Raw genomic sequence first — 52513 nt, 5'->3', positions numbered from 1 at the left:
ACATTATTATTATTATATAATATAAATTACTTATTAAAGGTAAATTATAAATTAAAAATATAAATTTTAAATATAATTTTAATAGTATGTATAAATTTTTTTTTTGTTAAAAATGTAAGACTTAAATATTTTTTAAAATAAATAATAAATTATTGGAACGAATTATTAAGATCGAGAAAAATCAAATAGGTTAAAATTTTATTTTTTTTTAAATAAAAGAGAGTCGGTGGTGATAAGGGAAGCATTATATAGGGATAGTGAATGTGGGGAACATTGGGTACATGCTAATCTTGGTAATGGGATAAGGATATTGTTCGGTGGCAATGCCATTTATTTATATCCCTAAATAATTATGAAGTTTAGATTAAAAAAAATAATTAACTGACAAAATGAATGACAATATAATATTACTTCTGCTAATTTTAGTCCTGTAATTTCAGAATTTAAAACTGTTTTTTTAATAAAAATATTATTTTAAAATTTATTTAAAAAATAATTTATTTTTATTATTAAAATTAATTAAATTTAATTTTTAATTATTTTTTAACACTCTCTAATTAATATATTTAAAAAAATAATTTTCTCATCAGCAGTATCAAATAAGCCTTTAGAGTTTTTTTTTTATAATTTTTTATTTCAAGATAATCATTCTATTTAAATAATCTTACTACTACTAGGTTATCAAAATATGCTTAGTTGGAATTACAAGCCTCACATGTAAAAAAAAAAAAATCAGAGGACAAGAATAAATTAATTGAATTAATTTATAAAAATTAATAAAAAATTAATTGAATTAAATTTTTATAAAATTCAAATTTTCAAATAGGAAAACTGTGACCAACGATAACTGTTACTTTGAAGGAACAAAATTGAAAAGCTTTATAGACCGTTAGATTTTTTTATTTCCGTTATTAATGGGATCCACAATTAGGGATAGTTGACGATTTTATCGTGGTGAGAAATTGCCGTTTGTAAGCGTTACAATGTCGTTTTCGGTGTCCCGTCTGTTTTTTATGGCTACATGAGAATATGGAACTGTTTATTTAGCATGTGGACATGATGTTGTCACCCCGTGTCTCATGCACTTTGGTGTTGCGTGCCACGTGGAAGTTGCAGCTCGAAGTTAAAAATGCTAGGCAGCTTAAATTGAGCTAGTTCAAATTAATATATTAATAATTAAATTAAAATTTATTATCATTTTATTTTTTTAATATATAAATTATTTATAGTGATTTGTGAGTTATTTAACTCATTTATAAGCCACTTGATTATAAAATTTCTTCATTCAATATCTACTCACTAAACAATATTTTTCAATGTCAAATTAAGATGTTAACAACTGTTGAAACTCTAAAAATTAATGATTTAAAAAACATATAAATTTAGAGATATTATATACTATAAGTTATTACATATAATATATTTGTTATTTGTTATAAGATATATTGATTTTTAATGATAAGTTATACAAATATTTATTTTTCTTAACTTGAAATATGATATAAATTTGATATATATTAATTGAAATGAAGTAAATGACATTTCAAAAATGAAATTAAATATTATAACAATAAATATTGATATTAAAGTATTATATTAAAACTGGTTTGAAATTTGATAGTAGTGTTAGAATGATAATGATAGCAGTGGTGGATTAGTGTAGATAGAGTGATGATCAAACTAATTATATTTATATTTTTTCAGTATATAAAATATTAAAATATGATATAAATTTCACTATATATATATATATATATATTAAATCATAAATACTCCATAAACAGTCAAACCACTATTATCGTTATTTAAATCATTTACTTACAAATTATATGGATATATATATATAGATATAAATGTAAAAATAAATATTACTTGACATGATATACACTTTTAACAAATAAAATTTATATTTTCCAAAAAATATGTATACAAACACACACATTAGAGCTTATATAATATATATATATTTCATGCAATAAAATGTTGGATGAGGGCAAGTAGCTTGACTGACATAGAAGCATGCATCTCAGTGTGGTTCAAAGTTCATGCCCTCTCTATGTTAGATGCTATTTTTTCTCATTTATAAGCACAGATAGAGGGTTCAGCATTCGAATCTTTCCTTTGCCCCTTTTTTTTTTTCTTTATAATTCTTTTCATTAAAAAATATAATATTAAACTGTAATGATTAGAAGTATTTTTAAACCCTAATTAACACTTTTCCTTAAAATTATAATATAACAAATGTTTAAATTTAAAATTTTAAGATATATATAAATCATTTACTTATATACATCTAGTTTTATAGTATTAACACCACTTCGCTACTATTAAAATAATCATCTATACAATGATTAATAGTTAAATCAGCACCACCGCTATAATCACCACGTGTACAATATTACTACTATTATTATTATTAAATCATTGTTTTTAATTTAAATATAGAGAGAGATAGTCAAAGATATTTAGAGAATGATAGAAACAAAATAAATTATAAATAGAGATATTAAGATTATCATATATATATATAAATATAAATAGAGGGTGAGAGATAAAGATATGGAGAGAGATATATAAAAAATGCATAAATCAATATATGTGTTGAAATCATCACATATATTGATTCATACATTTTTATATATCATATATACAAAGATAAATAGAGGAATAAAGATGAGGAGAGAAATATATAGAAATGCATAAATTAATATATGTGTATATAAGTAAATGATTTATATATATATATATATATATATATATATATATATATATATATATATATCTTATAATTTTAAATTTAAACATTTGTTATATTATAATTTTAAGGAAAAGTGTTAATTAGAGTTTAAAAATACTTCCAATCATTACAGTTTAATATTATATTTTTTAATGAAAAGAATTATAAAGAATCACAAGAGAGAAAAGAAAATGGACAAATAGAGGGATCGAATCCTAAACCTTCTACCTTATGCTTGGTAGCATGTGCCAATCGAACTACTAGCTCTCATCTGATAATTTTTTGTATTTATATATACACACACACACACAAGAGTTATTTCAAAATCAACACATATTGATTTATACATTTCTACTTATCTCTCTCTCCCTTTATTTATCTTTATATATATGATAATCTTAATATCTCTGTTTATAGCTCTTTTTATTTATATCATTCTCTAAATATCTTCGACTAACTCCCTCTATATTTAAATTAAAAACAATGATTTAGTAATAATAATCATGGCAATATTGTACATGTGGTGATTATAGCAGTGATGTTGATTTAACGATTGGTCGTTATATAGGTGATTATCCTAATAGTAGTGAAGTGGTGTTAATACTGTAAAACTAGGTGTATCTAAATAAATAATTTATATATATCTTATAATTTTAAATCTAAAAATTTGTTATATTATAATTTTAAGGAAAAATGTTAATTAGGATTTAAAAATACTTACAATCATCACAATTTAATATTATATTTTTGAATGAAAATAATAATAAAGAATCACAAAAGAAAAAAAAAAAAGAGGACAAATGGAGGAATCGAACCCTAAAACCTCTATCTTACGCTTGGGAGCATGTGCCAATCAGACTATCAGCCCTCATTCACTTTTTAAATCAACGAAAAAATATATATATAAAGAATGTATTGTATTAGGTGCGTTTATAAATGAAAAAAAATGACATTTGACATAAGGAGAGCTCGAACCCTGAACCACACTGGGATGCATACTTCAATGCCAATCGAGCTACTTACTCTCATTTAATATTTTATTGCATGAAATATATATATTATATATATATTATACAATCTCTAATGTGTACATATATTATTTTTTTAAAAATATAAATTTTATTTATTAAAATTGTATATCATGTCCAGTAATATTTATTTTTATATTTATATCTAATTCTTCTCTGCAATCTAATTCATTATTCTAGCTCATTACTGCTGCATGTAGTAACTCATATGTGCATGCATTAATGCAATAGACACACTTCTCGAATCATCAGTTCTTGAATGGTGTGCATGACTGCAAGCAATAATAGCTTGTTGCATGTGCGCTTTCCTTTGCATGAGCCATGAAATGAGCTATCTCACCAACTCCAAGCTTTAAAGTCATTTTTAAAATGTTTTCTCTTTTTTTTTTTAAGGGTATAATAATAAAACTATATATATTAATACTATTTGAGCTAACTCAAATTGAGCTCTTTAGCAGGCTCTTAATTTTTTACTGTAATTATTAACATCAACTTTACCCGACACTTTTTCGCATTCATTTAAGGAGTTAAAATTATTTTTTTTAAATAAAAATATTATTTTAAATATTAATTTAAAATAATTATTTTATTATTTTTATAATTTATTAAATTTAATTTTAGATTATTTTTAATATTTTTTAATTAATATATTTAAAAAATATTTTTTTAATAATAATTTTAATAATAATATTAAACAGACTCTAACTTAGAGTTATCATCAACAAAGCCAAACATCTTTTAAATAAAAGTATATTAAAAATAATTTAAAATTAAATTTAATAAATTTTATTAATAAAAACATTAAAATAACATAATACTTTTATTAAATAATTGTTTTAATAGCATATAAAATAATTTTTTTTAAAAAGTAATTTTGATCTTTCAATTTTAATATTAAACAAGCGTTAATAAATAATTTTTTTATTATATTTTAAATTAATTAAATTAATCATATATTAATAAAATGATAAATATAATTTTAATGTAATAATTTTGAGGTATCATTAATAAAATTTTTAGATTTTAAATATAATAATTAATTTTAAAAATAATTTTTATAATTTTATAGATAATTTTTCTTGAATAATTATTTAAATATGCATATTGTTATAATTTTTTAGAAAATAATTCAAACTTTTTTGAATATAATCAAAATCTAATTAAAAAAATTAATTTTATAAATATATAGCATGATGAATAGAGTTTTACAATGTTTGAAGTAAGATGTTCTAAAATTCTTAGAAAATATAGTAAAGAAGAACTTTAAAGAATTTTTATTTTTTGTATGGAATAAGATTTTAGTAGTTGGACTTTGAAAATATTTACAAAAATCAATATTTAATATGACAAGTTAATTTTTATTTAATAAAATATAAAGAAAAACACATGATAATTTTTTAAGCACTTTTGTTAAGAAAAAAAATTTATAAATAATTTTTATTGAATAATTATTTAAATATATATTATTAAAATTAATAATATATATTTATTTCATATATATATATATTCACATTTTAATAAAATTATTAAAATTTAAAAAATTAAAGTAAAAATTTCTCATAAAAAAAGTCATTTTTTTTATAAATGATGTAATTTTTTTAATTAATAAAATATTTCTTAAGCTTTCCCTATAATTAATAAAATATTTTCTATTGACATTTTTTTAAAAGTTTCAAACCACTAAAAAATATATATTTTTAAAAAACATATTCTAAATTTATGTCAAAAACTTATCTAAATTATCGGTTTTTATTTTAAAAGTTAATTAAATTTTTACTTTCTAACTAAATCTTTTTTCTATTCACTTTGATTTTTATGGGGGATTTATTACTCTATTTGAGAGCGAATTTCATAAGGTAATAAAAGAATTTTTTTTAAAAAAAATTAAATCGTAAATTTATATTTGAAACATGCTAAATTTTTAAGTAAATTTTATTTTTTTTAATTTAAATTAACTAAATTTTCTTTTTATAACCTTCACAATGTTTACCTTTTAAATAATAAAAAATTATAAAAATTCAAAATTATAAGAAATTTAATTTTAATAAATCTTATTTATTCTATCTCCTTGTATTCTACATTTCTCATTGCAAAGTACAAGCATGCTCACAATGGCTGTCAAGCCTCTCATAAAACATGAGTGCGATTAGGGGTGAGCATTCGATTCGAATCAAATCGAATCAAATTAAATTATAAAAATCGAATTTTAAATTTTAGAAACCGAACCAAATCGAAATGGATAAAAATCAAATCGAATCGCTTTATTTCGATTCAATTCGATTTAAACCGATCGGTTTTAATTTTTAATTGATTTTTTAATTTAGACATGATTTTCAAATTGTTTGATCTAATTTTGACTTTGTTTTGAACCTAATAACAATTAATCAATGAAATTAAACAATTAATATATATATAATTAAATAAAATTCATAAATTTCCCATAAAATAAATCAATTCAGTTCGATTTGAATATATAAATTACTATTCGATTCGGTTCGATTTAATCAATTTTTTTCTCTTTAAAATCAAATCAAAATTTTTATAATGTAAAATTAAATCGAACTGATTATTCAGTTTGAACCGAATTCTGCTCAGCCCTAAGAGGGCTTAACATCGAAGTTGAACTAAGCAACTCATTCCCCGAAGGGACAATTATCTATGCCTCTCCTGTGGTTATAAAGGCTTACAACATTGCATGACTAAACTATATGGGACTAAGTTCAATACCAACCAGATGACTTCACAACCTGGATGGATTACATCATCTCATTAGGCCCACAAATGGGTTCTGAGTTGTACATCAGGCCGAGTTGATCAAAGCCCAATGCTAAGACACCCGACCTGCCATGGGCTAAGAGCACCTGGTGTTGACATAAGCTCATAACGTGCTTCCACTTCTATAACAATTATAAGACCTTCACTTTTCACACCCTTAAAATAACTAACATTAAAGTTGGTGCTAAGCTATTCTTTTAGCTTAGATTTCAATTCATAAAATTCTAAACTTGGTTTCTTTCTTTATTTGTGGTAAATTATACAGGAATCATCTTATTTGTAAGAAGTAATTGCCTTATGTATCTGAGTTCCCCTATACCCTGCCTATACAAAAATCTGCATTCATTTAAGCTCAATACATGTTTTTCCAAAGAAATTTGGTAAACAACTCACTAATTTCATGATTTTTTTTATTTATTTTTCTCCAATTAATCACAAAGACAAGCTGGATGAGAATTGAATTTCTTTACTTATAGATTGATAATGACAGTGAAATATAACAAAAATAATTTAAAAAAAATTATAATACACTGAAATATAGCAAAAAATAATTAAAAAAAATTATGATTAATTATAGCAACAGTTGAATAGTGACCATCCAAACAATGTTCAACAAGCAAATGACCCTAACAAATTTCATAAATTTTCAGACCTGGACAAAGCTCCAAGCGATGTCAAATTTTGGCCTTCTCAACTAAAAGAAAAACCCATTTTAGAACAGTGGAGTATCTCTTACTTATAAAATGTTTTAACCCATTTTAGAACACCAAAAGAAAAACCCAAATCTAAGGCGAAAATGTCAAGAATTTGACATGAAGGAAAACAACAACTGACCTTTCGTATGGGGACTCCATCCCATTGCTGCTGGAACTGGGTAATAGCTTAGAAATGTTGAAGAAAACAGAGACAAACGGAGTTCCAAATCGAGAGATTAGAAAAAAAAAATTTGGACCATTTCTCGATTTGTGCGTGTCATCCTTGCGCAGGAGCCATGCTAATCTTCTCTGTATCGCTCCAATTTTATCAGATGTCCCCGAAGGGACAGCCTGATGCTTCTGTTCTATCATTATAAAGGCTTGCAACTTTGCATAACTGAACAATGTGGGACTAAGTTCAATTCCAACCATATGACTTCACAACCTGAATGGATTACATCAGGTCATTAGGCCCACAAGTGGATTCTGAATTTTGCTCAGGCCTAGATTGGTCAGGGCCCAGAGCTAATAATACACTATCATGCGTCTCATGGGCTAAGCTGTTAATACTTAGCACTGTGTTTATGGACAGGAAATAGAAACATGAAATTTTCACTTCTCACCCTAATGATTCTGACTTTAGATTTTCTATTACTCTGAGTTTGTATTTTCAATTCCAATTTTGTCTTTATATTTTGTTTCAAACTTTCATTCATGTGACTTACTCAGTGATTCTGTTCTGTTTCTGACCTTTAAGAAACAAGGAACGAAGGTACTGTTGTAGAGTGCAAGCATGCATGCAGTGGCTGCCAAGCCTAACATAAAACAAGTATGAGAGTTGGGAGCATCAAGTTGCTTCAACTAACATGAAAGATGAACTAAGCATATGGTTCTATTTACACATATGCATCTTTGCTATTCTTCTCTAAGAACTGTTGATTGTGTGTAAAGAGCAGAAATGTTTCACAATTATGATAGTGTCAATGATTTCTAACAACATTACTAAGAGCTATATATCATGCTTCAACTTCCACGAAAGAAAAGAAAAAGTACATATAAAATAACCAAAAAATCAAGGATATGCAACTGATTGCTACCTGCAATCTGCACATACAAAATGCTTATTCTTCACCTTCATATACATTCTAACACAACCTTCACATGGAAAAGCCAACAAAATTTGAAGCACAGATAAATACAAACTCATCTCTACTTCATGTTGAAGGATGATTCATATGAGGCTGCTGATGTTTTAATTTGATACCATGCTATTATAAGCAGCAACTACCAAAAGTAACTATTTTTTCAGATCTCCCATGGCTGGGATCAAGTAAAAAAAAATTTGGACCATTTCTCGATTTGTGCGTGTCATCCTTGCGCAGGGGCCATGCTAATCTTCTCTGTATCGTTCCAATTTTATCAGATGTCCCCGAAGGGACAATTGCTACTGCCTATTCTTTGCTTATGAAGGCTTGCAACTATATGTAACTAAATGATGTGGGACTAACTTCAATCCAACCAACCAGATGACTTTACAACCAGGATGGGTAAAATAATTTCATTAGGCCCACAAATGGGTTCTGAGTTGTACATCAGGCCTAAGTTGGTCAAAGCCCAATGTTAAGACACCCTACTTGCCATGGGCTAAGGGCACCTGGTGTTGGCATAAGCTTACAAGTTACAAGATACTTCCACTTCTATAACAATTATAAAGACCTTCATTTTTCACACCCTTAAAATAACTAACATTAAAGTTGGTGCTAAGCTATTCTTTTAGCTTAGATCTCAATTCATAAATGTGTAAACTTGGATACTTTCTTTATTTGTTTTAAATTATATAGGAATCATCTTATCCGTAAGAAGTAATTGCCTTGTGTATCTGAGTTCCCCCATACCCTCCTATACTAAAATCTGCATTCATTTAATCTAAATACATGTTTTTCCAAAGAAACATGGTAAACAACTCACTAATTTCATGATTTTTCATTTATTTTTCTTCAATTAATCACAATGTTCAACAAGCAAAATAACCCCAACAAATTTCATAAATTTTCAGACCTGGACAAAGCTCTAAACCCACATGCATGTTGAAGAACATAAATTCCTAACAAACAAAAACAGTGGAGTATCTCTTACTTACAAACTCCTTTAACCCATTTTAGAACACCAAAAGAAAAACCCAAATCTAAGGCGAAGATGTCAAGCAACAACTGACCTTTCGTATGTAGACTCCAGTCCATTGCTGCTGGAACTTGGCTATAGCTTAGAAATGTTGAAGAAAACAGAGACGAACAGAGCTCCAAATCGAGAGATGCAAAAAAAAATTTGGACCATTTCTCGATTTGTGCGTGTCATCCTTGCGCAGGGGCCATGCTAATCTTCTCTGTATCGTTCCAATTTTATCGGATATCCCCGAAGAGACGGCCTCCTCCCTTCTTGTTTTGTTTATAAAGTGTAGTGTAATAAAGTAACTAAACGATGTGGGCTTTTAGATTTTAGTTCAATTCCAACGACTCCACCCGACCATCTGCCCGAATTAAGCCATCTTGATATGACCCTACGCATGATGTGTCTCAACTAAGGGTTAGTGACCTGTAGATCATGCGTGGAAGTGCACACTTGCCTGTAGTAATAAGATGTGGCCCCAATCAACAGGGGAAAGTGAGTGGGCACCTGAGAGGAAAAAAAAAATGGAAGAAAATTTATGTTTGTCCTTGAATTTTTTTTTCTTTTTGCCAATTTTTTTTACTTTCAAGTTTTTGTCCAATTAATCAAAATCTTTAGATTTAAATTTAAATTAACCCTTCCCCTATAAAAATAATTAACTCGTATTTTTTATTATATAGTATTAAAAAAAATTTAAAAAACAACATGCACTATTTTTATAAGGGAATATCTATTTTGAGCATAAACAAAAAAAAAAATTGAGTAAATATATATCAAGAACCCCACATCATAAAGTCATAAGTAATTTAAAGGGTTTATAAAGGTAAATGATTAATTATTTAATTGATTACGAAATAAATTGATTTTAATTAGAGTAAATCTATTTCACTCGTAATAAACTTTTGACTCGATCCACTCACTTGTCTTTACCTGTTTAATTAAGTTTTAATCAATTGAGATAATAATTAATATATCTAACAATATTTTTAGAATTTAAAAAAAATGTATTAATATGTACAATATATGTATAATTATTCATTAAATTGTTATTTATATAATTTAAAATCTTATGGCACATAATTTTATATTTTTTTGTTAAATATAAAATTATTTCAAATGTTATTAAAATTTTATTTAATAAACTTTAAAATAAAATTATAATTAATTAAAAATTTTATCATAAACAAAATTTTATAATATAATTTTAAAAATATAAAAAATAAAATTATTATCAAATTTAATCAAATCGAATTGAAATCAGGTAAGAGTTAGGAATAAAAATCATTGAAAGCCCTTAAATCGGTCTCAAATCTTCAGTCCTTAGAGTTGGAACTATCAAACTGCTCTCATCCTTAGTTCTACAAGTATGTGAATGTAAGAAATATTATTATTTAATATTTCAAGTGTATTTATTATTTATTTTTATTACATATATGTGGAGAAGGGACAGCCAAACTTAAATTTCTTATATTCAACACACATACATACGTATATATAAATTAGGAAGGGGAAATATGTATATATAAATTAGAAAGGTTTCCCCTGTTACTTTCATGTAGCATTTGAAATTTCATATAATATTATAAAGTAAAAGTATTTTTTGTTGTTATTGCCGGTATTCTAAGTTTTGATGTTGTCATGTGGCACTTATCATATATAAATTATTATATTTAATAATTACATTAATTAATGTAAGTAATTATTATCATTACGATTAAATATATTTACTATTATCATTGTTACCATAATTTTTTGTGACTAAAATATTAGATATATTTCAATAATTTTATAAATCTCTCATTTAATAATTTTAAATTTTAAATTATTTCATTTAATTATAAAAATTTAAGAATTATATATATTAAAATTAATAAAATAATTTAAAATTATACTATAAAAATAGACACAAAAAGTTAAATACTTTACCATATCTCTATTTTTTATATATTTAATAAATTTTAATTTACTTTAATATTATTTTATTTTTATTTATCTTATTTTAGTATGTATTTAATAAAAACATATTTTCAATTATATATTGAATGTTATATATATAATGAATTAAGAAAAAATGAAATAATATTTTATTTTCATAAATAAAAAAATTTATATTAATATTTAATTTCATTATTTTTTTGATATTTTTTATAATATAATTAATAAATAATTAATATTATTATTTTAGTTAATATTAGTCATGATATATTATTTTATTATTATTTAGAAAATTACATATATATGGGTAAAATAATTTTATTAAATTCTCTCTACTTTTTATTAATTAATTACATAATTTTATTAAATTATGATTAAGTTATTAATTCCCTAATTATGTATATATAAGTTACAAATTATTTAATTATTACACTTTAATATATAATAAGTAGTTATTATTATTATTATTATTATTATTATTATTATTATTATTATTATTATTACAAATGCCTAGAAAGCTCAATTTAATTAGAGCTACTAAAAACAAAGAGCTAATTATATTAATTTATTAATTATAATCAATAAACACATATGTTAATTTTATATATGTTCAATTTTTACTTATTGAAAAAGAGGTGGTCCAGATTTTTATAAAATAAATTTAAGAGTGGATAGAATTTTAAATTTATCACATTTATATAAAATGATAATGTTTAATTAAATTTATTGATGACAATTTTTTTTGTATTTCTTAAATAGTTATAATATAATTATTATATAATTTAATTTTCTAAATACAATCATTAATTATTTTAATCTTTTAAATTTAAATACTGAAAAAAATATTGATTTACTGAATATAATTATCATTCATTACGAGATTTTCTAATTTTTAATTTAAAAACGTTAATGACAATTACATTAAATAAAGTAAAATATTTTTAAATGTATTTATTACAATTAAATTTATTATCTAATTGTTGATTATTTGATAACTCAAGACATTTAATTTTAAAATTTAATAAATATTATTATGACTATCTAATTATTACCATGACTAAAAATTTAATTTTCTTTAAAATATCTACTCCAAATTAGAACTAAGCATATTTGAATTTTTGTAAAAAATTAATACTTGATTTTTCTTTTAAGCATGTCTAATTGTTAAAGGAAATGTCCATCCATTAATTTTTAATTTTTTTGTGAAAGAGAAAAATCAACATTAAGTTTTTCCCGTATTTTCTAAATAGCTATAATATATAATTACTAAATATAATTATCACACGTTATCATATTCTCTAATTTATTTTGAAAGAAAATCAATATTTAAAAATTTTATCTCTTCCTTTTATACATTTAATAAATTTTAATTTATTTTACTATTATTTTATTTTTATTATTGTAAAATGTTTTAATAATAATAATAATTATTATTATTATTATTATTATAAATAATAACTTATAGCCATTAAAAAAAAACTCATGGCTATCAAGGTCATTGACTTGAAAGAAACTGCTAACTTATTTGGTCGAAATTTATTATTAATATTTTAGAGTTTTAATATTTTAAATAATAATGCTAAAATTAATTTAATTAAAAAATAAAATTTTAATTAATAATGGTTTAATGACTTAATTAAATATGATATGAATTTTTTATGTTTCTTTTGATTAATATATATATATATATATTATTGTGTATAGTACAAATATTCTTCTAGTATTCAGTTATTATTGAGTTATGTCTATGGATGCATTTATTGATTCCTTTTAAATAAACATAATAAAAAGGAAAAATTGCCAAAAAAACTATATTTCTAAAATTTTTTAATTATACGTATATTTTAAAAATTATTAATTAAATTATATACTTTTAAATATTGCTTAACAGGATCTTACCATCAACTCAACTATTGGTTCCCTAATAGAAACATCACATCAATGGCCACACCATGCCAATGATAAGGAATAATTAGAAAAAGTTGAAAAATATAGGTTATAATTTCAAAAAAATTGAAAATATGGATTTTTTTAAGAAATTTCTCTTAAAATTATTAAATTTTAAAATATAAATTGTTAATTATAGATATATTCAAGTATTATTCAGATAATATAATCAAGTTTTAAACATATTTTAGTATTTAAAATACTAATTAGATTCGAATAAGATGATTTTTATTTATATTTTGTATGTTACCATCCATAGTACAATTTAAAGATTAACAAATAAATTTTCTTTAAATATTTATTATAAAAGTTATATATAATTAATTAAAGTATATAAAATAACAATAACAATTAAATTTTCCAAATTAATTAAGTTGATTAAATGAATTAATCACTTTAAATATCTAGGCTCAGTCCTTCAAGTAGATGGGGGATGTGAGGAGGACGTGAGTCATAAGATTAAAGCCGGATGGTTGAAGTGGAGACGTGCTACGGGAGTTTTATGTAATCGTAAGATTCCTAATAAATTGAAAGGAAAAATTTACCGTACAGCCATACGACCGGCTATGTTATATGGTAGTGAGTGTTGGGCACTGAAAGAGTCATATGCAGCTAAGATAAGAGTTGCAGAGATGAGAATGTTAAGGTCGATGAGTGGCCATACTAGACTAGATAAAATCCGTAATGAGAGTATTAGAGAAAATGTAGGAGTGGTGCCAATTGAAGATAAGTTGAGAGAAGGGAGATTGAGGTGGTTTGGTCATGTGAAGCGTAGAAATACGGAAGCTCCAGTTAGACAAATAGAGCACAGTAGGTTAGAGGATAGAAAGAAAAAAAGGGGTAGACCTAAATTGACTTAGAGGAGAGTAGTATAACATAACCTAGAAACATTACACATTTCTGAGGATTTAACCCAAAATCATTCAGAAATAGAGAAAACGAATCCATATAGTCAACCATAAATTTTTGGGATAAAGGCTTAGTTGAATTGAGTTGAGTTGTATAATTTTTTTCATATTACTTCATTTTATGTCATTTTAGGTCCTCTTTTCATTCTCATTTATTTAGTAACTGATTTTTCATATTATCATATTGAAATATTTTTAGGTAAATCAGATTAATCCAAATTGGATTATTAATTAACTCTTAATTTTATAAGTAATTTAAAATTTTATGTACAATGAATTTTGAGTAATTTTTGAAGAAGTTATAAAAAAAATTAATTTCAATTTTTTTGCAATTATACCTTATACTTAAAAAACTACCAAAGTTTAAATGTTATACGACGATACCTTCCCATCTAACATGACAATTAATGTGACACCTCTTTAGTAAATTAATGGCTCGGTTGATTATTGGATAGTATTGTGCAATATTCAAAAGTACATAATTTTATCCATAATTTTTAAAATATAAAGTATAATTGAAAAAAATTTTGAAAGTATAATTTTTTTTGGTAATTTTCTCAAAAAAATTTCAATATTTTTTTGAATACGCGGGGACATTGGGCAAATGCATCAAGATCAAATACATAAAGACAAAGGCCCGAACCCAATTCTTATATCAACCCAAATCAAATCCAAAGAATTCTAAACCAAACCACTCACAAAAGGCGATGATAGCACAAAGCCAACTGAACCTTTGATGCATTGGAGAAAGTCCCAGCCGCTGTTGGGCTCCGGCTACCAAATTTAACAAATCACAGCACTGAAATTTCATCAAATTCAAAGCGTTTCAATTTTTATAGCCTTGTTCTACTATTTGCCACAATCTCTGATAGACTCTCTTGCGTACCATCCTTCTCCTACTACCGAAATGCCTCCGCCCAGCCAGATCAAGCCGAATCTCACACTAAAAAGTGGGTTTCCAAAACTGCTCTCCCTATTCTCTGCCCCTGCACAAAACAAGCCTAGCAGCGTCTATATCCATTTCTCTTCAATAAAATTTTTAAATTGGTTGAGTTGGCACATCAACGTCTGATAAGATAATATGGCTAGTGACATGTGTCCAAGAAAAGATGGCCCTACTCCTACTCTCTCAATTTTTCCCTTCAAGGCATTTTATGCTCAGGCCTTTTGTAGTGAACATTAAAGGGTTAGACAGAGGCCAAGCAAAAGCACTAGAAGAATATCTAATCAAAGTCATGTCTTCTTTTTGAGTCTTCTTCTCTAATCTAATCAAATTCCTCATTAAAAACAAACAGAAAAATAATAAATATTTTAGATCATAAACCCAATTTATAATTTCAATACTTTCTATCTAGGTAAACAAACTTCATTTATATACTAAATAGTAAATTTCTGAATACATGGTTTAGTGCAAAAATATGTTCCTAAATTCATTGAAAGAGAAGACGTATTATTTATTTAATTATAATTTTATTTAAAAATTAAGAAAAACTTAATAAATTAGGTTCAAACTACAATTAAGGCAAGCATACCACTCTAATAAACTCAATTCTAAGACAAAAAATGTTAAGTCAAAAAACTTAGAGCAACATCAAGAAACAAAATATCATAAAGAGAATGGGAATCAGAACAAAACGAGACTAATATATAATATAGCTACCCTTTCAAGATTATGAGCTGTCATATTAGCTTGTTGTTAAATACAATCCAAAGCTCAATCAAACCCCTGTAAAAGAAGTTGTTTACAATCATGAACAATATGGCCACAATCAAAAATATTTTCTTCTAGGGAAAAAAATGCATCTGCAATCATCTTTGAATCCATCTCTAGGTCTACCCTACAAAACTTGTTATTGCCCAGCCAAAGTAATGTTTCACGCAAGCCATGACCTTCGACCATGCTTGGATCATGGACCAAATAAAATAAACCAGACATGCCTATAGGCTCATTAGTGTCTCTAGTTAATGCACCAAATGAGGTTTTACTAAAATAAAAAACAACTGAAGCATCCAGTGTCATAACGGCTAGACTGGCATTAGGACCTAGGCCAGTCTAAAGCTCCCGAGGCCCGTAGTAAGTATAACTATTTCTCAACCCAATCCTAAAGCCCATTTGGGCTCAATTTCAAGAATTCAACCGGACAGAGTCCAGCTATAAAATTGATAATGTAACCGGGAGTTTTTGACTCCTCCGACCTGTAAACACAATATATAATAAATTGGGGAGCTCGGCTCACCCTCCTCATAATCAAATTATCATAATTCAAATAGGAGCTCAGCTCCCTCATCCAATCCCATCATACATACAAATAATAAGTTTACAGGTCCAACATGACAATTATATTACAGACCCAATCAAATAAATATTTCTAACACATACGGAATTCTATGAGTAAATAAAATTTATACAATATCATAACATAAATAGGCAACCTGCGAGGGATGGGAACATGTTAAAACTAAAAAATAAACCTCCTGTATCCTGAAAAAATAGGTGAACAGGAGTGTGCGTTTAACTCAGAGAGTAAAATATCAATTTTAACCATAATCTCTATAGCTATCTAAAGCTAATGTACCCTGTGAAGTGAAATGCAACATCGTCATAGTTTTCATATCATAACAGCAAAAAAGTAATTTGGAGCACTCACACACCCGATAATACCAAACAATACATATATGGGAGCTGATCCCCTATACAACCCTCTTAATCTAACCTCTGCCAGTGAAGATCTCAAGCCGAACTTTCGCTTAATAAACCAAATACGGGGTCCCAGTGAATCTCTCAAGCCATGTCTACCCCGAAGGATCGGGTCACAACGAGCATCCCTCAAGTCGTGTCTACTCATCCTATCCATATCCAACACCATACCACACGCACACCAATACACGCACATTGCTCCAAATTACCACAACCAACACCCATGGCAATTCATCAATTAATAATGCAATATAAAACGTGCCTAGTATTTAACTACATAGATATATACATATAAGTGATGCATGAGCATATCTGAACATAAAATAATATTGAAATTATAATTAAAATTAATATTTTACTCACAGACTTAACCGCAGTCACTGTGGCGGTTGGGCGGAGGAGGAAGGCTGTCTCGGCTCACCTGACAATTTTATTATAATTGTTTAATACATTTGACTAAATACAAATTAAGAAAAGACCAAAGATGTCATTAGTCGTGCTGAAAATCCGGCAAAATTTCTCCTATACCTAGGACCCACTCAACCTGTAAAAGGGCTTAAAATGCACTTCTATATCCACAAACCATATACCCACAACTCAATCACATTACACAGCCCCTCCTGAGCCCATCCAAACAGTCATCAATTACAATATGTAAAATTACAGTTTAGTCCTTATTATTAATCATTTTGCAAAAACTACCAAAATGAGCTCTAAAAATTCTAAAACTTTGTCCCGAGGTCGTTAGCAATATTACTAAGCTAATGCAAAAGGAATTATAATTTTTAAAGCTACCATGAATATTTTATGGATTTTTAATCAAATTCAAGTACTAGATAATTAAGAAAAAGTAAGGTTCGGGTTTACCTATGCCGATTCCGACTCCGGGGACGAGCTGGGGACGTCTTACAATTGTGGAGTTGCCAAAATCTCGACCCAATTCCAAAATTTTTTCGGTAGCCTGTCTGTCTGGCCGGAAATTTACAGATCTGGGCAACCATTGAATTTTCGCGAATTGAAGATACCTACACGAAGCCCACAATACGAGGGTTAGTACAAAATTTTTACGAAATTTTCTAAGCTCATTTAGTACTCGGAAAAATACTACGAAGTTTCGTAGGACCAACAAAAAAACGGTGTTGGAAAATTTTGAAATTTATATTGCCGCAAAGTTCTCGATGAGTGGAACGCTCCGGTACTCTCGGTTTTCTCGTGTGGTTCACGATTTGCGAGAAATCTAACATAAAAGTCAAAATGGGCTAAAACTTCCTAGACAAAAATTGGGCAAACCGCTCAATGGATTTTGGTGTTCTTAGTGTCTATGGAAAGCTCTCGAGGTGTAGGTGTGTTTTGGCACAAGACCCAGCCCAAATGGTGGTTGGATCGGTCAAATTTTGGTCGGGAAGCTGAAACGACGTGCTGGGTGGTTTTCATGCGCCTTTTCCGGCGTTTCAGATAGCAACCGGTGAGGGGGAGGAGCTGAGGTAGTGCGCCGGCAAGGGGAGGAGGGCTGGGTGGTGGCTGGTTGGCGTGGGGAGGAGGGAGGAGAGAGAAAGCGGGAGAGAGAGAAAGAGGGCCGGGAACGAGCGGGGAGCAAGGAAAAAGAAAGAAGAAGGCTGTTCCGATTCGATCAGTCGGATCGGTTCGGTTCGATTCGGTCAGTCCGATTCATGATACAAAATTTTAAAATTTTACTTTGCTTTGGGACTCAAAATGAGATCCCAAAATTTCGAAAAAATTCTATAAAATTCAAAAAAATTCATAGAGTCTAAATATATTTTTAATTTTATCACGTGGTATTTAAATGAATTTTTTTAAAAATTATCAAAATTTTATATTTTAAAAAAATCATACCTAATTTTTAAAATCTTAAAAATTTTAAATAATTTTTAAAATTTAAATAAAATAAAATAATAATATTTATTTATAAAATAATAAATTTAAAAATTAAGGATATTACGTGAAGGTTGCACTTACGTCAAACAATAGGTGGCTGATCCCGCGTGCATATCGGACGATATGGGTCATTTCAGAATGTTGGGCCTGCATTTGTTCCCATTTTTAGAGGTATTTCAGCGAGGTAATAACAAGCTGTTGGGCAACACCACTCTTTCCTTGTCAAAGCAATAGTGCGGTACTACATATTCTATAAAATGGAATATACTTTCCTCACTGCCTCACCATCCAAAATATGAAACAAAAGATTTTCTATTACATAGCTGAATGGGAAAATGTATTCTTAAAATTATTTGAAAAAAAATATTATCAATGTGTATAAAATGTATAAGAATATTATAATTATAAGTATTAAAATGAAAAGATTATTCAAATAAAAAATTTAATCTCAATAGACATGAATTTATTTAGAAGATATTCTAACCACGATAATAATGCCTAAAACCCTTTGAGAAGAGAAAGAAAATAAAATGAGGAAAATATAGGTGAATAGAAAGAAAATTTTTTCTTCATTTGTTTGGATATTGAAAAGCAAAATAAGAGAAAAAAAAAAGTAAACTTTGAATAATGAAATATTTATTTTTTATTTATAATTAAAATAATAATTATAAAGATAAAAATATAATTTTTTTATTTATCATCCAGTTTCTCTTCAAAATAGAGAGAAAATTATTCTAAAATTTTACATAATATTTTCTTAACTTAATTTTATTTTTATTTTAATTTTTTTAAAAAAATAAAATATAAATTACATCAATAAGTGCTTAAGATAAGAGGCTTAAGAGATATCACATAAAAGAAAAATTATTAACGATTAATTTAAATGATAATAATAATAAAAATGAAATTTATAATTTTTTAAAGATAATCAATCATTTAAATTATAACATTTCAAATAATTTATCTAACAAAAATTTTTAATCAATTTAGCATACAGTTAAATATTTAACAATATTAACATAAACATATTATTTTTTAAAATATATATATATAATATATATATACACACACATCTTCATGCTTTGCTTCAGTGTATTTTCTGTTTAACGCCTATAGTACACCCGCACAAGCACAACGACTGAAGTCGGATCGGATCCAAGAAACCCGAATCACCTACCGGTCAGACCTCCTCTCTCATCGCTTCTTATTCTCAGAGCTTTGAAACCACCACCAACGACTGGTAGACCACCAACAACCACTTCTCTTCAAAAAATCTACCTTTTCTCTTTCTCTCTTCCTCTATCTGTAAACCATTTCTCTCCGAAATCTCCAAGTTAACTTCCTAGTATATGTCTGCCGCTTCTGATTCCACCTCCTCCGGCGACGCTTCAGAGCCTAACAGTAAGCTCTTTGATAACAAATTCGAATCACTTACTATTCAAGAATCCAATACCATCGTCCAAAACGATGAAGCACCGGCGGAGCATCAACTAGGGTCACCGTTTAATGGATCGATGGACGATAACGGTAATCACGAAAGATTCAACGCTCTAGAAGAGATAATTGAGGTCGGAAGCGACGCAAGGGGCATTGGCGACAGTGTTAGTGGTGGTGGTGGTGATGGTGTTGTGTGGAGGAGGACGAATTCAGAACTGGAAGTGGATGGGCCTTCGAGCCCTAGCAGTAGTGGATACGCCGGCGAGAGAGGCAGTAGTAGCGCTACGAGTGCTTCGAAGATTGGCGAAGTGAGTGAAGATGAGGTGCAGGAGGTTGGGAATGATGGCGGTGTCGATGGGATTTTGGACTCACAAGCAGCTTGGGTGCCAGGGAAACGGCATGTCGATGAGGTACTGTGCTTTTGGCACTATTCTACTTGTGGATTTTCTTTCCTTTATTCACTCCATTTTTTTCTTAATTTCGTAATAAATTTAATGGAGCGCATTAAATTCTTGTAACTTATGTCATTTGTGAATTATAGATGGTTAGTTATACAGTTCACTATATTCCCAATTTTGTATATGGTATAAAACTGGAACAGTTATTTGCTGTTAGCTGTTAACCCATTACAAAGCTGATAAAATTCATTCTGGTAACCTAATTGAAATATAAATTTGTTGATGAATAGATATTGACAGAAGAAAGATTAAATTTCGTTCTTATCTCTTGCCTTCAATGAAGATCTAACCAGTGACTTTAGAAGATGTGTTGAATGGGGGGAAGCTGTTCTACAATGAGTCCTTGCTGCTTGTGCTGGCATTTTACTCAAAGCAAACTCGTAATTGAAACCTTATACGTTAATTTCTTTACCTGGCTGCTACTTTCTTAGGAATCTGTAGGAAATGATGGTTGGACGTAGGGGAGAGCATTTTTCAGTTTAAACCGAAAAATCGAACCGAACCGAATCAATTCAGTTCAATCGATTTGGTTTTAAAACTCAATCGGTTCGATTCGGTTTATGATTTTTTATAATTTCGGTTAATCAGTTTGGTTATTTTCATAAAAAATAAAAAAATCGAACCGAATTGAAATTATATATATATATATATATATATATATATATATATATATATATATATCAAGGAAATCAAAGAAAATCAAATCGAACCTTAAGATTTAGGTTTGATCAGTTTAAAATCGAACCGAACCCAATTGGAAATCAAAAGCTCAATTTATAAATTTCGGTTTGATCGGTTTAAAACCGAACCGAACCGATATTTATCGGTTTGGTTCGGTTCGGTTTTTTCTTATTAATCGGTTTGGTTTGGTTTTAAAAATTTTTTATTTTCGATTTTCGGTTTTATCGGTTCGGTTCGGAACCGAACCGACCGTTTGCACACCCCTAGTTGGACGTTATGTTCTTTACTTCTCTTTGTAGTTAATATATCTCTAGTTCATCTGCATTAGCATTAAAAATGGAGTTCATAATTTTCGGTTTGACATATTTGCCAAAGTTCCACTTTGCTGTAAGACATCTAACAATATTAATTTAATGAATAGCTCTCTCTAAAGTATGCTTTTCTTAGGCTTTGTGAAGATGTTTGCCATAATTAGTTACTTGTTCTGTAGGGTTTTAGAAGTGTTCATCACTACTTTTCTATAAAATGTATGATTTTGGCACAACCTAAATTGGAAAGTTAGGTTTCCAGTCTGTTTTAATTTAGTGGGAGAAAACTCTATTTAGGGAACTAATAAGATAATAACTGAGGACCAACAAATGGTGCCTAACCACCAACAGTAGATAGACAGGTCATCTAGTACTCAGTTTACTAGATAGAATAGCCACTTCTCTCATGGGCTTGCTGACCTGATGGACAATTTCCTTTTTTTTCTCTAGGAAACTTTAAATAAAGGAAACAAGAGAACCCTTAACAATATGCAAATTTTAAGAGAAATGTTAGAAGCTGAAAAGTGAGGAAGAGGTAAAATAATCTTTGATATTCTGTTACTAGTGCTTTCCTGCTTGTTCCGATACGTGTGTGATTTTTAAATATTCATTGAGGAGGAAGGGAAAAAAGAGCACATAAAGTTTTAACTATGTGCAGTTTCTTATTGTGGTAATACTTCTTTGGATCTTTTTTTTTTTCCTGTGATGAATAGGTGAAACAGTCTTTTCTGTTGGAATAATCACATAATATGAATGCTGATAATAAACTCTACGACAATCTTGCACTCGCTCATAGGCTTGAGAAGAGCACCCTGCCCTTCCAGCTTACGGTTGCACATGAACATCTCCCACAGTTTAATCTTCAAATTGCCGTTAGAAATAATAGTGGATAAAAATGGAGTTTTCATAAGTTGTATTGTACACCACATGCCACATGTTCTGTTATCAGTTACTAGTTAATTTGATTATTATACAGTTCATTCAATGGTTGTATATTTTTCAAATTTTGGCCACATTTCTATAATTTATTCATTTTATTAGCTACGATTTATGTCAATAAGTATAAAATTTCACTGGACTCCTGCAATATTGTGTCCCTTTTGATTAATAAATGAAGTACAGGATGATGCTTCCATATCATGGAGGAAAAGGAAGAAGCATTTCTTTATATTGAGTCACTCTGGGAAGCCAATATATTCCAGGTTTATCCACCTCCTTACAGAATAGAGTGAAAATTAATACCTTCTGTTCAGTAATTTATTTGTCCTGTTCAACATCTCTTGTTAAATTCCAGATACGGTGATGAGCACAAGCTGGCTGGATTTTCAGCAACTTTGCAAGCCATCATTTCCTTTGTGGAGAATGGGTACATGAATATAAGAAATCTTCTCTTTTCAACACCCATTAGTTGGAGAATTTTTAGTGTGAAGTCAATCCTATGCAGAACTCACAATAGTTTCCTTCATTATATGCTTTTCAGGGGGGATCGTGTCAAATTGGTCAGGGCAGGAAAGCATCAGGTATGATCATATATTATCTTGTGGCCTTCATATTTTTGTTCATTACCATTGTTCTAGTTGCTTTCTTTGAAAATCTCTGTTTTTGTGCTCTTGGTAATATAACTTCTGGACTACTGTTCAACAATCTATTTCATCCTCTTTAATTATAACGTATTACTCCAAAAGTCCTTGTAGTGCTTATTAGTTTTACTTGAAATAGATTTCTTAGTGGATGCATGAGGGGAATGTAGCATTCTCAAGTATACCAAATTGTGAGAAACTTTTGTTTGTTTAGGTGGTTTTTCTTGTGAAAGGACCAATTTACCTAGTTTGCATCAGCTGCACAGAAGAACCATTTGAATCACTGAGGGGGCAATTGGAGCTTATCTACTGTCAGGTAGCCATTAATTCCCTCATTCCACATTCTTTCTAATTATTATTTTACTTTTTCAGTGAACAAAAATTCCTTGTGCAGTTACACTTTTTTCTCATGTTATTTATTGTGATTTGTGATGTTGATGCAGATGATACTCATTTTAACAAAGTCAGTAAATAGATGTTTCGAGAAGAATCCAAAGTTTGATATGACACCCTTGCTTGGAGGAACGGATGTTGTCTTCTCATCACTCATACATTCATTTAGTTGGTTTGTTTCTCTGCCCTCATTTTGGATGCCTACTTTTGTTGGAGTTTGGAGTTTGGACAATAAAAATTTTAACCTTGCTTCTGATGATGGGAATTTGTTCTTATTGTTGTGTTGATTTCATGAGCTGCTGTAGCAGAACAATAGAACCCCTCATGGAATATGCAGTACATTTTATTGATATAAAATTTTCCTGCATGAAACCAAAACAAGGGAACAAAAATTCTTGTGTTGCAGGAGAATGTTCATGAACAATGTAAAAGATATCTTACATTTTTGTTTTATCTAGCTATGAATAAGCTGCATGGTTGAATGTCCGTGTCTTTCTGCCCCTATTCTAAATCATATAGTACTGATGTAATTTGATTTGCCAGGAATCCAGCCACATTTCTTCATGCATATACTTGTCTTCCCCTAGCTTATGCAACAAGGCAAGCTGCGGGTGCTATATTGCAAGATGTTACTGATTCAGGAGTCCTCTTTGCAATATTAATGTGCAAACACAAAGTAAATATATTTGTCTCCCCCTTTTTGTTTGTCCATCTATTTTATGCTTAGCAATACCCTCTTTTAAAGCTTTAGCTATTTTTTGGCTTGAAATCGTTTACTAGCTAGAGCACTTGATGACTTGAACCTTGATTTCAGGTTGTTTGTCTAGTTGGTGCTCAAAAAGCTTCTCTCCATCCTGATGACATGATGCTACTTTCCAACTTTATTATGTCATCAGAATCATTTAGGCAAGTAGAATTGACTTTCTCTTGTTAATGATCTTTTATGGACATGTTAAATGTGTAATTTGACTAACAAATGTAATACACTACTAGTATTACTGTAAAGTAGTAAAAATCTTCAGTCCATTTATCGGTATCTCTCTTTGGAAGAAAAAAACTTTTTCTTGGAGTTGATAGGCTTATGATCGACAAGAGTTCAGAGAAATTCCATTATTCTTTTCTATATTTGTAGGCATTAACATGCCCAAATTCTCAACTTTTCCATTCATTTATATTTTTGTAATTTGTTGGAAATTGTTACAACTTAATTCTTTATTTATTTGTACAAGTTATATATATATATATATATATATATATATATATATATAGTCTCAATGGAACTTCATTCGCCCTTTGATTGTTGTTGACTTTGCTTTTTTCTTTCTTTCTTTCTTTCTTCCTTCTTCTTCAGTGGATGAGACTGACTTTATAATTGATGTATGGTGGTGATTTATGAATTGTTTTTTAAGAGTATAGCCTTACATATTATTTGGGCTTTATGCAGGACATCTGAATCTTTCTCACCAATTTGCCTCCCAAGATATAATCCTGTGGCATTTTTGTATGCGTATGTCCATTATCTTGATGTGAGTCATATTTAGTTTCTCAGCATTTTTTCTGATTCATACAAATTTCTAGGTTCCTGTCATGATTATAGGACTAATCATTGACCTCTAAATCATATTTTTCATTTACATTAAATGGTTGAAGTTGTGTTCTTGTTTGTTGCTACAGCGCCATTGAAAATGAAATGACACTTATACTCTCTTGTGGCAGGTTGACACATACTTGGTGCTGCTTACTACTAGTTCAGATGCCTTCTACCATCTTAAGGATTGCAGGTAACCTTGATTGTAAGATACAAGTTTAGTGGATAATCAACCTTGGATTGAGAGCAGTAGAGATATTCAAAAATTTCTGTTGTTTGGACCAAGTGAAGAAAGAATAAGAGATAAATTACAGTCCCACTTTATATTCCTTTCCAAAAGTGGAAAGATTAGAAGAGAATTCAATATTACTATTTGAGGTCTTTATGGATTTTCAAATATGATCCAAAATCTGTTCTATAAAGAGCAGGATTCAATTGAGACCTTTTTTTTTTCTCTAAATTGAATGTTCTCTACATTCTTAATTTTCAAAAGCATTCTAAACAAATTAGAAATAGTAAAATCCTTAAACATTCATCAAGTTCCATGTTATTGAATAAGTTTCTGAAGCATCAAACTGAAATTTACACTTCCATAATTCAATTGAAACAAATTTATTTCTTATAAGTTTCCAATTTACTTGAAATTTTATTTTTATTATGATTCAGAATATAAATCAAATATATTTCAGTGCCTATTATACTAAATCCAAAAAACTTTGAATTTGATTTGTGCATAAGACTTTGTTGTTTGTAAGTTCAAAAAGCATTGCTTCTATGTATCATTGGTGGACAACAGACCTGTTTATATAAATAAGGAAACCGATAATCATATTAGTGTAAAAGCACCAATTTTCTTATCACTTCTAATCAATTTTTGATTCTGAAACTAGGTTGAAGGAATTAAGTTTCACTTCTCTTTGTTTTATTCTTAGTATTTCTTTTTCTCTTCCTTCATAACTTCAATGACAGGATAGAAGAAGAATGCAGTATCTTTCTCTGGGCACCTCTATTGAATTTGAATTTTCATTTATTGACCAGTAAATAATATTTATGCTTTTCCATCCTTCTATCATGTTCAGAATTTTTGACAAAAACTTTACAGGATTCGTATTGAAACAGTTCTTTTAAAGTCTAATGTTCTTAGCGAAGTTCAAAGATCCATGCTAGATGGGGGGATGCCTGTTGAGGATCTGCCTGGTGATTCATTGCCTCGTTCAGGAACTGCTTCTCCTCATTTAGGTCAGCATAAACTATCAACGGGTTCGCCTGAAAGATTCAGGGAATCACATTTAGGAATTGGCGGTCCTGCTGGACTTTGGCATTTTATATATCGCAGTATATATCTGGATCAATATGTATCTTCTGAGTTTTCTTCACCAATAAATAGTCCGCAACAGCAGAAAAGGTAACCCTATGCGGCAGAGATGCTTCTGGCTTTTATTGTATCAGTTGAAGATCTACTATCCTGTTTTTGCAGATTATATAGAGCTTATCAGAAAGTTTATGCTTCCATGCATGATCAGGGAAATAGGCCCCACAAAACACAGTTTAGAAGAGATGAGAATTATGGTATTTGTGTGCTACTTTGTTACATTGTCTTCTATTAGATTTTATTTTAGCTCATATTAGATTAAAAAAAAAAAAAACTGTCATGGTGATTTCATATTTCTTTCTTTTTTTTTTCTTTTTTTTTTCTCCATTTGTGACAGTTCTATTCTGTTGGGTCACTTCAGATTTTGAACTTTATGCAGCATTTGATCCTCTTGCGGACAAGGTTTGACATTTGTTCATGCATATACATTTTAATTTTAAACATACTCACCGTTTGCGTGACAAGTCAAAACCTAGGCCTACTCATCCACACACTAAAGCAGTAAGACTTTCCTCATTAGCCTTTATAAATCATAATTTGCCATCAAATAAGTCATATAATTAATACCTTAGATAATTCAGATATTAAAAAATCATCAAGTTTTAGGGAAAAATGCACAGTGCAAAGATAATTTGAGAGAGAGGAAATGAGTCTTAAAATCCTTTATCTTGTTTGTATTGTCTTAGCATTTGATCAGACTTCATCTGTTGAATAACTGTACGAATGATTTTAGTTGTTGGAACAACCATCTAGCACACTAAGCAACAAGGCCATCAATATTTGACATTTTATCCAAGATACCGTAAATGGAATGGTAAACTTATTGTTTGAATTGAATTTGCAGGCTTTGGCAATAAAGACTTGCAACAGGGTTTGTCAATGGGTGAAAGATGTGGAAAATGAGATTTTTTTGCTGGGAGCAAGCCCTTTTTCATGGTGATATCCCAAAATATTTGCAACACTGCATTTATACTAGCACGTTAATTTAATAAAAATCTCACATAATTTTCCCCTCTACCCACAGCGAATTTGCATACACTAACAGTTTACTACCAATTTGTTCTATTTATTTTTCTAAAGGTTTGCATATATTTGCATCCTGATGTAGTTGCCAAAAAATGAAAAAGAGCAGTCTTTTAATTGTAGCAGCAGTCTTGTGCTAGTTTTGTTTTCCAACATGTAAGAGAACTTCAAGGAAGGAGATTCCAGTGAATACTCTTGGATCCTGTGATTAAAGCACACACAAATTGACCATTTGGATTCTATTGTTCTGTAATGTATTCTTTCCTCTTCCTCATCCAGGATTGAAATCTGATAACATGTACATTCCTTTTCCTTAGCAGGTAGTGTCAGTCAAGTTTGCAATATTTCTGTGAATTTCACATCTTCGAGACTATGCTGATAATTGCCATGCGATCCTTATTCTAATGGTGTTCTCTTTGAGATGTTTAGATGACTATGTTGCAACAAAAGCCCCTATTAAAAGCATGACCATAAAAATGCATATGATTAGTGTTAATTACCCCCAAGTTTACCAGCGAACCGGTAAAGCAAGACCTTGTGCTGGTGCTTTATAATTTTTCTTGCATGCAGGAGAAAGCCCTAATAGTATTTTGAGGAGACGGGGGAGAGATGAGATGGATGCTATGTGAATTCTGGTCAAGTCTAAATATGTAAATATGGTGGGGAAGGTGTTGGATGGACAGGTGACCTGCTTCAACGGCTCCATCGTTTACTGCAATCATTAATGGGGTCCGAGTGGGAACGCTGTCCTTGTAACATCTCCTCTCTCTCTCTCTCTCTCCATTAAATGAGCACATGCCATTTATTGCCCTCCTTTGCGTGTCCAAACACATGCTATTTGTGTGAATTTTTCTACCATTTTGTTCTCCTTTTACATCAGAAATAAAAAAGAGAGGATTCCTTTGGTATAATAATAATAATGTTGTTTGAGTAAACTTTATTCATCTTTTAATGTCTAACACTAGGCAAAACCAATACTCAATCTCTATGTTTGGAATTTAAAATTTTACCAAAAAAAAAAAAATTAATCTAATGAATTTTTTTTTTACTAATTTTCATTTTTAAAATTAAAGGATTTAATCAACTTGAAAAAAATTATTTTTAAAAAAATAAAAATAAATATCATATGGTAATTTAATTAATTTTTTTACAATTTATTTTAAATGAAATTAATAGAGTTCTATTGAGCAAATTATTGAGTACATCTGATATATTAAAAAATAGTGTACTTTTTATTCACATAAAAAAAATTATATCTTAGAAGTAAGAAGATAGAACTCATTATTTTGTGAGTAAAATTGTATGTATACGGGATGTGTTTAATAATTTACCATCAAGTGAATCCAAAAATATGTAACCAAGTGCCAAACTCTGTACTCTAGGACTTAAGTGAAGTCTGAAATAAGACTGGGTTGAACAATTCGTAAAAATATAACCAAGTGCAAGACTCGATATATATATATATTTTTTTTCTCAAGGACTCGAAAAGGCTCAACTGAAGTCCAAAAATATATAATCGAATGCCAGACTCAATACTCAACATGACCTAGGTGAAATCTAAAAAATATAATTGAGTGCAAGACTGGGTACTCGACATACTAGGGATTCAATTACTTACTTCAACACAGAAAGTGGACTCTTCAATTATAAATAATCATCAATTAGGCGTACAATTTATCATATTTTAATAAACTATTCTCATATCAAAATACAAACTTTTAATTTAGCAATAATTAGAATCAAAGATCTCCTCTAAGATTCCTCTTTGATTGTAGGTATTGAAATTGCATATATCAAAGTAACTTAGTCATCAACAAGCAAGAAAAGAGCGGAGGAAAGGCTTAGCTTGATTTAGTTCAATAATTGAAAATATATTATTTATCTAATAAAATTAAATTTCAATAAGGAGGAAATGGGATGGCGATAGATAGGATGCCCACGAAAATTTTTTTATCTAAATATAAACTTAATTAATACTTTTAAAACTCGAATTCATTTCAAATTTGATTAAAATTATTTCTCAATTAACTAACTAGTTTCAAATCTGATTATTATTATTCAAAAAATACTCGAACCCATTTAATTTTATATATTTTAATTAAAAATCTACATATAAATTATTTTTATTAATAATTTATATTTTAAAATATTAATAATTTCATAAAATATTTGAATTTTATTTTATATAAAATAAAATATATAAAAATTTATAAATATTATTATAGAAAATATATATTTTATATTTAATTAAATATTTATATAAATAGGTTCTAGTAATGATATCCAACATTAAATTTTAAATTCAAATCTATCACAAACTCAATTATATATTACCACAACTCATTTTATTATGATTCAGTCGAATTAGGTACTTACAAAAATTTGACCTATTGTCACTCCTAAGAAGAAACTTCAAATATAATATCATTAAACATCAAAGAGTACATTTAATATAAATTCGAGTTTATATATAAGAATAAGTTTATTAATTATTAAATTAAATATAAAATTAATTAATATATATAATATTTAATCTAGGCTTGAGTTTATAATAACTGCATTCTATATCAAATTTAGACTGGAATTGCATAACTTTTCAAAGTTGCAAATATGGCTCCAAATTGTCAAAAGTAATTAACTCATTGGTTTGGTGGCACATTCGCTATTTTAATAGTCAAACTTCATCAATTTAAAGTTTGTTCCCCACTCACCTTCTCCATGATAATGAAGTATAGGGTTTTATTTGCAGCAACTCAATGACTATAATACCCTTGTCAAATCAACCCCAAAATTTCATACCATTCACTCCTCTTGAGGGTAGTTTTGTACTTTGGCATAAGAAGAGATTGGGATTCCCATAGTCATCTCTCTGACTAGAACATTATTATCAAACCATCATTTTTATTAAAAGTATGCACTATGGTGTGGAGGCCACCACTTGCATACCTAAATTCAACCAATAATTTTTTATTAATTTTTTTCCCCTATTATACACAAGGCACGTGACCTTGGTTCTTCTTGTCACGTGATTTGGTTATATCATGAGTTGACTATTGTTGTCCATCCCATTATTTAGGTCATTATGAATAAATCTTTTGTGGGTAGTGCTCACTTACCCCTTTTGTGCTTGATTTGATAATGAAAATAAATTTTTTATTTTATTTTTTTTTAAAAAAGGAAAAAATGTTGATTAGATTATATAACTATATATATGAAAATTAATCATTTTTTAAATTAATGAAAATTTTGAAATTAAAATTTTATTCATAATTTTAGTATTTTTTTTAAATTATTATTTTCCTCTTTCAAAATATTTTAAATTAAAATTTTATCTATAAATTTTAATTTTTTTTAAATACAGTTTGCCTCTCTAATATATATTTTTATCTTTGTGTAAATTAATTCATATTTTTACATTATTTGATTTTAATTTGTTAATATTTTATATTTTTATTTTAATATGTATATTTTATTAATATTTTATTTAATTTCTTTTTAATATTTATTTTAGACCTTTGAAAGTTAAATTTCTAGTTTTGCCCTAATACTAACGCCAACATTTTTTTTTTCTTTTCACTAATAACGGTTTAAAGCTTAATTACGCTCTTTTACTTATTGAAAAAATTTAATTTAGTTTATTTTTTTTTTAATTTGATTTAGAAATTTCAATTTAATCTCAATTTAGCCTAAAATTTAAGGAAATAAAAAAATTGAGATTTCTTTTTTTTTTTTAAATCAATAAATTCACTCTCAAAATTAAGAAATTAAACTTCTTAATTTTTTATTTAAATCAAGAAATGTAGCCCATAAATTTTATTTTATGAGCTAAATTAAGTTTAAATTAAAATATATAAGCTAATTTTAATAAAAAATTAAAAATATATTAAATTAAACTTTTTCAATAAATATAGAGACTAAATTGAACATTTTGCCACTAATAATATACAAAATCAATTCAAAATTTCGATATAAAATTTTCCATATAATGTGTTAAATTATTTTCTTCGTTTATATATATATATATATATATATAATTTTTAAATGAGAGGAGAAATTAAAAGCAAGTTATATTAATATTAGTACATATAATGGAAGGAGGAGGTTGTGAAATCATTATCCAGCATTGAAGTTTCATTTAATTGCATGTAGTTAATGTCGCAGACTATACAAACACTCAATTTATTACACTCCATGTAATAATTTAATATTTTATTTTCTTCTAAAACCTTTTTCTATGTTCTAATCTCAAACACCCCTAACTTAATTTTAAGGTTGTTCCTCAATAATGTGCTTAAAGATTTAATTCGGTTGGTAAGAATTTTAACTTTTTATTAATCAAAGTTAGACCCTTTTAATAACATTTTAAGTAAGGTAAACATTATATTAATTAAACTGAAATTAAGACTCTGTTTGATTTAATTTTTTGATAAATTTTATTTTATTTTAAGTGAATTTAATGATGAAATTTATTTATAAATAAATTTCTTTATTTGTTATACTTTATTAATAATAATTATAAAATTATAATTAATGAAATATTATTAATAAAATTATAAAAATAATAATTATAAATATATACATATATATATGTAATTAATTAATTAAATTTAATGATGGAATGAGAAACTTGTACTATTCGAGATTTAAATTAATATTTATTAATTACATAAATAATTAAACTAGGTGGATGATATGCATGCATATTAATATTTATGAATCTTGGTAAGTATAATTCATTTCATCATTCAATTTGTTAATACAACTTTAATTAATATTTAAATTAGTTATTTGATTATTTTAAAACTAATTTTAATATTATTAAATTAAAATTGATAGATTTTTATTATTTAATTGATATTTTAATTTAACAATAATAATTAATTTAGTTTTATCTCGAAATATAAAGGGTTAAAATTTATATCTTATTAATAATATACCTTTAAAAATTTTCAAAATATTAAGAAAATTATTCAATTTGTATTATAATAAATATATATTTTTATATCTAATTAATATTATTTTTTAAACTTAAATCATTTTCAACAAAAATTGTATACCATTCAAAATCCGTAATTCTATTAGAATTCTATCTAATTAAATACCCGTAAATGCTCGAGTCTAGTGGGGATTGAAGTTGGAGGCAGATATGATAAAAAGCAATGAATGCCAATTGGCATTTGGGTCCCCAAACGCGGTTCCTAATTAATAAAGCTTTTGTATGGCCTTAGCCTCGGTGCTTGCCACCTTTCTTCTCCTTTTTCTTTTCTTCTGATTTGACCCCATTCTCACATTTATCATTAAATCCAACTATTTTTTCACATTACTAACACACATTCCAATTATTATAACCTATTTATTTTATATATTTAAAAAAAATAATTTTTTATTATAATTATCTCAAATTTAAAAATAAAATTAGTAATTTTTTTAAGAAATTACACAGTAATATTTGATTAATAGGTATCTATACTTAAAAAGTATTTTATATAATATTAATAAAAGATAATTATTATTTTTATAATTTTTAATTTTTTATTAATATTATTTAAATATTAAAAAAATCAATTAATTTTTCATTAATTAATATTTTATTTCATTAGGAGGTTTAGTTAAAAATATTTTTTATTTTTTAATTTTTTAATTTTTTATTAAATATACCTTAAATATTAATTAAATAAATATAATTTAATTGTTTTTTTAAAATGTAGAAAATGAGAAACGGTGTCGTAATTATTTTTTTTTTATTTTTAAAATAAATAAATAATAAAAATTTTCTACATAAAAAAAATTGGAAAATAATGAAGAGGAAAGATCACTTCCATGCAGCCTAACGTTCAGTTGACTGAAAACAATAAAAGCATTAACAAATTACAAATATTTTAATAATTAAAAAAAAAAAAAAAAAACTAAAAGAACTTCTCCACCCAACAAAATTACTCATTACTCCTCTCTACCTCTCTCTCCTCTCTCTCTCTCTCTTCCCTCTCTTTCTTCTTCCTCTGTTCAATCCCAAAAACAAAACCCTAAAAACCTTGATCTTGCCGGACCCATTCCTTTTCACCTCCGTCCTTATTCCTCCATTCTCTTCCCTCCACCTCAAGGAAACGAAAGAAACATAGAGAAGGAAAGAAGGCGACGGAAATTCAGCAAGATAAAGAGGTAGAGAGGTCGAAATGTACAAAAACCAGCTGCAGGAGCTGGCCCAGAGGAGCTGCTTCAACCTTCCCTCTTATACCTGCGTAAGGGAAGGCCCTGACCACGCCCCCAGATTCAAGGCTACTGTTAACTTCAACGGCGAGATCTTCGAGAGCCCCCACTATTGCTCCACCCTGCGTCAGGCGGAACACTCCGCTGCTGAGGTTGCCCTCAACTCTCTCTCCAACCGTGGCCCCTCTCACTCCCTTGCCGCCCGCATTCTCGTAAGCATGTTACACTCGCTCTTCTTCTTCTTTTGCTTCCTCTTCCTTTTACTAAATTTTTCAATAATTTTTTTGAAAATTTTCTTTTATTAATGCACACCATTGTTCTTGTTGTTTGCTTCTTCTTCTTATTCTTCTTCCAAGCTTGACTGCGAAATGGAAGAGGGAAAATAGGTAACAGAAAAAAAAAATTCAAGTAACCTGTTCTTGTTTATGCTAACGTGCGCCGGGGGCGCTACTTTTTTTCTGCCTTTGTGCGTGTTGCTTCTTGTAGCACGCATCACTGCCCCGGCGAATTCGCTTTCGAATTGACGAAAATGCCCTCTTTTGCCGTCCCATCTTCTGTTCTTGCCTTGCCGTGCCGTGCCATGCCGTGCGTGTTTATATTGAGCTTTTATTAACCTCGGCTTTAATTTATTTTATGTGTTTTGACCATCCTGCGCTGAAGGAGGTGCATCGGCTTCCTGTGCACGCGCTTCTTTGATGATCGCCGGCGGGTGTTGTATCTTGTGGGCCGGGGATGGCTTGAAGTCGAAATGACGGGAATGCCCTCGTTCCTTTTGTCAAAGTGCTGTGTGATTTTCAGTTTCTTTGACCTTTAGCTGTAGAAAACAATAAATGAATCTCTTTCATATATAATGATTTACGGAAAGCTGTGGGAACTGAGGAAGTTTCTGTGACGTGTAGTAGTTTGCCTCTATACCTGGAAAACAACTGTACTTGGGTTTTTTCTTTGGTGGTGAAATTGGTTTGCTCAGTGCTGAGGATTAGTTTGGTAGTTTGGTCACTTCAAGAATGTGGGTTTTTGGTCCTTTTTCTTTTCTCGTTGAGCCTGATTGGTTGCCGAGAAAAAGGAACACGGAAAAAGAATTTGAAATTTTAAGATTTGTTAAGAAACTTTCTCCTGTTCATATTTTTCTTTGCTTTTTCTATTATTTTAATGGTTTAAAAAAAGGAAAGTCATTTCTCTCATTTTAAATTTGGTATCTGATAAAAAGATCTTATGCTGGATAAAGATTTAGCTAGAAAATTTGTTGTCATAAATATTTTGAACAGCTTTATTGCTATGTTGTTTCCCTGATTTAGATGCCTGAACAGGGGAATCTAGATGTCTTGATACATTAATCAATGGGGGTTATTGGGCTTGATGATCAAATAACTTAAATCTTTCAATTAAATCACGAGGGAGATATTATCATATGATGTTATCCATTGTACAGTTGCTATAATCTTCTTAAAATTGCACAATCCTCATATGTTTCCCTGCACATTTGCAGCCTCAAAAGTTCTAGGGATTTTCTCAGCATTCCACTAGTACATGTTTAATTTGAAAACAAATTTCCTTTTTGAATAATTATTCTCCTACAATCCTATCAACTTTTAATTTTGCTAGTTATTATTTATCAGGAAGTAATATGGTCTATTAAAAGGTTACAAGGATGAATACAACCTCACAAGCTGAACTGAAATTGTTAAATAGTTAGGCGACCTCAATATGACATTCATATCAGACAGCCATTGAACTAAAGAGCTGTTCCTTTTAATTGTAAAAGTGTACAAATATTATAGTCTCAACGCAATTAAGATTTCAGTATCATAAGGGCTTACAGAACTTCAACTAATTTTGTTTTGATTAGCTGCCATAACTTATCTGAAGTAATGAATCATAAGTGGTGTTTTTCTGTTCGTACTTCATCTCACAAACATGCATGTTCATCTTTCATCAATTTTAAACTTGCATGAATTAACCTAAATTGCATCATGTGCCATTTTATGGTTTCTGTCCATTGAATGGCTTTTCAGTGTGGTTGGTAATACAAGTATCTTTATGAAGGTTTAACTATGATGTTGTATTAGTATGTCTATGTCTCTGAGCTGTTCCTTTTGAATCTTATGTTATTTTTGGCCTTCAAGATGAGCATTAACATTGTTTATTATTCTTGGCTTGTTTCGTGATCTTCATGATGTTAGGTTTCTGTTTTCAGGATGAAACTGGTGTATACAAGAATCTTCTACAGGAAATTGCCCAAAGAGTTGGTGCTCCATTACCGCAGTACACAACATTCAGGTCAGGCCTGGGGCATCAACCTGTTTTTACAGGGACAGTTGAGTTGGCTGGAATTACATTCACAGGAGAACCTGCCAAGAATAAGAAACAAGCTGAGAAGAATGCAGCAATGGCAGCTTGGTCATCTCTAAAGCAATGTAAGTCCCTGCCAAAATTTGCATTTTATAAATAATTGGTATGGATGTATGTAAATAAATATTCCTTCTGTCCCACAAAGATAGGCTTACTTTCCTTTTTCATCTGTCCCAAATTATAATAGTTTATTTATCAGTTTATTAATATGCCCCTATTTAATATGCTTTGAAAAGTAAAGTCTATTAGTTCCAAGGATAATTTAGTAACATAAATTGTTTAATTTTTAATGGAGGAATATCAGTGGAGGGTACATTAGGAAAAGACTAAACAAAATTTATTGCTTTGACTGTATTAAACTACATTTTCTTAATCAATGTGAAATGAGAAGTAAGCCTATCTTTGTGGGACGGAGGGAGTACTTACTAAGTGCTAAGTAGTGATCTCTTCTTCAAATGGAGGATGTTCAATAAATCAGTTATTGATATCCTAAATAAAAATTTAATGTTTCAAAAAAAAAGAAAAAAGAAATATGGCACTATCAAAAGATCTCCACCGATGGGAGTTTCATTTGACTTGGACATGCAAAGCTGAAATACATGTAGCATTGCACTGCCTTGGTGCCCTGAATTATAATCTTTAAAATTCTTCACAAGCAGCCCCTCTCTTTATATACTTTAGATGATGTTTCCCTGATTTTACTTACTTTGCATATGATAGTATATCCTGAGGAAGATTGTCTTGTGGAATATTTCCACAGTGACTCGGCCGGCCTTTGGCACTCTAATCCAAGCCACAATTTTTGCTCAACTCATCTCATAGTTGTTAGCAATGCATCTCTGTTAATTTTGCTTATGGTTAAAGCGTAAATGTGTATTGTTCTTTATGGCCAGTGGCAAAGGAAGATGCAAGTTCTTCATCTGAACCAGAGAACAATGATGAGCTAGAACAAATCACGATAGCACGTGCCCTATCGAATTACCGTCTGAAGGAAAAAATAGCAACTCTAAACTCTGCCAACTCCCCAATACCATTTTCAAAAAAGTTTCAAATTCAGAGCCCTAGGCCAACAAGTCCACAGCCTGCCCATGCTACCTCTTCTAAAATCCTCCCCTTAATTTGCCTGAAGACAGGTCCTCGAAATAGACCTACTTCAACTACAGCAGTTGACAGACCTGTTCCACCCAGGTCCACATCAACTTCAGCAAATGACAGAATTGCGCCTTCACGACAATCACCTGTTCAAGAACTCTGGGCAACTCATTCTCAGAAATTCCCTGCAGCAGGAGCAGCTCCTTACGTCCCTATCCGACAATTTGGGGCACATTGCCATGGCATGGCTCAACCAGTCAGAATAAGAAGTGTAGTGCCTGTTTACGCTGCACCTCAACGCCAATCACCATCACTCCCCCCTCAGGTGATGCGAGGACTACCTGAACAAGCTCCTCCTGTTACCATTAGGCAAACTTCGCTAGCATATGCTGCTCCACCGCCATTTCGAAAAGAAGACCCAATGAATGTTCGAAAAGATCATTCAGCTGTTTGGAAAGAAGAATCTCTGGTTGTTGAAAAAGATCATCCACCTGTTCAGAAAGAAGGATCTCAGGCTGTTCAAAAGGAAGATCCTCTAAACATTATGAAAGAAGATCATACAACTACTATTGGTGCTGCTATGCCAAATAAATTACCAGCTCAAATAGAGGAAACTGGGAACCCAGCAATAGATAAGCTGAAAGAATCTGAGACAATACAAAGGGTGGAACAACTCTCAGTCTGATCGTCGCTGGGGGAAGAATTGGATCCATGAGAGAATCTAATGGTTTTTATGCTTGTCTCACTTTTGTTGTAGTATCTTCTTTCATCATATTATATGAGTGTTTTTACTTCAACCTTTTTGTTTCCTTTTCTTTCCTTGTTGCTTTTTACCGTTTTCCATTTTGTTCTCTTCGAAGCCACAGTTCCTGCAGGTTAAATTAGTATGGGTAGTGCCATATCTTTGCAATTCATACAAGAGTTTGCTTATATTAGTAGGTGCATATGGTAACTCAGTTGAGGGCCTTGGAATGATTTTTGGTGAAGAAATTATCCCAAAAAAAATAAATAAATAAAAAAAAAGGTTTTAGTCTCCAGACTTGAAATGGATATTTGATTGAACCTGTGATAAGATTGCCCTTCGCTTTCCGGTAGTGCAGGATAATTTTCTATAGTGTGTTGGTGCTTAGTGATTAGGTCTGTCTTTCTGTGGAACCTATTGAATGTTAGCTTATGAAATGTCACTTCTTGAAGTCGCTAGCTTGGCATTTGGCTTAGGTTCTGGGATGGGTATCCTACCTGTGTTTTTATATATACATATATTATCAAAAAATTTAATGCTGACTCTAAAGGCCAAGCCCATAACAGGGAGGACAAATTTTGGGTCCAAACAAGGGATTGAGTTGCACCCATCAAGTGGGTTTCTGGATCAACTATCAAACAAAAGAGGATGGGGAATAGACCTGGTGTTTCTTTCAGTTGATAATTTGTTATAGCCCATGAAAGGGATGATGATCACATTCACACACACACCAGTACCTAGGGTCAATTTATGTGGTGAAAATGAAATGAAACTTTGCTGAGTTCATGATTATCTCATTAATGAAAAATTTTATATTTACTATTTAGAGTAGCAATATAAAATTTCAATCAATATTACTTAGGTGGAATGATTTAGGGTATTGAATTAATTAGCAGCTGGAAATCACATGCAAGACAAGCTCAATAAATAGGTGGGGCAGCACTGTACCTGTGGATAATTATCACTTGTTAATTAATTTAGGTGGGGGCCCATGTTATCATCACACCTTGCTATCTCAAATTATAATTTGAATCATATTCTAATAAAAGATGCAATTTTAAGATCTCTTTTTCCATGTTTATTTTATTTTTATTTTGATCTAAAAAATGGGATTTATTTTCATTGTTTAATATTTTATTTTAATAAAATAATTATAAAAAAAAAACCCAACAAAAGATGTGGAGATGATCCACAACAATGGGTTCGTGGGCTAAGCCTCTCTACCCATAATCCAATAAGAGATATGAATTAAATTTTGATGAGCAAAAGATTTACATGTTTTTTGTGAACTTCTTGAAAGGCTAAAAATAAGCTTTAAGAAATTTTCCGTACAAAAAAACACCAGTGCGAGTGAAGGCATTCAAGTTGATAACATAAGCATACAAATTAGAGTGCTTAAACAGTTAGAATGAAAGAAGCAACTGTGTTTTCAAGTTGAAAGATTTGAGCTTAGCCAAACCCACAATTCAATTCAATCCAAAAAAATTCCAACTCTAACACTGGTTTTGCCACCATAAGTTTGTTGGGTTGGTAGGTTCCATCTTCCATAGACATCATTATTACAATCTTGAGGATCAAAAAATGCTGTCTTTTCCTTTAACTTCTTCATCAACCACTCTCATGCCCTTGTGTAGATGGTCCGGTCTGGCTGATTTCGAGCCAAGATCTTAAATTTCTATTCGAGAATTCGAATTGATTGAAATCGAATCGAATGTTTTATTTCAGTTTTATTTATAATTTAATATGATTTTGATTAAATTTGATGATTAAAATTTTTCTTAAATGAGAAAAAATGATTTAGTTTGGATTTAATTGATTGATATAATCTTATTCAAAGTTGATTTTGATTAATTTTAACTATCATTGATTTTAATTTAAATGTGTTCAAATAATATATGATCGAGTTTGGAATTGATTTGAATTTAGAAAATAATTTTTAAGGCAAGTTTGAGTTGAATTCAGATTTTATGTGTTAAGCATTTCATATTCAAATTCATTTATATAAATAATTAATTAAATAAAAATATATATTTTTATAATAATATTTATAAATTTTTCATATTTAATATTTTAAATAAATAAAATTTAAATATTTATAGACATAAAAATTTTAAACTACAAATTATTAAAAAATATATCTTTATATAATTTATTAATTAAAATATTTAAAACTAAACAAGTTTAAGTATTATTAAGTAATTTAAGATAAACTTTAATTACATCTAAAAAAAATATATTCTAATTGAATTTGAAACAATTTTAAATATTAATAGTAATTAAAATTATATTTAAATAAAATAATTTTCACAAATATTTTATCTATCTCTCATCATAAATAATTTGTATGTATTGTAAATAGGTATAAACATTTGATAACTAATCCACTAACTTTTTGGATAGCTCGTAAATAGCCACCCCATAAGCTTAGAAGAACAAATCATGAAGCAAAGGTACTCCTTTTCAGTAAAATCGACATACATATAAAAAAATTTTTATAATCATCGATAATCGTGATAAGATCTATGTGAAATTCATCACAATAATTATAATAAAATCGTTATATTTCATAGTATAATTTTTTCAGGAAATGAGGGAGCATCACAAATACTGAAGCTATTGGATGCATAACATGTATATTGTCGTTTCCATTCATTAATTGCTATTGAAACTATGCCTCCTTCCTCTTAATGTTCTTTCTATGTCCATAAATGCACACCCAAACATGTTCAAGGAATGCAACAGCCTTTCAAGACTTATTTGAGTTCCGAGTTTCACCCAATTAGCATGTTTGTGTAAAGACCGTCCACTTTCTTCTTTCTTTGAAAAATCTTTATCAATCATCCAAAATCACTGCTCTAACATTATTCTGTTGGATACTATGATGCAGAAACTTCCAACCCTTCTGACCCAACTTCCATCTGCTCATGTCCAACTTGATTTTCTTGCAAATATATATATATATATTTAGATATACGATTCTTTCTCGATGGATTCTTTCTTCTAAATTATTAGTTCTTCTTTAGTTGGAATAACTCAGCTTAGAAACTTTAAGTTTTCAAAAAGTGTTAAAATTTAATAGAAACTCTCAATTCATTTACTTCTCAAAAAATAACTTAATTAATTATCAGTTAAATTACTTTTTGAGAATTTACTTATCAGTAAGTAGACTATTTCAATTAAATGATGTCTTACGAACAGAATTCATAAAATATTGAAATATATCTAAAAAATCTCAGGAGATCTTGCTTTTTCTATGAAAATGATGAAGCAATGTTCTATGACAATATGTCCACATGACAATTTCTAATTCTATGCCATTTTCTCATTCATCTTGCTTTGATTAGAGGTCGAATTCAATACTTCATAATTTTGAAATATATATATAGGAATATCAAATAAGTTTTTTTGGCCATGCAGACCTCAAGTTTGTGGAATGAACAATTCAATCTGAGTCTGGGGGTCCTCCACTTTCAAACCCTTTGCTCATTACATCTGATGGTCAAAGACATCTTCTTTTATGACAACCCCTTAAAAGAATCCATTAAACTGCCAAAATCTCTCTCTCTCTCTCTCTCTCTCTCTCTCTCTCTCTCTCTCTCTCTCTCTCTCTCTCTCTCTCTCTCTCTCTCTCTCTCTCTCTATATATATATATATATATATATATATGGGTCTTTTAAATCATTAAACATCCCTATAGTGTAAATTAATCTTAGTAATTAATATACACATATCACGCAGAAAATCATTCAGTGTACATATATTTTCACTCACATTAATATGGGTTTACTCTTTTTAATTTACGGATATTTCTTTTTTTTTTTTTGAGCGAGAACATTGCACTCGATATATACAATAATCCGTCACATCACACACCCTAATGAGCCTTGAAGTATATAAACCAGCTTTTAAGATCAGGGAATGGTTAACATCAGGTTGTTACAAAATTCTAAACCCAACAATTTTTTTTTTTTTTTTGGTAGTGGTTTTGTTGAATAGTAATGACTATTCTTGACTAGTTTTGCTTGAACAACAACCCTAACCACCAAGAAAGAGCAGTGGCATCTCTATCCATAAGTGGGTTAAAGCTTTTATAGTGAAAAGAACAGAGCATATGAAGAAGATTGAAGAGAGTGAAATGATGTTAAAATAAAAAGAGTACTACTGCCTACTACTAGTACAATAATAAGTGTGTCATAGAAGCAAAGGTGGACTTTGGGTGGGACCAAGTCTCCACTTCAACGACACCAAACCCCCCAAAGCAATGCCACGTCCGCATTCTATTGATTTACGCAATATTTTTCTGAAGAGGGTGTGTATGGAGGTGGCCTAGACAAGATGGGCCCACATGATTGAACCTCTAGATAGGGCCCAAAAGAGGGATTAAGGAAGCACTGGCATATTATTCCTTTCCTATGAGAAAAGCAATGGCTCATGGAAAAAGCAGATAGGAACCCTCCACCCATAAGGAAGAATGTTACTATCAAACAAAAAAAATTAAAAAATAAATAAATAAATATTTTTTAAATTTTTTTAAATAATTATAATAATAAGAATAGAAGGGGACAAAGTGGAAGGATGTTAATCCCATCACCTAAAGTTTAGAAAAGAAATAAAAAACATACCTCATTTGACTTTGTTAATGCTATCATATAGAATTGATAGTAATATCTTATTATAATATATATTCTTCATAGACAACTTTACTGTTTTCTCAATTCTCATGCCTCTTTTTTCAAAGATGAAAGATCCTTGATAAAGATTGTGTTTTTTCTTTCTTCTAATTAATCCTTAATTATGCTCCAAAGTAAATTTAATTTTAAGGCTAATGAGAGCTGATATAGTTAATAAGAATTTTTTTTTTTTTTTTTTTTTTTTTTTTTTTATTAATTTTAAAAAGTTTTAATTTTTTTTTATTTAATTTAATATATAAAAAAAAAAATAAATTAAGCTTATTGATTTTTGAGTTAAAATCAAGAAATCAAAAAATTTGACATCAAAATTAAGAAATTAAACTTCTTAATTTTTTATTTAAATTAATAAATTTAGTTCATAAATTTAAATTTTGGTGCTAATTTGAGCTTAAATTAAAATATTTAAATTAAATTAGATAAAAAATTAAAAATCGACTAAATTAAACTTCTTTAATAAGTATAGGGACTAAATTGAATATTTTTTCAATTAAGATTATATATTTTTATATTAATTAAATATATTTATAATTTTTTTAAAATTTTTTTAATATAGTCAAATATTGATAATGAATAAATTTAAATTTATTTAATTTTAACAAATTATAATAATGTAATTAGGTTATTTAAATATAATATAAAATAATTTTTAAAAAAATTAAATATTCTACCATATGAATCCATTTAACTTCGACTAAATACAGTATCAAAAAAGTAGTAAAAGGATTGGTAGTGGGTTTTAGCAGGTGACCGGCAAATCAAGAAAGCAAGCGAGTAAGATGGGCAATCTTTGAAGGATTGGCAGACAAATTTTAATGGAAAGAATAATTAATTATATACGTGTTCTTAAGTGTGAAGATAATTACAACACTAAATACAAAGCCATGTGTCACAATGCTCATCGCAGACACTAAATGCCGTGCACCCATTAGGAATCTCTTCACCATTTTGAGTAGGAGGTGCATGATTCTTAAGGCCAAAGGCTCTATTTGGATAGGGTGAGAAGAGAAAAATGATTGGAATAATAAAAGAGAGTAAGAGGATTAGGGTAAGAAAGGTCCATCCCAAGTAGCAAACTCTAACCCAAATAATTCGGGTCTTTAACTTGTCAAATCCACAACAGCCAAGCAGCAGTGCCTCTGGACCTTTTCAATCAACAGAATACTAATATTGATGGCATGCAATATTGGGAGAGCTATCCTCATGTCAACCAAAGAGAGTCGCAAGGCAGACATTAAAACAAAGCCACGCACAAAAGGAGAGCCAAGGCTATGGTACCCAATAAATAGGTTAGAGGGTGGTTCAACAGAAGTCGGCAAGCCACACCAATAAAGGACATAAAGCGATGATGACTTTTTTTTTTTAACATGTAAATATGGAATTACATTAAATAAGGTCAAAAATGAGCAGATTACATGAAAAAGTTATAATAAAACAATGTTTCAAATCCAGCTCCAACAAGAATCCTACTATAAAGAGAGACCCAACCAAAAACAATAAAATTAGCAAAGCTTATATGCCCATAGGATTCAAGAAGTTTCACTGAAAGATTAAGCGATGATATCTTTGCGATGATATCTTTGATCGTGGATATCCCACTCGTGCCATGCTCTTAAATCCAACCATGGGACAAAACCTCAATCTCACACCTCTAATTGGCTCAAAACCACGTGGAAGACCATCACATGAGAGCATCATCACCCTCACATTTTATCAAACTCTCTTAGCACCCCAACTTACAATGAAGAGGGTAAACCCCACGATCGGCTAGGGAAGGGAGCCCCAAGGGAAAGCTACGGAAGGCCAAGACAAACTCTTACATGTAGAAACTGAAAAACCAGCAAAGAGGGAATTTTCTCTCTCTAAAACCTTAGATAGTGAGAGAGAGAAAGGACTTTGAGCATTCTAGGTGAATTAATTTTTGATAGAGATAAGTAATATATATTCTTTATATTCGAAGAGAGGCGAATGAAGGGTAATATTTGAGAGGTATAAAAAATAAAATAGTTTATCACTTTCACTTTCTTACATCTCAAATTGAAGTGTAACAAAAATTGAGATTTAAGAGGTAAAAGAGAATAATACTTACATAAATAAATAAATATATATATATATATATATATATATATATATATATATATTCTTATCATCTATTAATTCTCTTTTTCTCAAATATGGATACATAACTTGTTTACTTTTTCACTTTATTTATCACTTCTTTACCCTTGTCCAAACAAAGCTTAAGGGTTCAAAATGAATAGAAATTGTAAATTAAGGGGATGTTTGATTCACCTGTTGGGTGCAGCTGATAGCTGATATACACCCAAACAGGTGAACTAGAGTGTTTGGTAAGTTTAAAAAATAAAAACTGATGACTGATAGGTAGCTAATATGGTACCCATCAGCTACAGTTTGTATCAGCTCTACTTTTAGAGTTGTTTCTCATCAGCTATCAGCTGATAGCTGATTTTATTTTATTTTTTACTTTGATCATATTATTCATTTTTATTTAACTTAAAAATTAATATTATTAATTAACTTAAAAATTAATATTATTAATACTTTTATATTTTTTATTTATAATTTTAACATTTTAATTAACATATTTCAACTTTGTTAATTTTTTTTTATTAATAACATAAAATATTTATTTATATATAAAAACTTAAAATTAATTACAAGTTTTTTCTTTATCAACAATAATAATTACTTTATTATTTTATCTATATTTTTAAAAATATTTAATTATTTTTTAAAAAAATTAATAAAATAAATGATATAATATAATAGATTAAAAATTTTATATTTATTTTAATAATATAATAAATGATATAATATATTATTTAATAATTATATATTTAATTGAATAATAAAATAAATAACATAATATGATAAATTTATAATTTTATATTTATTTTAATAATAAAATAAATTATATAATATATACTCTTATTAGTTATTTCACATATCAACAACAATAACTAAATATAATTTTACCAAACACTTAACATAAATAAACTATAATCAGTTATCAACTATCAGCTATCAGTTAACAGTAACAACTATCAGCTAACAGTTATCGACTGTATTCAACAATTAAACAAAACATGTACTAAATTTATTATTTTAATTTTTATTAAAAAATAAATTAAAATTATATAGAAATATATATTTTAAGTAATTTAATTATTAATATATTAAATCACATAAAAATTTTTAATCATAAATATATTGATATATTATATAATATATTTAATTATTAATTATATATGTCAATTTGAAAATAAATATAATAGGAATGTATTAATTAAATTCAAATGGATACAAATAATATAGAGAGTACAAGACTCCTCTCTTGAAGATCAAATATAAAACAAACTATCATAAACAACAGAATACGAATATTATTTTTATAGAATATTTTTATAATTAAATATTATATAATTAAAAAGTAATTAAAAATTAAATTATATAATATATTATATATTAATTATTAATTAAAAATTTTAAATGATAATTTAAGTATAATTTTTATGTGAAATTTATTTAAAAATTAAAACTTAAACTGAAATCCAATTAAATCGGATGAAAATAAAAATATTGAAAATTAAATTTAGAATTAAAATATTTAAAAAATATATTAAAACTTTATTTAATTTTAATTCTAAAATAGACCCTCAACTGAAATAACGCATAAAAAAAAAACAAAAAAAAAAACCTTAAGAATACCGACAACACCGCCAACAATAAGCATGAGAAGTTTTTCGGAAAGTCAATTTTATTACTTTTGTTTTTCTTTTTTTCATTTGTCTTTACTCTGAATATATATATATATATATATATATATATATATTTTTTTTTTTTTTCACTTGGGTTTAGCTCAATGGCATGCATAAGGGTATAAAGTCAGATTAGCAGAGATATTGGAAAATCTTTCTGTTTTGATTGTTTTTTTTTTTCATTTTGAGCTAAAACATTTTAAAGCCGTGTTTAATATTTTAGTTTAGATTTTTTTTTTTATTTGATGATATAAGTATAGTGCAAATATGATAAAACGTTAGATCTCTTAATTTTTAAAATAATATTTAATATTTTAATTATCATAAAAATAATATTATTATTTTTATATTTAATTATTAATTTAATAATTATTTATTAAATATTTATATTTTTTATATTCTTTGTTGTACGTATTTATGAATGAAAATTATATCTTTAACCTAAAAAAAAAATTGAAAAGGTAGATTAAAGACTAAATCTAGCAATATCAATAAGTATTTAGTATGATTAGTTCGAGACCCTTATTTTTTAAGCAAAGTCGATCCTCGTGAATAAAAAAAATATTCATTGAAAGTAAATTGACCTAATATGAATAGTATAAATTTTAGTACATTAAGCTGTGAATACTTAAGAATATTTGAAAAGAGTTAATATAGCAATGATTCAAATTAACATTTGTAAATAGTATGATTTTTAATTTTGATTTGTCTTATAGTAAGATTTGACATAAATCAATTTAATTGAACTTAATATTCAAAAAAAAAATAAAAATATCAATTTGAAATCATTTTATGATGCTATTAGATTTCTAAATTTAAATATTAAATATTAAATTTAAATATTAAATTTAAAAAATAAAAGTAAAAAAAGTGTGACTAGTATAATTTTAAGCTCGTATAAAAATAAACTTAATAACTATTATATCAAATATTTACATATAAATAAAGGAATTGTCTGTGCATTAGCATATAATTATTCATAATTTTAATATATATATAATATAATATCTTAAATTTTATTAATTATTTCATATTTTATTTATATATTTTTATCTCTCAAGCTTTTTAATATATATAAATATATGTAATTAATATATATCAATATCTTATAACCTACTTTATAATAATATCTACTTATTATAGTATTAAAAGAGTAACTATTAAATAATTTATAATAATTTACACATAACAAAAAAATATTATGTGATAATACTATAAAACATAATGATATATGTCAATCTATTGAAAATATCCTCCTATTTTATATAATTTTATTTATAATTAATTCATTAATAAATTCTACACACATCTTGATATATATATATATATATATATTTGTTTAGCTTTTTTTTATATTAATTTGAGCTTATATTAGACGTAATTATGTGAATATTTAATAAATTTTTTTATTGAATTTTTTTATATAAGATGATTAATATATTGTCATTTTAATTTTTTTATTTTCCAAATTTATCTTTAATTTCATTAAAATCAGAATTTATATTTTTAAGTTTTAATAAAATATTTATTTAAATTCATAAATATAAGACTATCGGCAGCAAGTTGAAAAGATTAGTTATATGTTTCAACTATAACTTTCAATTAGAATATATAAATATATATAACAAAGATTGTAACTTGTGAGTAGAAAATTATTGAAGCAATATTAATTGACAATATTAAATGTTGAAATTTAATATTCCCCTCAAACCAGCAAAAAAAAAAAGACAGTCATTGAAGCAAAAAGAGCTATTTCAACCTGGTGCTGTGCTGTGCTGTGCTGTGCTCAATATTATTATTATTATTATTATTATTATTATAATATTAAAATTTTGTTGCTTGTGATGCAATGCAGTCTCTGTCTTTAAGAAGTGAGTGGTGGTTCTTTAGTAATTATTGTCTAAAAAAATCATTATTAAGTCAATTTATTATTATTATTATTATTATTATTATTTCGTTCTGTGAAGACTGAAGAATTAAGTGAGAATAAAAAGAAAAGTGAGAATGTTTGTGGGCAGCACGTGCACTACTTTTCCCGCATGCGGAAAGAGGCAAACACTTGAAATTTTGTAGAAAAAATATTACAAATATTATAAATTTTCTAGAAAAAATAACTGACCAGCCGCCGAACTAAGGTATGAAATTGAGGAAAGGGGAGAATAATTCAGTTTGAAGCCTCAGCCAATATGAGATATGCTTTATTTTATTTCTTTATTTATTTATAATTTTTTTAAAGAAAAATATTTATTTATTTATTTATAATTGCTGGATTGGTCTGGAATTAAGAAACCGTCCTTTAACTTATTATTCAAAGAGAAAGAATTGGTCTGGTCAGGTCCGGTTCCTGTTTTTCTTATAATTTTTTCGAGCTTTTGGATCGAATTGTCCTCGTTGTGCCTCAAGAATCTCGAGACTGCCACTCTTCAATCTCTTTTTTTTTTTTTTAATTATTACAATATTCTGATCTTTCAGCCTATCATTTTACTTTATTTTCCTTCTTTTGTGGTAACCATTAGTGCCTCATTTCACACACATTATGTAGGATACAACGTACCCTTCTTGGTGAGGGATCTGCCTTTCCCTTCAGCCTTTCGGTGCCCTATTTTAGCGTCTACAGCCCAATGAGTCAAGATGCATGTGATTCTCTTCTTCAATATCTTTTTTGGGGTGTTATATTAAGGGTACTATTTGTCAAGCATGAGATTGAGTTTGATTTCCATGAGAGCTTTAGTTCAATTTATTTCTCCCTCCAATGACTATGGCGATTAGCGATGTTTTCATCGAAAGTTTGATAAAACTGTTTTGTTTTCCTCCGAGTTTGAGTTCGAGTTTGGTTCAGTTCGAGTTTCTATTAGTGGTTTGAGCCTCTTGTACTGGAGTTGAGTTTAGTTTGCTAGTTATCTTTTGGTTACAAATTTTTGAAATACTGAACTTATCGGCCTTTTTTTATTAATAAAACTCTAACTTAAGATTTTAAAAAAGAAAAAACTATAAAATGAATGTAGCAAAAATGTTGTGATAAAAATATAAATGTTAAAGTGAATATTTAATAATATGATAATTAATAAAATTATGAATGATCACATTCATCATATAATGCATGTAAATAATTTTTAAGATAAATGATTAATAATAATTAGTAAATTTATGAATGATCACATCCGTTATAAAATATAGACTTAATGATAAAAGAAAAATAAAGTTGAATATGATTAATAAGATACAATTAAAGGTAAAATAATAAGATTATGTAAATGAAGTTCTATAAGAGAGCACTTCCAAAGTTAATGTATCAAATGTTTTGACCAACTGTAGAATGATTAAGAAAGTAAAAGAAAGTGAGTATGCGCTTCCTATGAAAACAATTATAAGTAATCATTTGTTTGATAAAAGAAAGTTATATGGCTCTCAGTAGTTTTATAAATAGTGCAGAAAGAGTTTAAGTTTGCACAAACAAAGCCAAGTACATAAATAATGATAAAGTAAAACATAAATAGAAAAGAAATTTCTGCATAATGCACTTAATGTATTAAGTTATTTCTGACGAAACTGAGTCATAATAGCAGAAAGAACCTCCATTTAACTTTATGAAAAATTCCAAGTTAGTACAGTAGGCCCCTAAGAGGTTAAAGTTTTAAAGTTTTATAGTTTTGAGCTTATTACAAGTTTCAACAGCTATAAGTTAACCCATTCTCTAGTGTCAATTACAACCCCCTAGTCGGGTCGTGACACTTATCATACCATTACTCAAAAGTAATGAGATTCTCACAAGCTCTAATTACAATAGTTATTTCTCTGAATTCAGGCCCAACACCATTAAGAATATAAATAATAACATCATCACCAGAAAGAGGAGCATCAATAAGGGCTAACTCATCTATAATTGCTTTGACACTTTGAAGATATTCAGGCAGAGGTCTTGTTACATGGCTAGTGGACAACTTCTCCTTTAGGCGCATTACCAAAGATTTGGATTTGTTGGTAAATAGCTTGGCCAATTTGTCCCGTGCATCTTGTGAAGTTTCGGATGCAAATATGTGCGAAACTAATGTATGTAAATAATTATTTAAGAATGTTTGATCGTATATAATGCAAACAAATCTTATGTTTTAGTACGAACATATGATAGATTAGTAGGAGAAAAAATGAAATATAAAATAACATGGATGAAAATAATATTAAAAGATTTACAGATTTTGAATAATATTGATGTGAAGTCTAAGGAATTAAAAAGTAATATATCCAAATAATCGAATATCTAATTTGATATTAAAACGTAGTTATTGCTTTTGTTATTTAAGATGGTCAGTTGTGTAGCACAGTTGAAAGCTTAAAGCTTCAAAGCCAACACTTTGTGCCGTACCCTGATTGACTCCCAAATAGTTCTAAAGCTCCTACAAGGTTTCTAGGATTTCTTTTCCTTCTCACCATTCAATTCCATTTCTATGTCAAATAGAAACTCCATTCACACCCTTTTAAAAGCATCCTCTTTTATTTTTTATTTTATTTTATTTTTTTAACTTCTAATGAAAAAAATTGAGCATAATTTGAATTAAGTTGAAATAATCAAACGAAACGAATAAAAATAAAAATAAAAATAATTGTGCATAGTAAGGGCATGAGAATTTATTTATTTATTTATTGATAAGTCTCTATATATGTGATGTATACATTCAGCCACTACACAATTGGTAAAGACAACCAACTTATAGGTTTCAATACTAATTGAATAGTATCATAAAAAAAAATTTCTCTAAAAATATAAAAGAAATCTTTATTTCCATTGTAATTCTTTATTATAATTATAATTACAATGTTCTAATATTGTTTAAATTCAAGATATTTAAATTTCATGGATTAATAATTTCATGATTGAATTTTTACTTAATCTTAACTTCATTTCCTTTTTTTATATAAAATTTTCATGTACCAAGTTGAGTTTTCAATTTAATTAGTTTAGGATGATAATTTGTAAATATGTCAATTAAATGAATTTAGATAACTAAATTTGAAAATTTCTTTCAAAATTTTTATCAAGACTCTAATATGTTTAACCACTTGACCCCTTAAAGTTATACTTGGACAATCAACTATTATAATAATGATAAACAATTTAATTTTTATTAAAATATATATCATTTCATATGAAATATTCATTTATTTTTACAATTTAAAAGTCAAACTAAAATAAAATTTAAGCTATAAGTCCATAAAAAGTCGGTTTAGGTAGTCAGAAAGATTCTTTAAACTTGAAAAGTATTGGGTTAGAATTTTATTATTAGTTTTTTATGATTTATTTGGTAGTACTATTGAGACTGTTGTTGAGAAAATCATTTTTTCAAATATATTAATTATAAAGTATTAAAAAATATTTTAAAATTAAATTTTATAAATTTTAATCATAAAAATTCTAAAATAGCAAAACAACTTTTTTCAATCATATGCTTTTATTCAGAAAAGCAGTTTTGACCTCTCAAATTCAATATCGAATAAATACTTAGTGTGATGACATACATATATCCAATTAACCCGATTTACGAAAGTGTTATTAGCTTTAACCTCAACATAAGAGGGATGAGAGTATTTCTATATATGTATGTGAAAATATAACATTCTTTACAAGTATAATCACTTTATCTAATCACTTATTATCTCTTTTATTCTACTAAAAACAAATATTGATATAAAAAGTAATTTGTTTCTATGATAAAATATCTAAAAATAGTTAAAAACTCATATATGAACTGAAAATTCCTCTCCAACTTAAAAAAAAGGGAAAAAAAGAGAAGGGATCCCAAATGCAAAAAACTCCTAGAAGTTCCCTCATAAGTTGCATATAGAGATCTTTTGCTTTATCTTGAAGATGCTCAAGTAAATATCAAACCTTTCTCCTTTTTCCTCCTATTTTATATGAACCATAATTCCTAACCAATAAATCCTACTTTATTTATCAAGAATTTATTCAATACAATTATTATATATATTTTTTCAACATTAACTATAATAAAATTTGCTTAAAACTTATCAT

General features: G+C 28.1%; 2 protein-coding genes, 1 long non-coding RNA gene and 3 other non-coding genes across 7 annotated transcripts; 2 read left to right on the top strand and 4 right to left on the bottom strand.

Moving 5' to 3' along the window:
* Window positions 1–7093: 7093 nt before the first annotated feature.
* Window positions 7094–9678, bottom strand: LOC110631621 (uncharacterized). Its single transcript, XR_002490546.2, has 2 exons — window positions 9451–9678; window positions 7094–7680 (listed from the first exon to the last, which is right to left on the bottom strand). It is a non-coding gene; the product is annotated as an uncharacterized LOC110631621 (long non-coding RNA).
* On the bottom strand, window positions 7481–7583 carry LOC131169529 (U6 spliceosomal RNA). Its single transcript, XR_009140466.1, has one exon. It is a non-coding gene; the product is annotated as a U6 spliceosomal RNA (small nuclear RNA).
* LOC131170246 (U6 spliceosomal RNA) lies at window positions 8572–8674 on the bottom strand. Its single transcript, XR_009141149.1, has one exon. It is a non-coding gene; the product is annotated as a U6 spliceosomal RNA (small nuclear RNA).
* On the bottom strand, window positions 9555–9657 carry LOC131169495 (U6 spliceosomal RNA). The gene has a single exon (XR_009140435.1). It is a non-coding gene; the product is annotated as a U6 spliceosomal RNA (small nuclear RNA).
* Window positions 9679–20134: 10456 nt separating the features above from the next.
* On the top strand, window positions 20135–28030 carry LOC110648715 (vacuolar fusion protein MON1 homolog). Its single transcript, XM_058140955.1, has 14 exons — window positions 20135–20632; window positions 22792–22871; window positions 22964–23035; window positions 23150–23189; window positions 23464–23565; window positions 23693–23814; window positions 24186–24318; window positions 24457–24548; window positions 25087–25168; window positions 25359–25423; window positions 26333–26635; window positions 26708–26799; window positions 26940–27004; window positions 27447–28030. Exons 1-14 carry the CDS (start codon window positions 20135–20137, stop codon window positions 27540–27542), a joined length of 1842 nt encoding a protein of 613 aa, XP_057996938.1. The 3' UTR covers window positions 27543–28030.
* Window positions 28031–33541: 5511 nt separating this feature from the next.
* On the top strand, window positions 33542–38073 carry LOC110648716 (double-stranded RNA-binding protein 2). Of its 2 annotated transcripts, none has more exons than XM_021803044.2 (3): window positions 33542–34044; window positions 36030–36249; window positions 37078–38073. In XM_021803044.2, exons 1-3 carry the CDS (start codon window positions 33799–33801, stop codon window positions 37959–37961), a joined length of 1350 nt encoding a protein of 449 aa, XP_021658736.2. In that variant the 5' UTR covers window positions 33542–33798; the 3' UTR covers window positions 37962–38073. The 2 variants fall into 2 exon arrangements, with proteins under 2 accessions (XP_021658736.2, XP_021658737.2); XM_021803045.2 differs by lacking the exon at window positions 33542–34044 and adding an exon at window positions 34161–34932.
* Window positions 38074–52513: the final 14440 nt, after the last annotated feature.

This window comes from Hevea brasiliensis, chromosome 1, assembly GCF_030052815.1.
Source record: "Hevea brasiliensis isolate MT/VB/25A 57/8 chromosome 1, ASM3005281v1, whole genome shotgun sequence".
Classification (NCBI taxonomy): Eukaryota; Viridiplantae; Streptophyta; class Magnoliopsida; order Malpighiales; family Euphorbiaceae; genus Hevea; species Hevea brasiliensis.
This window is presented reverse-complemented; position numbering and strand designations above follow the sequence as displayed.

Coding starts and splice junctions, on each gene's coding strand:
- LOC110648715 (XM_058140955.1), top strand. CDS start 20,135: ATGTCTGCCGCTTCTGATTCCACCTCCTCCGGCGACGCTTCAGAGCCT. Junction 22,872..22,963: donor GGGAAGCCAATATATTCCAG/GTTTATCCACCT, acceptor GTTAAATTCCAG/ATACGGTGATGAGCACAAGC. Junction 23,566..23,692: donor TGGAGCTTATCTACTGTCAG/GTAGCCATTAAT, acceptor ATGTTGATGCAG/ATGATACTCATTTTAACAAA.
- LOC110648716 (XM_021803044.2), top strand. CDS start 33,799: ATGTACAAAAACCAGCTGCAGGAGCTGGCCCAGAGGAGCTGCTTCAAC. Junction 34,045..36,029: donor CCCTTGCCGCCCGCATTCTC/GTAAGCATGTTA, acceptor TTCTGTTTTCAG/GATGAAACTGGTGTATACAA. Junction 36,250..37,077: donor TTGGTCATCTCTAAAGCAAT/GTAAGTCCCTGC, acceptor CTTTATGGCCAG/TGGCAAAGGAAGATGCAAGT.